This window comes from Phocoena sinus, chromosome 3 (genome assembly GCF_008692025.1).
Source record: "Phocoena sinus isolate mPhoSin1 chromosome 3, mPhoSin1.pri, whole genome shotgun sequence".
Lineage (NCBI taxonomy): Eukaryota > Metazoa > Chordata > Mammalia > Artiodactyla > Phocoenidae > Phocoena > Phocoena sinus.
Window position 1 is genome coordinate 168,945,351 of NC_045765.1, and position 72,089 is coordinate 169,017,439.

General features: G+C 47.3%; 1 protein-coding gene across 1 annotated transcript; it reads right to left on the reverse strand.

Annotated features, from left to right (window-relative positions):
* Window positions 1-4,599: 4,599 nt before the first annotated feature.
* Window positions 4,600-49,542, reverse strand: UBE2QL1 (ubiquitin conjugating enzyme E2 Q family like 1). Its single transcript, XM_032627284.1, has 2 exons — window positions 48,691-49,542; window positions 4,600-5,956 (listed from the first exon to the last, which is right to left on the reverse strand). The coding sequence occupies exons 1-2, from the start codon at window positions 49,459-49,461 to the stop codon at window positions 5,825-5,827; spliced, it is 903 nt and encodes a 300-aa protein (XP_032483175.1). The 5' UTR covers window positions 49,462-49,542; the 3' UTR covers window positions 4,600-5,824.
* Window positions 49,543-72,089: the final 22,547 nt, after the last annotated feature.

Below are 72,089 nucleotides of genomic sequence, written 5' to 3' on the forward strand. Positions count from 1 at the left end.
TAAATTGAACTTAGGTTATGTGAAAATTGTTGCTTTCTAGAGTTACTACTCTATGAGAGTTTTCCAGAGAAGTATCTCTGTAATTCAGTATTAGTTTAAGCTACAGTATTGTGCTAAGCACACAATTTCAATTACGTTGAGAAACTTTAATGGGAATCATCAGCAAACACGTTTACAAATCTTTTTAATGCATATGGCAGCTGAAGGAGAAATCTTCTAAATCACACGAATGCTTAATTAGATTTGGTTCAATTACATTTCATTGACTTTCTTTTTTGGGGGGGGTTCAAGTGTACTGACTTTGTTAACTTTAACTTTATTCTCCTTGAATGTTTGTCTCTTTTCCTTTATTTTTTATTTTATTTTTATTTTTTTTCTGCTTTATAACAAAGTGAATCAGTTATACATATACATATGTTCCCATATTCATTGACTTTTATACAGAATACCTGTGACATGCTTCAGAGTTTTCATTTGGCAAACCACAAATAAATCAAAGCAAATCAGAGGGGACCATGTGACAGAGAGCTGCTCACAATGGACCACAGAGGATAACACATATGGAAACCCAGAGAAATTCTGACAAATCCTGAACACAGACCATGCAAGAACATAACCAACATTCCGTGGAAAGACATTTATTGGTTTGAAAGTCTTTTCAGTATCATTGCTTTCCCCACGAGGACAACGCCTCTAGATTATGTGACCCGTGCATTCACCTCCTTTCAATCGTCAATATTTCTTTCCTATTTATTTTATGGCACATGCAATTCCACACACCCTTTTGAGCATCACAGAATAGGACAACTGTGGTGATAGTTTGAAAGTTTCCAGTAGCCTACGGCATGTAGATTAGCATCTTACCATGGTGAAAATGGCGACAACGTTCATGAAAAAAAATCACTTCGGTAAAAAGGACAAGCAGGAAGTGAAACCAAGCATATCAGTTTACAACCGTTCTATTTTAGCTCAGTTAGTGTCATCACAAGTGATTGCCCAAGATCTAGAGATATAAAGTGATTGCATGTCTACAAAGCAGGACAGCCAATTTACCTCCCATAGAAGAAATGGGGAAGCACCTCCTTGTTTTAACTCTGCAGGACAAACAGGGTGAATCTGCAGTGGGAAGGAGTACAGGTATTTATTTTCTCGCCACATACTGCCTTCATGACCCAAGAGGACAACCTTGGAACTAGACTCCTCAAGGTCCACTCTACTATTTGTTTAGCACTATTATGACCTTGTGATAAAATCTGGGTTACTTTTGGATCTACACTCTTTTCAAATACTCTGCCTTGATTATGTCTCTTTGGCCAGCACACTTTGCTCCTGTGTTTATTCTGGAACAGAGCTAACATTGCTTATTTCCTTCCCTATGACAACAGTGTCTGGCTCTCCCAGTTCGTTGGTCACATACTGCAGGTCAGATGGGCCCTGGGATTGAGTGATATTCAATACTACGTAAACTGGAGGCTGCAAAAATCAGACAGATAAGATAGAACAAAGCATCATAGCATAAAGTTAGGGAATGAAGCTGTATTTTATTTTAATGTCTTTGGAGGGAAAAAAAAAATTGTTGATTGTGACCACATGGACTGAGCTCTAAGCCCCTCACCATGGCTTCCCAAAACAGTAGGGAGTGGAAACTGCCCTTTGCACCAAGTTGCTTTCAATGCAGAGTGGATGACTTTGGGTGATTCCCAGCCAGCTTGGAAGACCTGTGGCTCTTCTGACCCAACAGTGGGCTAAAAGGTGTGCGCTTGGAATTGCCATGTGAATTGCCAAATGGTCCATAGGAAGCATCAAGGAGGACCAGAAAGCACCACCCAGACAGTGGGCTTATCTTCACCTCTCCAGTTGACTTTGGAAAAGCCACTCAACCTCTCTGGGTTTATGGCCTCCACTGTAGGGTGTATAAAGTTAGACTAAATGTCTCCTAGATTCAATGGGTCTGCCCTCACTGCAGTTGGGAAGCAGCCCTGCTTCTCTAGAAAGAAAATTCCATGAAAATTCTGCATGCTTTTAGGAGGGTTCAGATAAAACATGGAAAATCCAGTTCTTAGGGAAGGGGCCAGCCCCACAAGCCATGTTAGGCTGTGGGGTTGGACTCTGTCCTGCCTCCTGAAATCAGACCTGCAGACAGGGTCCCTGCAGGGGAGAAGTGACAAGTGGCTGCCCAGTTCTCCCCTCCAGGGCCAGTGTGGATGGAGACGGTGCCCGACCCCTGTCCTTCCCACTCCCCCAGCCATAGCTTAAACCTGACTCACTCTGAAATCTTCCCTGGTTATCAGTCAGGAAGCCTCTGGCCTTGTACCACGTGGACAACTGCTGCAGCACAGTTTAGCATTTAGCTGTCTGTGTGTTATTCTTGTCTCATGAGCTTCTCCAGGAAGGAGCCATGTCTTTACCTTCTACATTCCCTGTATCTGAGTGGGTAGAGAGATGCTAAGTTTGCTTGATTAGCTTAAAATAAGGGATTGGGGACAGAAAGCTAGTGTAGGGTTATAAGATAATTGTATTTGAACCATGGTAATTGCTCAGTCTGAGTCTTTATCCAAGTGTGTTCTAGTGAAATCCTGTTGTTATTATAATTTCCCCATACTGTAAAAATGACACATAAAGTTCATATGACAATTTTTGGTTCCCAAGCACTTTCCCTCATTGTTTAAGTCAATTCTCACGCCAACCTGGTAGGAGTTTACGGCCGAGGAAATTGGGGCTCAAGCAGGTGACGTGACTTGCCAGTATCACACAGACACTGTGGGCATTTGTCTTTCTATACCGGGTCTGTCTTTCTCACGAGGCCACAGATTTTCCTCTCATGAGATAAGGTTGAGTTGTGAAAAATGGAGTAAACTTGGGGGCTGAAAAATTGAGGCCTATTTTTTTTCTGAGTAATGAATTTTAGATATTGTAAGTCTTCCAGGGACTGTGTGTGTGTGTGTGTGTGTGTGCATGTGTGTGTGAGTGTGGAACCTTACTGCTCACAGAGAACTTCTTAAGCAGAAGTAATTCTTGACCTTTATGAAGCCGATGAGCCACGTGCAGTCCCACGCACAGCCCTTGGCCCGCTGTGGAGGGGACACCCAGGAGTAAGGGCAGTCAGTCCAGGAAAACTGCTGAACGGAAAGGAGGCACATGTGAGTTTGTACTTTTTCCTTCCCTTGGTTCTGTGGCCACTGGCTGGATTCAAGTTCCTTCCATAAGCGGGCTTGTGGAGCTGGTGGGCCGTGAACATCTGCAGGCCCGTCCAATTACTCCCCTGCTGCTGGCCTGGAGAGGGATGGATTTCTTGGCCTGTGTGGGAATGTGAGCCCAGCAGGACCCACATGCGGGGTCATCGGGAAACTTCCATGGCCAGAGGGCTCTGCTGTTTGGCCAACACTGCCATGTTTTTCTCCAGCCCCCAGAAAGGGAGTTCTTGCTTCAGACTAAGAGTCAAAGCAATAGTTGAATTTTAAATTCTTCTCTGCTGCTTTTAAAATAAGAAAGTCTTATGAATTTCAGTGAAAAATAACATTTCTTTTACCAAAGAGTATTTTTTCTGTAACTTCCAGTTTCTAAAAAACCTATTGGAAATGCCATGGAAAAAAAGTCAAGTTTAGGGTGCACAGAGAGGTTGAAATTGAGCCAACGGTCTCCCTCCCCCTTGCTGTTGGCAGTAATCTCTCCCACCCTTAGGTTATAAGTCACCTCCTGGCTGCACCTGAAGAAACTGTGGCCAAGCTCTTCAATCAGCTAATAAGCAGCGCTGAAGTGACCCAGCTGTGGATATATAGACATATGTCCAAATATATACATACATTCCTAAAAGAAAGTTGTTTTTATTTCAAAATTTGGAAGAGGGAACTATCTGGAAAGAAAGAAGCTCAGGTGCTCTGCCTCGTCGGTGTTTCTGCCCTAGATCTACAATATGCACTGTGTAATTCCATTACACTCAGGAGCCCAGGGGCCCAAAGACCATGGGTTAAACGTCAGGTTTCCAGGATGGAGAATTCCGCTGTGGAGGATCAGGTGAATGGACACTTTAAGTTCATTGTCATCAAATTTCATGACTATTATTACTCACAGGGAACTTGAGCTGGAGGTCAGGCATTTTGGCTGCACAGAACTGCATGTGTATCTGGGGCACATCAGAACATTTGTAAAAAAAAAAAAAAAGTAGCAATAAAGGGTAGATTTTAGAGGAATGACCAAACCTGCTGGGAGGAGCTGACCCCTGTCCTTTGAGGCGTGGTGTCTCAAATCTCTGATCACCTTGGTGAGTGAACCCAAAACTCTGAATACCCAAAACTGCCTGAATAATTCAATACAATCAGCAAAGAAAATTCCCCTTCCTTCACAGTGCAAAATATAATTGGCAACATCCGAGTCTGGCCAAACCATCCCTTAACGCTTCCAGTTAGTTTCTAACTGTCTCCCTGGTTGCTTCTGGAGGCGATTTTAACCCACTGGATTTTTGCAAAGACCATGGGTTCCTAAGACCCTTTTCCTGCACCTTGTTGCAGAATGCTGTCACGGTATTTGTAGTATTTGAAATATTCAATTCTGAAAATAGATGAAATATTTTAAATGGAAGGATAGCCCACAATGACTGGATTCAGGTATGCATGATTTTATTTAAAATGTGTCCAGTAAGATTTTTCCACTTGGAATGAACATTTTAACCTCTTTCCGCATATTATTATAAACAGTGTTTCCTCATTTCATGGTTTTTCTTAGAAAGTTCTAAGTAACTCAACAGAAGAGAAAAATGAAATTGTGGGGAGTTAAATAACAGAAATTTATATCCTAGCAAGGGTGCTCACGCATCCCAGCCTCGGGGACACACAAGTGACTACTGGGCCATGCAAATCGTCGTATGGTCACTGGGTCTCCTTTGGCAGTTCTGGTATTCCCTGTCACGAGCACACAGAAGAAAGTGAGTAAGGTGACTTCAGTGAATGGGACATTGTCTTTTGCTTTTGGTGGTGGGTTGACCAGCAGAGAGAAGACAGGAGCACAAATGTCGTAGGAGCATCTCAGGATATTGGAAGAGACTGTCCGCATCTCACCACCGTTGCTCTGAGCCCCAGGGATGGCACCCCTGGCATCTGCACCGTGTGTGCCCCATCATGGCCACAGCACGCCCGGCTTCACCCACGGGTACGGGCTGAGCTGTGGACAACACACACACACACTGCAGCATCGGCATTGGGAGCACGGTTTAACTAAGTGGGCAGTTGCTGTTTGATATCACTAGAACCTGGCAATATTAAATTTTTGTTTTCATGAGCCAAAGGTCATAGCACAAATGAGGTCTACATGTCATGACATGGGGCCACAGGAAGACACGTCTTCAAGTTATGTTGACCTGCCAGGGAGAGAAACAGAGATACAGAGCACAGCAAACATGTACTGGTGATGCAGGGCGCTCCTGTTACATATGAACGGCGCCTTTTACATGTAAACAGGTCCAGCATGGGGCACTGAGTTTCCTGCCTGCTCTTTGGAGTTGCTGTCATGGAAAGAAGCTAAGGGCCAAAGTGATGGGGCGGGCGGAGGGGCAGGCGGGCTGGGGAATGTCACCATCTTGACATTTGTTCTAAAGTGACTTAGAGATGATCATTCATTTATAATTGAAACCTAATCCCAAACAGCGTTGGCTCCCTCTTTCTCTCTGTAAACACATCTGGTCATAAATAACTTAAACGTCTCCTTGGCATTCAGGATTCAGTTCCGGCTGGAGTGAAAAAGGATGAAGGATGCTCAGCGTGGAGGAGGAGATGTCGGGTATCTGTGTGTGTGCAGAGGCGGCTGAAGCGTCTAATGCACGTTGCAAACATCAGCCGTCAGAGACGGGCGGGGTGACCCAGCCGTATTTTTCATGAGTCTTCACCAAACTCTTAAAGGTAGCTTCAGCTTCCTTGCGACTGAAGGACTTTTTTGATTTGCCCGCTTTTCTACAGATCCGCCCCTGAGTGAGAGGAAAAGATAAAGCAGGTTAGAACCCATCAGCAATCCCAATTCCCACTCTCGTTGTTAAGAACACACAAAGTGGCAGGGATTTCTGATATCTGAATCGGTGTGATGAAAGGGGAGATATGGAACATCACAGCTTTGTTACCAAATGGACGGAGGGGTCCAGTGGCGGGCAAGCTTTTTGGGGAGAGAGAGACACGCGGGCCGCTGGCGTCCTCAGAACGAGCTCATCCCAGGATGCTGGAAGGCGGCCACTGCCCCAGGTCCCGCACCCAAGGGGTGAGGACCAGCTTTACCAAAAGAGCATCGATGCAAAACGGAGCCCATTATCCCGGAGGCAAAATGCTGTTCTAACTTCCCTTCCCTCCCACCACAGAATGCCTTTAATGATAACTTAGAGATACATGTTTATGTATAGATGTGTATATTTATAGATTCACACACACACTTTACAACTCCAACTTTTTATGTTCAAGCTCAGCAGCAATGAATGACTTTCTTGTAATTCATGCCATGAGGGAACCAGTTCCTGAGAAGATGGTAGGGCCATTTCCACGGAGGCGGAAGCCTGTCCTCGAGTCCCCAGTGAGGGGTCCAGGGGAGGCCAATGCTTCCTCACACAACCGCCGGTGGTAGGGGGGTGGTGCCAGAAGAGGTCCACTCCCCTCACAGTGACCAGCGGTGCTCCGGTCTGAAGGACGGAGCCTTTGGGTCTGCAGTGACCAGAGGGTCTGGTTCAGCTCAGGATGGACGCGGGCTCTAGACCATGAGCGAGAAGGGACCAGCAGACACCGCTGAGGTGGCCGTGTCTCAGGCCATCGCCACCCCTTCAGGGAGCCCTGGGGAATGAGGTACACTTGGCATCAGAGGGAATGGGCAGACAGAGGACCATGAGGGGCTGGGCGGAGCCGGACCCTCCATCAGATGAGTCGGCATCACTCTTACTGCTCCTGGCTCAGCCGCTCCCCACGCCGCCTCCTCACGGGCCATCAACAGAAACGCTCTCTTAGTCTCTCAGCTACAATTCCTCGCACTTGACTTCCCTTCACCCGTCCTGGAAGACTTGCTTGTCTTCCCGAGCATCCCACGCACGTGTTTTGTAGGTGGGATGGAAACACCCTGAGTTTCACCCACTAGCAAACGCGTGCACACCGTTCTCAGCAATCTCCTGTTGTTTATGAACTTTCACTAACAATGCTCTCTGGACAGGCCCTCGGCATGTAATATTTTTGTTACAGCACACTGCGGGCATGTGCCATCCATGTAAGGGGACCTGAACGGGACCTGGACCTCACCCCCAGGGCCTGGCTGGGCTACACCACATACCTGTTCCCTTGTACAGGAATTGAGGGCAGCAGCCACCCAGGTCTGTGTGGCTTGGGGACCAAGATCCTCCCATCTTAGGTCTCTGTGATAACCCACCCATAACTCCCCTGGGAAGACGTCTTCATTCACGGGGAAAATGGCACCGGATCCTTACAAACTGGGAATGGGAGGCTGTTTCACACATTTAAATTCAGAGCTTATGGTTCCTTTTTAACATTTGTCTTTTCAACAGTGGAGACAGAGCAAAGCCCAGTTGGTGGTGGGGTGGGGGGTGGGGCGCGGTGGCGAGTCAGAAACCCAGAGCTACTGCTTTGCTCTGGCTGCTCTGGACATCCCTCTGGCTGAGCTTTTCCATCCGCCAATCAAGGGCAAGACCACCGCTTCTAATTAGCTGCTTGGTGCACAAGAAATGAGCTGCTAAAGGGTGAAGGAAAACTGGAAAAGAAGACAGGAAACCACCATTTATTGGCTTACAGAAACGTCCCCCTGTCTCTCCTGCTTTGCTTATGTGGTGTAGTTACACTTATAAAAAGGGACTATGAAAAGCTAATACGTTTATAATCATCCTTATGTGGGTCAAGATCGAAGTCCAACGTTATTTCATTAAACACAGGCAAACGCATCTTTGCAGGGATGTCGGCATCAATTTTTACATAAGTGGGAGCAAGTATCAAGGGCTATTGTTTTGTATAAAATGCAAATTCTAACCATCACTACCATTCTTTTCTATAATACTGAAAATTTATGGTATGACTTGAGAATTCTGAACTAAAAGCAGCCAGAAAAATACAAGCTCACAATAATCTTGGAATATTCCAATGCTCTTGGCATGAACACATCCTTTGCTAATTCTTTGTGAAAGTCTCAATTGTTACGAAAAACAACAGATAACCCCCCAGATGAACAGACCAGTCTTTGTTGCCTCTTCTTCCTGAGAAGAATGATGAACATAGAGCACCAGCACTCAGTCAATTCAGCAGCCGGGAGACAGAGACCGTGTGTGGCACTCGGAGGGCATACCATCTTCACTGCACTCAGCTGGCCACAAAGCACTCCCATCTCGCCCCCTGTCTTACACCCTCGTTTGCAGCGAACAAATATCTTTTCATGGATCACCTGTCCTCCTCTGATGGGCTGTTTAAGCATCACCCAGCGATACCCTGGGCTCGAAAACGAGGGCAGCTGAGCTGTTCTTGCTGAAATGCCCTTGAGGTACCCATTGCACCAAGAAGGGGAGGGTCGCTCTGTCCAACCCGGGCCTCTGATGGTCCAGGGCCATTCTCATGTTGAACCAACTCCCGTTCTTTTTTTTCTTTTTTGTTTTTTTGACCACGCCATGCAGCTTGCGGGATCTCAGTTCCCTGACCAGGGATTGAACCTGGGCCTCAGCAGTGAAAGTGCCGAATCCTAACCACTAGGGCACCAGGGAACTTCTTTATTTTTTTAATTGAAGTATAGCTGATTTACAATGTTGTGTTAGTTTCAGGTGTACAGCAAAGTGATTCAGATATATATATATATATATATATATATATATATATTCCCAGAATATGTGTATTATATATATATATATATATATATATATTCTTTTCCATTATAGGTTACTACAAGATACTGAATATAGTTCCCTGTGCTGTACAGTAGGTCTTTGTTGATTATCTGTTTTATATATAGTAGTGTATATTTGTTAATCCCACACTCTTTTGTTTATCCCTCCTCCGCCTTTCCCCTTTGGTATCCATAAGTTTCTTTTCTAGGTCTGTGTGTCTGTTTCTGTTTTGGAAGTAAGTACATTTGTATCATTATTTTAGATTCCACATATATAAGTGATATCAGATGATATTTGTCTCTGTCTGACTTACTTCACTTAGAATGATAATCTCTAGGTCCATCCATGTTGCTGCAAATGGCAATATTTCATTCCTTTTATGGCTGAGTAATATTCCATTGCATATATATATATATATATATATATATATATATATATATCTCACATCTTCTTTATACATTTGTCTGTCGATGGACACTTAGGTTGCTTCCATGTCTTGGTTTTCGTAAACAGTGCTGCTATGAACATTGGGTTGCATGTACATTTTTGAATTGGTGTTTTCTCTGCATATATGCCCAGGAGTGGGATTGCTGGATTATACAGTATCTCTATTTTTAGTTTCTTAAGGAACCTCCATACTGTTCTCCATAGTGGCTGTACCAATTTACATTCCCACAAACAGTGCAGAAGGGTTCCCTTTTCTCCACACCCTCTCCAGAATTTATGATTTGTAGACTTTTTTTTTTTTTTTTGCGGTACACGGGCCTCTCACTGTTGTGGCCTCTCCCGTTGCGGAGCACAGGCTCTAGATGCACAGGCTCAGTGGCCATGGCTCACGGGCCCAGCCGCTCCGCGGCACGTGGGATCTTCCCGGACCAGGGCACGAACCCGCGTCCCCTGCGTCGGCAGGCGGACTCCCAAGCACCGTGCCGCCAGGGCAGCCCTAGCCTTTTTGATGATGGCCATTCTGTGCCTCACTGTAGTGTTGATTTGCTTTCCTCTAATGATTAGCGAGGTTGCAGCTCCATTCTTCCTTCCTTCCCGGGTACAGTCTCCTAGAGTCTGGATTTGGGGGAAACCTTCAGCCTAACTCCTCTGACCCTCTGTATTTTCCTCTATAAATCAGGGACAAAACCCACTTTACAGCATCATGATGAATGTCAGATAAGATATTGAATTTGAAAACATTTTGAGAATTTTAAGGTGCGTACAACCAAGAACAGTTTTTCTTATTTTCCTAACATTGATATTTCTCTCTTATCTATTTCCATGTAACTAATACTCAGAGTTTTTTCTGGAGATTTTCCTTCAAATAATTCTTGTTTTCCCTAAAATACCTCTACTTGTATTTAATGCCAAAGGACCTGACGTGACAGTTTGCTTAGCCCACTGTGACAGCTCTGTGCAAGCATTAAGAGGTCAGAAAATAAACTCTCTCTCCTGATTACAATCAATCTGTCTTGTTCCAGATTGTAAATGTAGGGTTATGTGCAACCATAGGATTCTGACCCAACAAACCTTAAAAATCTCAAAATCTCTCAGTAATATTGATGCCAAGCAATTCTAATGATGACACAGTTCTCTGGGGCTGCATCTGTCAAACAAAACCATTAGTTGGTGCTTTGGTTTGACCTTTTTTTTTTTTTTTTTTTTGCTTATAGCTTTTTGGGGGGACGAATCACAATGATCAACATGAAAACATTTCCACACAGCTAACAAGCGACCCCAGACTCAGGTCCTCGGACAGGCCACCTGGTCTTACGTGGCTTTCATTACCCTGATGTGCACATTGAATTTCAGTCTGGCTCTGTCACTTCTTCACTTCTTGTTCATTCACATTCATTCACTCACTCAGTATGTTGGGTGCTGGGCTTAGAAAGACAAAGTGATCCTGGCTCCTGCCTGTAGGGCCTTAGAATCATTATGGGGAGAGAATCCGGGGTGCTGTCGCTGCTGAGACAGAAGGGGTACATTGGGGTTTCTCAGCCCCAGTACTGTTGACAACATGGGCTGGATAATTCTTTTGTCGTGGGGTGTTCTGTGCACCATAGGACGTTTAGCAGCATCCGTGGCCTCCACTCACTAGATGCTAGCAGCACCTCCTGAGCTATGACATCCAAACTGTCTCCAGACATCGCCAAATGTCCCCTCAGAGATAAAATCACTCCTGAATTTTAAGCCACTGGTGTATGGAATAAAGACGGCCCAGAGCAAGGAGGAGATAGTCCATCTCTATTCACCGCTACAAGCCCTCCCCGGGTTAGGAACTGTGCTGTTTACTGGGACTGCAGGGCTTTCTAAACTGGAAACGATTTCGGTCCTTATAGAACTTACAGCTCGGAGGGGAGGATGGATTCTACCTTGGGGGAGAGGAAAAGAGAAGGGGTAGTGTTTGTTGTCTGTGTGGTCAGAAAGATTTCTACATTTGAAGACACTTGAACTGAGCCTTGAAATACGGGTAGTAAATGTTTATCAGGTCATGGTGGGTAAAGATAAGTGGTCCAAAAGTGGTGGTTGAAATATGCAGCTGTATTCAGAGGAGGATGGGCAGACACTTGGTGAAGCTAGGGCACAGTGTGTGTGTGTGTGTGTGTGTGTGTGTGTGTGTGTGTGTGTGTGTGTGTGTGTGTTCGGTGGGTGTACAGAATTCAATAGACCTGACTTCAAATCCCTGCTCCAACACTTCCTGGCTGTGTGACCCTGGGTGAGTTACTTAACCTCTCTGAATCTCAACTTCCTCATCTGCAAAATAAGCATAGTCACAGGATTATATGACACTGAATTTTTATAGGGATTTAATACGTTAAAACATATAAGATGCTTGGCACAGTGCCAGGCACATGATGAACACAATAAATGTGGATTTTTATTTTTGAAACTATCACAGAGGATCTCATCCTTATTCTTTGGTAAAGTTAGTTTCATTCTGCCCTCTTGGAAAAAAAAAACACACAAAATTCTCTGTCTTTCGTGAGGATATTATGACTTGGCTTATTTGGTCACAAAAACATCTTCAGGCAAATCCAATATTTTGCATTGGATTTCATTTCCTGGGCTGAATTATAGAGCTGCTGCTACTTGTTTTTAAAGTCTTTGGAAGTGTAATTTTTAGTCTAAAAGCGCTCACGCACCCTTACCCCTCTGACGCCGGTTTCAAGCATGTGTTGTGCTCAGTGTGGACTCCCTTCAGGACGCTGGCTGTGGAGGAGAAGCTCAGATGGGTCACACGCTCGGCTTGAGGAAAGCACAGGAACAAGCATCTTTGAAAGGAGGTCCGCTCGGAGAGACAGCAGTGATTTTTGCCTCTCTTTTAAGGTCTGCTGTTCGAAGTAGATCAACTTACAAGTTCTGAAGGACAGATAAAACTCTACAACGGTTGAGACTGCTTCCAAGAAACTCTTTTCCAAATCAAAACAATGACTCTGAAGCCACTGACCAGTGAGGGAGAGACTTCTGCTGGATCTCTCCAATGGAGCACCAAAGAGAAGCACTTGCGGGTGGAAATGCACTGATATGATTCTGCAGCCCTTACCATAGGTCTGAGAACGTGTGTATGTGTGTACATGCTTCTGTGCATGCATGTTCACATGTGCGCATACCAGTGTGCATATGCATGCGTGTTTGTATGTACACGAGCATTCACATGTGCGTTTGTATGTGCACACGTGTGTGTGTGTGACTGTAGTGTTGGGAGAGATGTGAGAGTCCTTGCAGTGACTGGAACCCAAGAGTAACCTTCCCGAGGGAAGCCCTGGGCCTCATACGTCGATTAGGAGGACGGTGAGTTTACAGGGGTGAGACCTGCTGCCTGTCAGGGGTCCCACCCAGCACCAGCCAAAGTGGGGAGGAGAAGAGGCTGCTGAAAGGGCAGGGAGTGGGGGGCAGAATGGCGTGGTGGGGATACGCCGTCAACGAGCTGGTGTTGGGTTTCGACGTGAAACGCCCTGAATCCCCACGTGGCCTCTGCCCACAAGTGCGATGGCATCCGGTCCATGTCTAGTCACGTCTGCTGATGTGCTGCAGTGGTGTGGCCGCTTTCACACGTAGTATCTCATTAAACTCCCACAGACAACACTCCACTTGAGCTTGATCATCAGGGCTGGTCAGGAAAGTGGGCTTCCACTGATCAACTTCATCCCCCCAAGCACAGCTGCCTCCTCCAGACCACCAGGTGATGACCGGAGGCCCCTTGAGGTCGAAGTACCAGGGAGAGATGCATCATGGCCAGGCTCGCAGGAGGCACGGAACCCGCCAGGGAAAGGGCTTTGCTAGTGGGGGTGGGAGGGGCTTGGCGGGCTCCCTCCAGGCAATCAGTGTGTCCAAAGACACAGAGGCTCAGCCCTTCCCTGCGTCCCATCCCTCTGCTGGGCATTCAGGTCCCTGTGCCCTCCTTGGGTTTTAAGCAGAAGCTCATGCTTCTATTTGCTTCCATTATTTCGACATCCTATAGCAAAGTTATTTAACGCCATCCCCTCACCCCACCCTAGCTATTTGTAATTTAGTTCCAGATCTTGTTTTTTTTTTTTTTTTTAAAGATTTTCTTTTTTGATGTGCACAATTTTTAAAGTCTTTATTGCATTTGTTACAATATTGCTTCTGTTTTCTGTTTTGGTTTTTTGGCCACAAGGCTTGTGGGATCTAGGCTTCCCGACCAGGGATCGAACCTGCACCCCCTGCATTGGAAGGTGAAGTCTTAACCACTGGACTGCCAGGGAAGTCTCCCAGATTTTGTTGATAAGACCTTTTGTGAGATACAAAAAACTAAAAATAGAACTACCATACGACCCAGCAAATCCACTCCTGGGTGTATATCTGAAAAAAACTCCAAAACTTTAATTCAAAAACATATATGCACCCCAAATGTTCATAGCAGCATTATTTACAATTGCTAAGATATGGAAGCAACCTAAGTGTCTATCAACAGATGAATGGATAAAGAAGATGTGGTACATATCTACAATGGAATACTACTCAGCCATAAAAAAGAATGAAATATTGCCATTTGCAGCAATGTGGATGTACTCGGAGAGCATTGTGCTAAATGAAATGTCAGACTGAGAAAGTTAAACACTGTATGGTCTAAAAAATAAAACAAACTAGTGAATATAACAGAAAAGGAACAGACACAGATATAGAGAACAAACTAGTGGTTACCACTGTGGGGGGGGAGGGCAAGAGAGGGGGAGGGGTTTAAGAGACACAAACTATTATGCATAAAATAAGCTACAAAGTACAATGCAGGGAATATAGCCAGTATTTTATAATAACTATAAATGGAGTATAACCTTTAAAATTGTGAATCACTATAATGACCACCTATAACATATAATATTGTACCTCAACTATACTTCAATTAAAAAAATCAAACTTCTATATCCTCGTCACAAAATGTTGTAAGGATTCTACTATATATTAAAGGTCTTATTTTTATAATATAAATCACAAAAAAAAGACTGTAAGGCAGATTCTAGAAATTGTCAACTCAAAATATTCATCTCAGAAACAAAAAGCTAAGTTTATCTTTCTGGAAGTTACACCTTGAGGACACAAGGTCTGTTTCATAATTCTGACATTGGGCACTAATTCACAGTCACGCACATAAAGGCTATTAGAAAAGTAAGTTTCAAGACAGACCACTAGAACATTCCATAGGAACAAAAGGTGCTGGGGACAGGGCACTTGTGCTGAGCAGCTCTAGGGGCTGCACTGCCAGGTGGACAGAGTGGAGCCACTCTTGGGTGGTTTTAGGTGGGAAAGGCCAGGATCCTCCATTCAGGGACCAGGATGAAAGCTTTGTGCACATGTGCACGTGGATATACCGTCTGCTGGAGACAGGCACTGCAGTTTCTCCCTAGCAGAAATGTTCCCACAGTGCATCGTGGGCTGCGTGTGTCCACCCAAGGCAGGCAGGGCACGAGCAAGTGATGCTGTGTTTTGGAAAGATGTCTGAGTGAACCCCTGGGGACACCCAGAAGGAAGCTGTGACTCTCTGCCCATCAGGACACAACCTTTCACTGCACACACGTCCAGGGGCGTCACCCTTGTGGTTGACCCATCCTTAAAGACACGCCTGGGTCTATCAAAGTCGTCGACACGGAAGGGACTGTACCCGAGGTTAAATGCTTATTTTCTCCTATGGATGCCAACAAGACTGTCTGACGTTACGACCTGTAGCCCAATTATGAGAAGAGAGGTGATGTGGCGGGCAGACCTGGGCCACAGCCGTGGGTGATATGGTGGTCCCCACCAGGACTGGGGTAGACAAGCAGGGAAACATACAATATATCTCTGCAGAAGCGAGTGTTCTCTAGATCAGAGAGTCTCAGCCTGGGCACTACTGGCACCTGGGGGTGGATCATTCTTGGTAGTGGGGCTGACCTATGCATCGTAGAAGGTCTAGCAGCATCTCTGGCCTCTAACCATTGCATGCAATAGCGGCCCTGTGCCAGATGTAATAACCACAAATGCCTCCACATACTGCCAAGTGTCCCCAAGGGTCGGAGCAGAATCGCTTCCCGTTGAGATAGCCTGCTCTAGTCTATGCAAGGAGCATGCTGTGCGGGGTGCAGATGGAGCGCCAAACCTGGCCTGGAGGGCCAGGCGGGGGAGACTTCCTGGAGGAGGCAGTTCAGGAGCTGGACTCAAGGACAAGTGGAATGATCCATCCAGGACACAGGGAGGGAGACCGGGGGAGCACGGAGAATACGTGTCCAAGTATTCCCGGGAGGACAGAGATGGAGCAGGCAGGGATGGGAGGTGGGTTAGTTCCTGGGGCTGCCGTAACCGAAGGCCATACTGGCTGCCTTAAAAGGACAGAAATTAATTTTCTCTCAGTTCTAGAGGGCAGAAGTCCAAAACCAAGGTGTGGGCAGGGCTGATCCGGGAGGCTCCAGGGGACAATCTGTCCCGTGCCTCCCCCCGGCTTCTGGTGGTTTGTTGTCAATCACAGGCGTCCGTGGGTTTGTGGATGCATCACCCTGATCTCTGCCTTCAGGTCATGTGACATTCTCCCTATGCGTCTCTCTGTCTCTGTGTCACCCTTCCTCTTCTTACCAGGACACTCACTGGTCATGGCATTAGGGCCCATCCTGACCCAGGATGATCTCTTCTTTACTTCTGCAAAGACCTTGTGTCCAAATAAGGACATGTTCATAGGTGGGGGGGGGGGGGGCGGGGGAGAGAGGGGACGGACTTCAATATACCTTTGGGGCACAACTGTCCCCACTGTAGGAGGTAAGGCTGACAGAAAGGTCAGCACCTGCGTCTCTCCTGGAGGGGACAGAGTGCAGGGTCCGGGTTTCCTCTGGGACGGGTCACTTGGGAGGTGGGTGGCCGTCAAGTACAGGGTGGGGGCCAGCTGCCTTATTGCCGCCGCCCAGAGAAGATGGGCAAGGGCCTGGCCGGGACAGAGGGAACTCGCAGGGAGGGAAAGGGGCTGAGAGCAGCCGGGCGACGCCTGCAGGACTGGGAGGGATCTGTCATTGAGGGAAGGAAGCAAGTTTCTGACCCTGGAGGAAACAGGGTTCCAGGGTAAGATAAGAGCCCTTGGGAGCGGGTGGGAGGTGAGGCAAGAGGAGAAGCAGGAAGCGGAGGGCTTAGCAGCTGGACCCAGCAAGGGGACCTCGGGGAGGCGGGCACAGATGGCGGTCTACGAAGGGTGCCTGCGAGCGTCCGAAGAGCATCTGTGGTCCAGCCCTCAGGAAGAAACAGTCATCTCAGAAGTGTGATGCTCCCTTGATTCATAATAAAATCAGAACTTTAAAAACTCTTCTCGACCTTATTTTTTAGCAATCACTGAATGTTAAAAAAAAATCTGGTTCTTTGGAAAAGTGCAGCTTAGCTATCAGAAAGTCCCAAAAGAGCAACCTGTATTTCCCACAGATTAATAAGTGTCTGCCACGGAACAGACCTCGTGCGGGTTGCTGGAGACACCAGATGAGGCCAGGTGAGGGAGATGTCCAGGGCTTGGCCTGGGCCTCGTGGGCAGCAGCCGTGGGAATGCATGAAGGAGTAAACACATGAGTGCCACGGGCCAGACTCGCGTTCCCTCCCCGGCAGGACCACAGGCCATCTTTCCACGGCACTGACGCTCATCTGGGTGAAGGATGAGAATAATGCCCAGGATGCAAAGCCACTGCAGTCAGGAAGGAATATTTCCCTGGTGGAACATTCTAGAATTGTCCATTGAGAAACCTTATGGAAGGACAGACTCTCTGTGACAGTCTCTAAAATAGCTTCCCAATTATTAGGCGATAAATGTCCTCAGATATTTCCTTTTGATTTTTGTGAACCTCTCAGGATGACAAAGTCAGCATCAGTTTTATAAAACCTGGATAATATTAATATTTAATAGAAATTAAAGTGAAACCACATTATTTAACCCAGTAGTCCCCCTTAGACACCGTTTCACCTTGTGTGATTTCAGTTACCCTTGGTTGACCATGGTCCAAAAATACTAAATGGAAAATTCCAGAAATAAACAATTCATGAGATTTAAATCGCACGCTGTTCTGAATAGCGAGATGAAATCTCACGCTCAGGCAGATCTTGGAGATATTTCAGGTTTGGTTCCAGACCATCGCAATAAAGCAAATATCGCAGTAAAGAGAGTCACACAGATGTTCTGGTTTCCCAGTGCGTATAAAAGCTGTGTTTACACCACACTATAGTGTATTGAGTGCGTAACAGCACAGTGTCTAAAAAACAATTTAAACATTTAAAAACAGCATTAATTAAAAAATAATGTTGTTGAAAAAGAATGGCACTGATAGACTTGCTTGAGGCCGGGTTGCCACAAACCTTCAATTTGTAAAAGACACATCTATGAATTGCAATAAAATGAAGTGTGCCTGTCCCACTCCATCTCACCTGGGACGTAAGTCATCCCTTTGTCCAGCATCTCCACGTAGTACATGGGAAAAAAACATAGTATATGGATTCGGTACTACCCGTGGTTTCAGGCATCCAATGGGTGCCTTGGAATGTAATCCCCTGCAGATACGAAGGGACAACTCCATTATCACTAAAAAATCCTCAAGCCACTGGCAGAATCAAAGGCATACCTCGTGGATACTTTTGATTCTTGCAAAACATAAGCATCTCTTTCTTCTACACTTTAAAGAAACTTCTAGCAATTATGGAATCTGTTTTAAGACAGATTATATTTTCTTGGAAGAAGCAAACAGGGGAAAAGGAACTTTTTGCTAAAACTTTAAACTGTATCAGATAATCATTTCGAAATTATGTTTTCTGGAGATTCCACTAATCTCCCACTAATACTTCTGCTTAAGTGGCTGGGTCCCAGTGGGTTTCACTAGCTGTGTAGGGACACAGGCAGTGGCAGCTGGACGTACTCTTTAAAGGCAATCTCGGTGGTGGTGGCTCGTCCTTGCCGTGTGCTGGGCAGTGTTCTCAGGATTGGGCTCGAACAGACTCCTTAAACCCTCTCTGGAGCCCCGCCAGGTGGGGTGACGCCACTACCGTCAACCCTGATTTATAGATGAGGAGACAGGCACAGACAAGCCAATCACGTGCTCGAAGCCACACAGGATCCCCACGCAGGACCGGAGGCCACGCCCTAAACCCCAAAGCCAGGTCGCCTCTCAGAACACGGAGAAGTTTCGCAGGTGTCAGCGAGAGAACAAGATACCAACCCTCCGCTGAAGAGAACGCTGCCCGGCCTGGCCTTCCCTCACTGGATGCGGGCCCCGGGGTCACCGAACCCCTCTATCCCTCTGCACCACAGCCTCCTTTCAACGTGGAGCTCCAGGCCTCCATCCCACGTGGTAACCCCGAGCCGTTCAGCACCGAATCTGCCTTCACCACCGAATCTGCCTTCACCACCAAAAGCCTGGTCCTCCGGCCACAGTCGTGTGGACCTCGGGCCCCTGCCCAACTCTGGGGGCCTCGCTCTGCGAGGCCTCTTTCACCCACACGCCCCGTTCCCTGGGACGCTGGCCACCTGTGGTTTCCATTTGCTGCGCACAGGACGTAGGCAGAGCTGCTGGCCACAGGCCGAGCCGAGGGCGGCGTGTTCCATTCTCAAGGCTGAAGTGCCTGTTTAACACAACACAACCACAGCTTCCAGATTTTCTACTTGCGAGCTGAGTCCAGCCGCCAGCATGTGGCCTTCTAGAAAAGCTCCTGAGTGCGCCCTCTGCCTTGCCGGACGACCCCCACGGTGGCAGCTCTTCATCATGGGCACGCTTCCCCAGCTGGCTCCACTGACAAGCACACAGTCGCTTAGCAGCCTTCTTACTGGGACAGCTCCAGGTGTGCCCTGCACCCGGCGAGTGAACAGGGACCGGTGGTGTTCTCCTACCCAACTGGACTTCTCAGGTCAGAATCCAACCCTCTGTCCTACACAGGCAACCTTCCAAGGGCACCATGTTTTCCCTTCTGGGAACACATTTTGAGAAGGACGAGAATTGTGGTTCATCCCCCCAGCACCCCACTGGTTTTGGAGTCCACCTGTCCATTCCCTGCAGCCCCCTGTTCTGGGGGTGGGACCCCACTGACTCCGGCCTACGGCCACCCACCCACTGGGGCCCCATGACACGTGAGGCTGCCCCTGTCCCGCCACGTAGCCTTGATTTAAGGACCAGACACTGGGGATGCAGATCCTTCCTGCTGCTGCCTGGGGGAGATGCAAGAAGGGGTGCATGGGCTGGGGCAGGGGGGGCTTTGTGGGAGAGGCCGGGTCTTCCTTTATCCCGGGGTGGCCAGAGCTCAAGGCTGCCAGTGGGAGGAGACGCCCACTCCCCACACCTCGTGCCCCTGTGCCCTCCCGAGAGAAAGCGGCCGTGCTGACAAGGGCCGCTCACTCCTGCAGCTTCACCCCACATGCACAGGGCTGGCGGGAGAGAATCTGCTTCCAGCCGATGCCCTTCTGGGGGGTCTGCTGTTTATTTTATGACCCTCAGTAAACCAGGTGACCTGGACACTCTCGTTACCCACTCCCGTCGACGGAAGCAATTCTGTGTGAGCACAGACAGTAGTTACGGCCATGCCATCGGTGGGAAGCCCAGAGAAATAAAGGGGACTGAGACTGTCACTAGGAAAGGTGACAAGAATCAGCTCAGGGAATTAACCTGTCAAAACCCAGGGCAGCCGTCTTCTGCCCTCGGCCCTGCCAGCAGAAGCTTCAAGAGTTTGATGAAATAATCCCAAACTGTGTTGTTCCAGAAAAATTACATCAAGAAGTAACCCAAGACTTTCACAGGCAACCAAGGTAACATACGCTTTCAGTCTCGGGATGGCTTGATGGTTTCTAGTTTCAGGAGGCACGTCCGTCTTTGCGATTTACGGTGACATCTCCCAGCATCAATGTTTTCCACGAGCAATGCGACCTAGTGACAGAGAAAGTTCCCACCGCACGACACAGTTGGTGCAGGAACGTCAAAGTGCTAAAGGAAATTCTGCCACATTAAAAAAATAAATGAGATTCTGGAGGTCGCAAGAGGTATTTTCCAGAAAAACTCAAAGGTGAAAATGTTATGATCTGAGCACAAATTCTCTAATATATATTACTTTTGAGAAGAGTCTGTTTTTGCTGAAAAAGTACAGCAAGACAAAGACTCTGTGTGGATTACTTTATTCTTTGCTAGTTTACTGATTTTCAGTAAAGGAGTGGTGTTCAGAAAGATGTGAAATTTCAGCTCTGCCCACTGGAGAGGCCTCATTCCTGCCCTTCACCTGGTTCTAGTAGGATGGGTACAAGAGGGCAGGGTCTGTGGTCAGCTTGGTTTTCTTTCTTGAAGCACTGGATAAAGATGGAAACGATTGTGATGGGACATGGATGAAGCCTTGGACAATAGCCCTGAATGCGCAGTTTGTCTCTAAAGGGCCACACAGACTGGTCTCCAGTTCACAGGTCATGGTTCACACATGCCCTGTGCGGGGTCTCTGGAATCCACACCTCAGCCTCCCCTTCCCTCCCAGATGCCGGTCACTTCCTACTGGACACGTGCTGCAGGCCAGCCACTGCTGCCTCTGCGTGGACACTGCTAGGATCCAACTCACTACCTTCCTGATTAAAGAATTTCTCTCTAACTTCCCTATTTTTACTTTGACCTTCTATTTCTACATAAATTTTAAAAAAGTTTATTGTTCATACCATTTTAAAGGTTATTTTCCATTTACAGTTATTACAAAATTTTGGCTATATGCCCCGTGTTCTACAATACACCCCCTGAGTGTATCTTACACTGCATAGCTCGTACCTCCCACTTCCCCAATTTGCACAAAACCCGCCAACTTTCTAGTCAACCATTTCTCAAAGTCTGGAACGTCACCCAGAGCCCCTTCCTCAGCCTAGGAGGCCTGCTGGGCCAGCCCTTCCAGTTTGAAGGTGCTGGGGGCTCTGGTCACCCCTGTCCTGGGAGGGAGCAGGTGTGCAGCTCCCCATAAGCCCCACCTCAGGCCAGCGCACCTGCCCTGAATCTCAGCAGGTGGCCTGTGTGAGGGTTGGGTGCCGGGGACAGTGCACCAAGAATCCCTAATGGGGCTGAAACCAGGAGCCCATGAACTTGGCCTGAGACAGCGTCCGACATCACCTCCTACATCAGTTTGGCTGGGAGGGGTCATGGCCTGAGCCGAGCTCTGTTTGGGAGGCGGGGGAGGCTTGGAGGGCGCTCGGAGGTTGGGGGAGAAGCCCAGGAGGTGGCAGACGGGCAGACAGGCACTCAGTCTGCGGCAGGAGGCCAATCGGGATGCAGGGCATGTGGGAGGGTCTGCCCTGCTGGCCCTGCCCCACCCCGCCATGTGACCATGGACCTTCAGCACCGATGTGACCCAGTGGTCCCAGGGCTCACAGGTGAGACCACCCGCCGAGGATGGGCAGAGCAGGGATTTCTGAGCCCCTGGAGCTGGGGAAGAGATGTTTACACCTGTCTCTACACCAAGGTCGGGGGGGTGCTCCTGCCCAGTGAACAGCTACCATTACGGGGGGCAACTAGCGTCCAGCGAAGACAATCGTGGTTTGCTTGCACAAATGCAAAATAAGGAGACTCGTGGGCAGGTGGGCATCGCCAACAGGATGTGACCTGAAACATTATTCCAAGCAACGAAAAGAGCCAGAAAAGTGTCACCAGGAACGTGTCACTCACGGGGCTCCTTTCCTTTCTCAGCATGTCCGCACACACTGGTGTAGGTTTGGGGTGGGTTTTGCACACTTCTGAGATGCACCTGTGCCTCTTCAGGGGGACCCCAAGTTTCCATTCCATCCCATAATGAGTCAAAGTGGGGTCCTGCACCCCATCCTTCCTCAGGTCCCACCTACACAGCAGCTCCCTGACCCCCGAGCAACCCCCCATAGTCTTAAAATGGGGTTTTTCAAAATAGACCCACAGACATAGAAAACAAACTTACAGTTACCACAGGGGAAGCAGGGGAGGGATACATTAGGAGGATGGAATGAACACACACACAAATACTATATACAAAAGAAAAAACCAACAAGGACCTACTGTATAGCACAGGGAAGCCTACTCATATTTTGTAATAACCCATAAAGGAAAAGGATCTGAACGATAATATGTGTAACGGAATCACTTTGCTGCGCACCTGAAACTAACGCGACATTGTAAATCAACTCTACTCCAATTTATAAAATGGGGTGCTTTCCCCCGTGGGAAAAGTGGCCAGCTACATGCTGGAAAACATTTAATAAGCAAGCACTTTGTAGTAAACTTGAGCCACGCCTGGTGTATTTGCCCCAGAACTGACCCTGACCGTCTTGTGCGCTGGCTGTCAATGCAGTGCTAATGAGGGGCAGGGCCGGGGTCAGAGGCAGTGCTCAGGGAGGCTGGCAGGAGGGAAGTGTGAGCGCGACCAACACTCCCCCACCCCCTCCCTCCGAGGTTGCAGATACTCCCCAGATAGCCAAGCAGGCAGTTCCCCAGGAGCCACGCCAATGGGTGTAAAGACCTTATCCTGACACAGGAATCCTAGTGCACTTGACCTTAACAGCTTACATGCGTTTCATCAGGCGTACTTTCTGGAGGGTCTTGGGGTGAAATGCAGCACCCATAACTGGGGCGGGTGCTGGAAGCCTGTGCGTTTCTGCCCCGCGAGCATCCATCACAAGCCAGCATTTCACGTCCAAGGCTGGAGTCTACTGCTCCCTGCATCGTGCCCCTGCCTCCCCTGGCTTCCCCCATCCCACCTCCCTGCACTGCCTTCCTTGCATCATTTTCTTGTTAAATTAAGAAAGCACTAGGGGCGCTAAGAGCCCATTTAGCCATGTGCTATGAAGACCTGGATAAAAGTAAGGCATGCAAACCATTTCAGGGCTACATACTGTCATCCGTATTTGCTGGTGTCATACACGTGTTGGTTCCAGTGCAGAGGAAACCCAACACATGCTTTTTCTGTTTGCGAGAACATGCAGGGTAGTGATATGGCATGAAGTAGCTTGCTCTGTGTTGAGAAGCAAGGGGGTGGGGATCCTTCTGGAAAACGTGGTATTCTGTTCCCAGAAAATAGTCTCAAGATTGTAATCGAGAAAGGAAGTTGGTTCTAAATTCAAATTTCTGGTCTCTGTCGGAAAAGCTTAGAAAACTGAGGGGCTGATTCTGGTTGACCTAATAAAAATTAAAAAGTGATTTTCTACAAGCACCTGGGATGGCTATTATTACTTTTAGGTCATCACTTTAGGGATGTTCTGATTTCAGCTCTTGTATCTGTATATGCGTGCTGCTACAGAATCCTTTCCTTTTGATGAACTCAGAATCATAATGAACAGAGAAAAGAATTCAGTCAGTGATTTTTATAAACATCACAGGGAATTTTCAAACTGCACATACTTTGTACGACATAGGTAAAACTTGTTCCAGTCACAGCTCTGAGGGATTCACATGTATAAACTCGCTCAGTCCACCACAGAGAGATCACTATACCCGCCATCATGATGAGGAAACAGGCTCGGAGTTAAACTGCCCAAGGTCACACAGCAGGTAGGTGGTGGAGCTGGAATTTGAACTCGCACAGTTGGATTCCAGAGTCCCTGCCCCTCAGTGCTCTGCTGTACTAGAGAAAGCAGCCATCAGTGATGGAAACATAAATACTGGGTGGTTTGCTGCAGTGGCTCAGCCCCATATATGCCTAGATTATCAGCAGGTTTGCACGACATTGGTCCAACTTTTAATTGAGCGTTTCACAATCGTATTTAAATGCTAAATAGAATTTTCAGGTAATATGCCCAATTGTGCCAGTCCCTTTAAAAAAAAAGATCATTTTATTTATTTATATCAGACTATTTATTTATAGCAGACTCTTAGGTCCTTTCCTAGCCCCACCACCTCCTCTCATCTCAATCAGGATTATATTTGTGTCATTTCATTGTTTCCCCAAATTAATTTTCCTCTTTTGTACGAAGGCACTGAGCTTTGGAGCCAGAGGAAGAAGACTTTCCCTCCCTCCAGTCCTTTTCCGTGAGCATATGAACCTGCTATTGCCCGTGACGGGTCGGGGAGCTTGTCTTTTATCAAAACCCGTGTGAGTGCTGAGAACTGCAGCCACAGACCCGCAGGGATGCGTGTGCAACACATCCCTGCTGAAGGAGCACGCCAAAGCACAAAGGGCGGGCGTTGTAAAGGAGACAGAATTGCCAGGTTGACTTATGATCGACCTGCGGGTTACTTCTGCTTTACAATGCTGTGTAAATGAGACCCGTTTTACAAATTGAGGACGATCCCTGCAGAGCTTGCTATGGTTTCTACATCATTTTCAACTGACCTTTCTCATTTGCATCTTCGCTCCTTGGTGTGGCAGAGAGGGCAACTATTACCTTCCGTGATAAAAAGGGTGGAAGTGGGGGCTGGCAGGTGGGGAATGGGGTCACCCCATCAAGAAATGCTGGAGTCAGGACTGGAGCTGGGACCCCCATCGGATTTCTAAACATTCCTCCCACATTATCTAGGCAGTAAGCAGCAGCTTCCTAGGTGCTACCAAACCCCACAGATTTGGGGAATTTTAGAAGTGAGACCAAAAGGAACCTCTGATTCATACATCATTAGCAACATAATCTCAAGGTCAAGACTACACCATGGCAAATCCAGTTACTTTAGTTTTCTTTATTAAGATCAAGTTGGGTAACTATTTGGTCAATATAATTGTACACAATAACAATTAATGTAGCCAAGAAAACTGATTTAGCCACAGAGAGCCCAATGGTGCCTCTATAAAGACACAGCATTCGAGAAAAAAATCCTAGAGGTCTGTTTGCACACACGACACATACAAACTGTGTTTTGCAGATACATGAACTCTTCTTAAATGACAGACTTTATATTAAGCCTCATAAAAACTATATAAATTGAGTACAAATATATTCTCAAGACATCTAAAATGTAATAAAATTAAATAAGGCACTTTTTATAAATTAGATTTCTAATTAAACAAGAGCATACATCAAATATTTTGAAGATTCTTACTTTTAAGTTTTTGAAACGTAGCTGGACACTGCAGGGCCTTCTGGGGGACAGACTTCTCTCCCCTAGCCCCGCCTCTTGTTTACAGAAAAGCTTTAGCATTCTAGGCCCTCCCCAAGTCCCAAAGAACAAATCTAATCAGAGAAGTGAAAAATGCAGAAACAAAGGAAAACAGTCAAGCAAGACAAAATACTAATAGTTTAGCCATAAAACAAAGTCAAGGACTTTTAGTTCCTTCTCAAGAGCTACAGATAACATCCTGAGCCATATCCTTGAGCTGTTTTGCAGATACCCCACCAGGTAGAAGAAATTAACTGCACGCTGCCCACAAGCACCTAGACCCCAGACCGGTTGGAACCAGAAGGTTGGTGATGTTGACTCCCGAAATACCACCTGGTTACCTCACCTCCAGCCAATAAAAAAACGTCCATGAGCTGATCTGGCACCCTTCGACCCTCACCCTTAACACTGTCTTAAAAACCCTTCCCTGAAAGCTGTCGGGGACTTCGGGTCTTTTGAGCATGAGCTACCCATTCTCCTTGCTCGGCCCATGTTGGATGCCTTGGAAAAAACACGGTGCTTTCCTTCACCACAACCCAGTGTCAGTGGATTGGCTTTACTGCGTGTGGGCGAGCAGACCCAAGTTTCGTTCGGTAACATTTGTGGGAAGAAATGAGAAAGCCATGCTGGCTGTCAGTTGCTAGCCTATTGTCAATTAAGGGAATTATATTTCAATTTTGGATACTTAATTTTAACCATGGATATAATGTATGGATTTAGTCTCTCAGGCAAATTCAGGTCAGCTATGATTATGTATTTTATTCCCACAGTCACCTGTTTTCGTATGCCTGTGAACATAGGGCACAGGCTGGAGGTGAACAAAACCACTTCTCATTATGTGTCAGGATGAACATGTGAGGCTATGGCATCTCTACTCACTGTCTTGGGTACCCAAGGCCTCAATGAAAGCACCACACAACTACATAACCGGCACCCAGCGTGTGCACCAGCACACTCCCTGAGGAGGGAATGAGGAATCTTATAGGATTATCAGCACTGATCTGAAGGCTCCTTTACGTCCCAGCCAGAATTCCAAAGAAAAGATAGTACATGGGCTGCCATTTCCCAAAACCTGTCCCATACGGTATTTCACACACTGGCTCATCTGATCCTCACCCGGGAGGTGGACACGCTCGTCCTTTGGCAAATGATCCAGTGGAGAATGAAGGGGCAAATCACTTCTTTGTGGCAGCAGAGGTAGTAAACGGAAGTGTGCCTCAGCAACTATTTTCGGAATTAGACTTGAAACCCACGATGCCAAATTTTGCATCGTAGAACCGCGTCTGAACTTTAACAAGAAATATCATCATGTTATTGGCTCTAAGAAGTTTTAATGGCTCTGAGTAAGCCAGGATATCCCAACCTTATCTGACCACAGTATACCCCATTCCCACCATACTGCCTTCTGCTTGCGCCAGTCATTAGTAACAGCCTAAGAACTAATGCTCCATGCTGGATGGGTGATCTCCACGGAGTCACAGATTGCGGTGGTGGATGGTACCAGCCAGACACTGTGAGCACAGACCAACATCAATATTAGCCCTGCGGGATCAAAACCAACCAGCACGCCAGTTCTGATCAGAGCTTTCCAATAGGAATCTTTAACAAAGTCGACATTTTCCGAAAACAAACTTCAAAGTAAAATCTTTCACTTTTACTGAAAGTACCTCATAAAATGGGTTGACATGTTTACAGTCAATAATTTGGGGGAGGGTTTATTTTGGAGGCACTAATCACACGTCAAAGGGAGTGAAGGAGTAAATCAACAAAACTGCCCTTTTTCCAGTAATGGGAAAGTTAATCTCAGGTATATCTTGCAGTGATATTTTAAATGGTAAAAGGGTAATTTTTCAAAACTTCCTGGCTCTGTTATGTAATATTTATGCTGGCTTGTGTTGAGATTCAAATATACAAAAATCAAGCTTATTCAATCCTTCTTTTATTTTTTTTGATTGCATTGGTTCTTGGTTGCTGTGCGTGTGCTTCTCTTCTTTGCAGTGCACGGGCTTCTCATTGCAGGGGCTTATCTTGTTGTGGAGCACAGGCTCTAGGCACGCAGGCTTCAGTAGTTGTGGCTCGCAGGCTCAGTAGTTGTGGCTCACGGGCTTCATTGCTCTGCGGCATGTGGGGTCTTCCCAGGCCAGGGCTCGAACCCCTGTCCCCTGCATTGGCAGGTAGATTCTCAACCACTGCACCGCCAGGGAAGCCCAAGCTTATTCAATCTTGATATTTGAAGCGGCAAAAATAATCGTTTCTCTCTGGCTTTGCTTGCCTGCCTTTCATGGTATTAAGAGGTTTTCTGTGCCATGGGATGCAATATTCTGTTGACCTCATTATTTGTAGATGATACAATTGCCTATGCAGAAAATCCTAACGGCTTAGCAATTTTTTTCAACCACTCTGAGGTATGACTGACATGCAAAGAGCTGTACGTATTTAAATGTGTACAATCTGGTGAGTCTGAGACATGGCTATTTTTGAGGAACTTGATGTGGTAGAGAGCATTGGTTCTCCAGAAACATCCACAGGCTTCTACATTCCCACCTCCCTGGTATCAGATTGTGGCCGTGTGGCTAGTTCTGGCCAGTGGACGGTGAGAAGTGGGCATATCCGTTCTGAGTGTGGGCAGTAAGAGCTACTGTGCTCACCCATCCTCAGCCTCCATTGCTGGGAATCTGTGAATCTGCTTCACATGCTCCAGATGGAGATGCTACAAGATGGAGAGGGGCACCAGCCCACATCAGAGTGTGTGCAGGAAACACACGTTCATTGTGTGATACTGATGCGTGATGTGTGATGCTCTCTTGCAGAAACGAGAGCTCACTACTATGATAAAATTCTTGACGAACAATTGAAAACAATTCACATGGAGCATGAATGATCCACAAAGAGCTGAGAAGAGCATAGAGGAGGTCTTGACCTACCCGCTGTTAGACAGACTAGGAGGCCGTATTCCTAAGACAGAATAATATTCGTGCAGGAGCAGGGAGATAGATGAGTGGAACGGAAGAGAATCCCATCTGTATGGGACTTGTACACGATAAAAATGGCAAAAAAGTAAGACAGTGGAAGACGGCCAGGTGGTTCTTCAGTACATGAAGAAGCTGGGCTCCTACCTGATGGCACACAAAGCAAATGGATTACACTTAAAATGCAAAAGGTAAAGTTATAAGGCCAATGGAAGATCATATAGGGGTGTATCTTGTGACACAGGGTGAGGAAATGGGTCTTAACAAACATTTCTTGCCGTGAAAAGATGGATGAATGAAACTACTTCAAAATTAGCGATCATTTCTTCAGTAAAAGAAGAGAGAGAATGACTGGTGGGCCATGATTAACCTAATTCTCTCTGCACCTGAGGCAAAAAGAAAAAGTCACAGTAAAAATGAGGTGTAAGTTGATACATATCTATGTAAATACATCATATGTATATGAAAATTTGATAGCTTTCCTATATATCAATAATAAATGTTTAGAAAATGTAATCAAAAAAGGCCATATTGGGGCTTCCCTGGCAGCGCAGTGGTTGAGAGTCCGCCTGCCGATGCAGGGGGCGCGGGTTCGTGCCCCGGTCCGGGAAGATCCCACACGCTGGGGAGCGGCTGGGCCCGTGAGCCATGGCTGCTGAGCCTGCGCATCCGGAGACTGTGCTCTGCAACGGGAGAGGCCACAACAGTGAGAGGCCCGCGTACCGCAAGGAAAAAAAAAAAAAAAAGGCCATATTGACAAAACCAGCAAGTACTCCCCATCCTGTGATGGGCAGCTTCTAAGTTGGGCCCAATGATCCCCTTCCTGGTGTTCATGCCCCTGTGATTTGAGTGTGGGTAGGACCTGTCACTTGTTTCTAATGAACAGACTATGGCAGAACAGATGGGATGCCCCTTCTGAGATGACGCCTCTGTGTTTTTGGGCTCTCTCTTGTTCTCTCATCAGTTCCCTCTGAGGGAAGCCAGCTGGCCCAGAGAGAAGCCCAGGTGCAGGGAACAGGGGAGGCCCCAGCCAGCAGACACCAGGCCCCTGGACGCTGCCAACACCATGTGATTGATCTTGGAAGCAGGTCCTCGCCCCATCAGGCCTTCCTCAGCTGATCTAAGCCCTAATCTCTAAGTGACTCTACTTGGAGATAGGGCCTTTGCAGTGGTAATCGAGGTTAATGAGGTCACTAGAGCGAGCCCTAATCCTATAGGTCTGGTGTGCTTATAAGAAGAGGAGATTAGGACACAGACACACACAGAGGGATGACCACATGATGACACGGAGGAAGCACATCTACAAACCCAGGAGAGAGGCCTCAGAGGACACCCACCCTGCCCACACCTTGAACTTGGACTTCCAGCCTCCAGAACTGTGGGAAAATAAATGTCTGTGGTCTAAGTCACCCAGTCGGTGGTATTTTGTTATGGTGGCCCTAGCAAATGAATACAGATGCTATACCTCAATAAGATAAGAAATACATAAGTTTAAAAATAAGATCTGTTTTTGCAGAAACATGGATGGATGTAGAGATTATCATACTAAGTGAAGTAAGCCAGACAGAGAAATATCATATGACATCACTTACATGTGGAATCTAAAAAAAAAAATACAAATGAACTTATTTACAAAACAGAAATAGACCCACAGACATAGAAAACAAACTTATGGTTACCAAAGGGGAAAGGCGGGGAGGGCTAAATTAGGAGTTTGGGATTAACAGATACACATTTCTGTATACCTACTGTATAGCACAGGGAACCATACTCAATATTTTGTGAGAACCTATAAGGGAAAAGAATCTGAAAAAGAATATATATATATATGCATACACATATACACGTGTATATACATATATATATATAACTGAACCACTGTGTTGTACACCTGAAACTAACACATTGTAAATCAACTATACTTCAATTAAAAAAAACACAAATATACAGACTAAATAAATAAATAAATAGGGAGACAGTTAAGTGTAGAGTTTAAGAAAATAAAAGATCTGTTTCGTCAATGAGATTAGGAAGTACGATTGGAGTAATAGTTACTGAGTTGGGGGGAGGCTTCTAGTTCATGCTGTTGATGGGATGCAACCTGGCATAACCTTGATGACAGGCAATTTGACAACATTCTCCCATCAATGTGTGAGTGTCCACACCCTCTGATCCAGTGACCCACTTCTGGGAGTGTCTTTCATGGTAACAGAAGTGCAAGTGAGTGACTGTGATGTACAGGAAAGATAAGAGGGAAGGCGCCCAGAGGACAGATCAGGAATGCACGATTCCACACCCAGGGTGCTCGGTGGGCTTTTAATTATTTATTTATTATAAAGTTATTTATTTTTGCCTGCATTGGGTCTTTGTTGCTGCACATGGGCTTTCTCTAGTTGCAGAGAGCGGGGGCTGCTCTTTGTTGCGGTGCATGGGCTTCTCATTGCAGTGGCTTCTCTTGTTGTGGAACATGGGGTCTAGGTACTAGGGCTTCAGTAGTTGTGGCACGTTGGCTCAGTAGTTGTGGCTCATGGGCTCTAGAGTTCAGGCTCAGTAGTTGTGGCGCATGGGCTTAGTTGCTCCGTGGCATGTAGGATCTTCCCAGACCAGGTATCGAACCCGTGTCCCCTGCATTGGCAGGTGGATTTTTAACCATGCACCACCAGGGAAGTCCTCCGTGGCCTTTTAGAGTGACCTCGATCTAGATCAGCTGACCTAATATTCAGACATCCACAGTGCACTGGCGAGAAAAGATGTGCAAACTTCAGACCATCACGCAGAGCGTAATTCCATTACTGTTTAAGTTGTTACACTGGTGTAATTGTGTGTGTGAGTGTGTGTGTGTGTGTATGTGTATGTGTGGTGTGCATGTGTGTAAAAAATTATTATTTCTGGCAGGTGGAATTCCGGATCTCTTCATTCTCTATTTTGTACTTTCTGGTACTGCGTGAATTTTGTACAATAAGCATGTACTACTTTCTATAATCAGAAAAAACTTAAAAATTTTACACATTAAACAGAATAACATACAACATTAACATTTTGTACATTGCCACAAAATCTATGCATTTCGTGGCCCCTTCAGGAAGTCCTGCGCCCCTGATAGTCATGGTAAGAATCGAAAAAATTAATGATGATGATGATGATAAAGCTGTAATAGCATCTTATAACCAGCTCATCACAATCCCTGCCTCGAGGGGACACAGGCCATTCCAAGACTGCCCTCTGGGAAGGACAGTCTTCTGAGGGACCATCTTGCATTTAAGGGACAAAGGCATTACACCATGTGCTTCCTTCTAAGGACCTTCGAATCTCTGGACTCAGTGCTGGTGCATAGAAACACTCCTGCACCTCGGCTCCCCTTGGCGTTTTTGGCCTGTGATGCCCATGGACCAATGTGGGCTCTTACCTGAGTGTCTATCGTAGAATGTCTCCTGGAAAAAGGAACCCTCCTACACTGTTGGTGGGAATGCAAATTGGTGCAGCCACTATGAAGAACAGTATGGAGCTTCCTCAAAAAACTAGAAATAGAACTACCATACGACCCGGCAACCCCCCTCCTGGGCATATATCTGGAAAAGATGAAAATTCTAATTTGAAAAGATACATGCACCCCTATGTTTATGGAAGCACTATTTATAATAGCCAAGATATGGAAGTGACCTAAGTGTTCATTGACAAATGAATGGATAAAGAAGATGTGGTATATACACAAAGGAATATTACTCAGCCATTGAAAAGAATGCAATAATGCCATTTGCAGCAACATGGATGGACCTAGAGGTCATCATACTAAGTGAAGTAAGTCAGACCGAGAAAGACAAATATCATATGACATCATTCATATGTGGGATCTAAAATACGACACAAATAAACTTATGTACAAAACAGAAACAGACTCTCAGACATAGAGAACAGACTTGTGGTTGCCAAAGGGGAGGGGGCTGGGGGAGGGATGGAGTGGGAGTTTGGGATTAGCAGATGCAAACTATTATACACAGGATGGATAAACAACAGGGTCTTACTGTAGAGCACAGGGAACTGTATTCAATATCCTATGACAAACCACAGTGGAAAGGAATATAAAAAAGAAAAAAAATATATATATATACACACACACACACATATATATGTATATATATATACATATATAGAACTGAATCACTTTGCTGTACAGCAGAAACTAACACAGCACTGTAAATCAACTATACTTCAATAAAGTCAATTAAAAATAAAATAAAGATAAAATAAATAAAACATCTCCTGGTCTCACTTTCATCGCAGAAGGGCATTTGATTCCAACTCAATGACTGTTGTTAAATTGAACCGAATTAAAGCCATCTACTTCTCTAATAAATCATTATCATCATGGGGGAAGATCAAAGTCAGTAGCAACAGAGATAACCTATCTGTTATTTCTCATTTAATTAGCTTTTTGTGGTTAAATGCATTTAGTGGAAGAAAAAAACCCCACCGATCATTTTAATTATGATCCTGTGAAAGTCAGCGATATCATCCTGAAATTAAGATGAAACCTCTAAGTGTATGCTGTTTGAATAAGAAAATTACCTTAAAACTTTAAACATGCATTTTTATTTTATAAGAAACCTTGGATTATATGTATTAAGGGCTCAGTCTCATGACATTTTGTTAGACTCTGATATTTGTGAAGTTTGTGGAAAAATCCCTCCACTCAAGTAACATCTGGGGTCAGTTGGCCTTGGCAATCAATCGTGACAAAGATGCTGAGTGTCATCTGCAATGCATTTCGTCTGGATCCACAGAAATAACATAATTGTGATTGAAGAGATGCAGGAAGGGCTCAGACAGTGCTACTGTCCTCTGTCAAGGCTGGTGATAAAACCAAGCCTGTCTTGCTCTACAGAATTCCAGGTTCCAAGAGGACCAGAGATAGGAGGGATCGTTTAGGTGGACCGGAGCTGAACAAGAGGAGTTCAAGGACGCTGGAAGGAGACGGGGATGGCTGTGTGTATAAATCACGTTTGCCTCTGCCGGGAATCATCACGAAGGGCTGTCCTAGCCTGTTCTCAGGCTGGTGGAGATATTGTGGGATATTTTAATGAATTCCTCTACTTTTCAATAAGACAAGAATGCATGCACAGTGCAAATGGATGAATAAAATTGTTCTCCCTGATAAGCCTTGCAATCTGATGTATCCCTCAAACTCTTAAGTGCTTGTTTCAGACATGATCAATAAATTTACCAGTGAAGAACTGTTTTCTCACGTAACTAAATTGAATGAATAAAATACCATAAGAATGGAAATGAGGGCTTTCAGAAAGCCTCCTACATCTAAAGACATCTAAAATGATAAAAATCACTTTTGATTAAAAACATGTATCAACTTGGGTGTATCAGCATAAAAATCAATTGGATTAAAGCATATTCACTATAATTTTGACCTCAACTGGTCCATTAGTGCGGCCTTCCAGGATCACTGAATCCCAAGCCATCATCTGAAATAATCATCAACCAATCAGCATCTCTCCCTTTAGGTCCACCCGGCATGTCTACACTGCCTGCCTGACACCATCCCCTCTGCAACGTGGCTTTGCCCAGAGTCCTCTTTTTGTCTACAGGCCCCCAGGAAAATGCATGGAGCAGAGCATTCCTTTCCTCAGCTGCCTGCCCCCAGGGCTGAGATGACCGGGAGGAGAAGAAGGCACAGAACCCCGGTGAAGCGGAGGAGAGGGAACCCTGAACCAGAGAGAGGCAAAAGGATGGACGGCTGCTCCAGTGTGGACGCGGGTGCGGGAGACAGTGACGGCTGGAAAGAACGGAAAGAAAAGAACACTCCGGTCAACCGCGGAAAAACGGGAGGAGCAACGTGGGAGCAGGAGTGGGGAGATTTACAGGAGCTGTGACGTGGAAAAGTGGAGCAAAACTCACAAGGCACGCAGGGATAAAGGGGGAGCTGGGGGAGGGCGCCAGAGAAGACTGGGAGCCCCTGATCACTGGCTCTAATAAAAGTAGGGGGAGAAGCCCACAGCAAACAAAGCCAGAAGAAACCCTTCAGGTGGAGAAGAAAAGGAAAGCGTGACAAAGCAAAGGCAATTGCCATCTTTGGGGAAAAGTAGAAAAGAAAGATTCTGAAAATGCCAGGAAAAACGAAGAGACGTGGGAAACCTAACAGTGATGAGGAGAACGTGTGGATGTGGCAGGAGCTGCTTAGATGAGAAACGTCTGGTCACTCAGTCAAGGGGCCTGGAGGTACAGGGACAACGACGGGAAGATGCGGAATCAGAGGTCAACGTCAGGAGAGGAAAACAAATGGCTAGAACTTACACGCTTTGAAAGGAAGAATCCGTTATGGATTTAATTGTGTCCCCCAATATTTGTATGCTGAAGTCCTAACCCCTCAGAATGTGACTGTTCGGAGACAGGGTCTATACAGAGGTAATTAAGGTAAAATGAGGTCAGTAGAGGGGGCCCAGGTCCAGCCTGACTGGTGTCCTTGTAAGAAGAGGAGATTAGGACACAGACACACACAGACGGGATGACCATGTGAGGACACAGGAAGAAACGGCCGTCCACACACCAAGGAGAGAGGCCTCAGAGGAAACCCACCCTGCCGACACCTTGATCTTACACTTCCAGCCTCCAGGACTGTGAGAAGTTAATGTCTGTTGTTTAGCCACCCTGACTAGGTGTGAGCCCTCCAATAATAATATAGGCCATTACAGGCTCCGATAAGCTGAATGGAAGGAGGGAGAGAGGAAGGGAGGGAGGAGAGAATGAATTTATATGGCAACACGGAAACCTCCAATCAGGATAAGACGACAGAGAAACAAAAGAGGTGGTTACAGGGAAGCTCTTTCATATTAAAATTGCTTGACAAAATAATCACGGAACCCTATGTGTGGATTGATCATCTGAAGACAGTGGGGAGGGACCCTCACCCACTGTCTCTTGGACCCTAAACACCAGCCTCCATCCAGTGTCCACCTGGTGTATTTTCTGGCAAATAGAATAATGACATTTCAAGGGCACATGATCAAAAACAAAACCTCATAAAATGAATTCTCACTTACTAAGACACCAGGATCAATCAATTCAGTGTTTAGAGAAAAACAAAAAATTTAAATCACATGGGATGGTCACAGTGCAGAGGGTAAAATTATTTTGGTACTTAGCATCAACCAGAAAACGCCATCTTGATTGAGTGCCTGTTGCTAAAAATGTCCATTTTCCCAACACTGCAATTACCGCGCACTCATCACCCTTAATCTTTCTTTGATGATTCATGGTCTTGCGGTACCTGAAGGTCATAAACTCAACTGCATTCTACAATAGCTGTGGACTGCCTACTAGGGTCAAGGGCTGGGCTAGTCCCCTTGGATCCCACACGCCCCCTGGGAGCCCCACCAAATTGCTCTCCCCCACCCCCGCCCCAGGAGAGGTGCTCCATCTACAGGGAACTGCTGCCCCCATGGGGAGTTGCTCCCCCTGTGGGGAGATGCTCCTCCTGGGGAGGTGCTAGCATCCCACTGGCTGTGATCGGAAGCTCGTGTGTACACTCGGGGCAGGGCTGTGCAGCCCAGCAGTGAGGCCTGCAAAGGTGGCCTTCCCAGACCCCAGACCCTCTGAGCCCCAGGGAGGGCTGGTAGGAGTTTGTTTTCTCTCCGACCTCCACATAACCAGTCCAGTCCAGCTGTAACTGAGAAAAGCAGCCAGAAGTGGACAAGAATCCTCACATATGAGAGAGTGAAATCAGCTACTTCTGATAAAGGACTTCAGAACCTTACAAACGAACACACAAACGGAGAATCTGTGTGCTAAACAGTTCTACTGGAACTGACTGGGGCTATTTCCCATTTCTTTTTCATTGATGAGACAATTCACCACCATGACTTTGGAATTTTGTGTGGTGCAGGATTTCAAATCTCTTGTAGCTTCGGTGTTCCTAGCACAGGATTTTAAACCATGTTATACTGGGGACAAAATTTGCTTTGCATGGCAAGGAAATGCCAATGTTATCACAGCTCAATAAGCATCACTGAAATCTGGGATTATGTGTTTCCCCAGCTCTGCTTAATCCCAAAATTCCACAAATTTGTTTTTAAAAAAAAAAAAAACCTTAGCATATTCTGGAACAAAAATTCAGCATAAAATCATAGCACAGGGCTTCCCTGGTGGCGCAGTGGTTGAGAGTCCGCCCGCCGATGCGGGGGACACGGGTTCGTGCCCCGGTCTGGGAAGATCTCACATGCCGCGGAGCGGCTGGACCCGTGAGCCATGGCCGCTGAGCCTGCGCGTCCGGAGCCTGCGCTCCGCAACGGGAGGGGCCACAACAGTGAGAGGCCCGCATACCACACACACACAAAAAATCATAGCACAAATGCTAAGCCTAACTAGGTTTGGGGAGATCTTTGGATCAAGGCCTGACACCTGGTCTCTATGGCCTGACCATGGCTTGAGGGCCGGGCAGTGTGGGAGCAGGTCATGGCCACACTGCAGGCCTACAATTTTGCAGTCTACGCCAGTGCAGAGAAATGGAGGGGCACCCCACCCAAGGCCCAGCTCGGAGGAAACACTACCCTCCTCTTCACTGATGGCTTTCTTTTCCCTTCCAGTCACTACTAAACCCGTATTCTTTCCCCAGACTCTCTGTTGTACATGGCTCTGGTGTGTAATAAGTAAACTAGTTAAGTAAATCTGTAATAAGTAAAAGTCTTATTGTTTAAGTAAAAAAAATACTGAAGTCACTGTATTATAAATTGAACACATGGTATGTGCTCAAGGTTTGCAAGAAATAATTTTAAAGGATTCACTCACCCAACCTCAGAGTAAAACCTTCTAGAACATTCTGAAAAATTTTCTGAAATGCTACCGACCTGTAAATACTGTGACTCACTAACTTAGAGTAGCAGAAAGTAGTGGGATAAATGAGACTGGCAAGAAATGAAGAAAATAAAGGTTGGGTACAATGCACCAATATTCACTGTAATTAGGTAAAGAAAATGACGTGAAAAGGAAAGGAAGATACTAAGTAGCAAATAAATGGATGATTTAGACATTCATATGTCTGAAAGGTAAGATTACTTATGAAAAACTCTCCCTTCTTTCTATCACTCACTCAAACTACGCTTGACTTACAAGACTAGTTAGTATCACTGCATTGTTCTAAAGACCAAACAAATTACAAAATTCACTGTAGGTTTCGAAGGCAGACATGTCAGAAGCATTTCCTTGCAGAAGAAATCTTAATATTTCCCTCAGCCTTTTGGGGCAACTTAATTTAATGGCACAGTACGTAAGTTTTCATGGACTCTATGGGGACTGTCCCCAGGAATTTTGGACGAGGCTTGTTATGTCCTGAATGCACACTAGCAAGGGCGTTCTTTTACCTCCCCGAGTTCTGTAACAAGCTCATTCTGTCCAGCCCTTCAGGGTGGACTGTCTTCTTTCTAGTCAGTGGTCCTTCAGACTTGAATATTTGACAATTTCTACTTAATGATGCTACAAAATGAGACAGTAGGGAGAGAAGATGCCCCTTGGAAACTCTCACTAAGCTCCTAGTTCCTACTTGAGGAATGATGGTCTGGTTCAATCACGTTGCCCTTGGGAGCTCAAGAAAACAGGCACTTGCTGTGCCCTCCGGGCTGCCAGCCTGCCCGGCTCCCCAGCTGGACTCCCCGCCGTCTCGGACCTCCAGGAAACCACACAGGTGAAGTGCTCTGTAAAGAGCAAACAGTGGATGCAAGTATTGCTCCAGGATGGGGGTCTGTTTTGCCCACCTCAAGCACAGACCCACATTCAGCACCTGCTGGCAGCACCCTCACTCCTTCCTCCATGCAGACCCATGCCTCTTACATCCTGCCATTGGCTGCATCCTTCATACATCTCCTCCCACACTTGGGTTTAGAGTTCAGGGCCATGGGTGTCTTTCTGGGTTGGGCACTGACCAAGACCCAGTTCTGAAGTCTCCGGGGCTCTTCTGGCCACAGAGAAGGCGTGAGACCATCTATCCTTTCTTCAAATGGCCTGAAAGGGTTAAACAAGGGTCACCTCTTCTCGTGCAGCATCCTGGCCCCAGAGGCAATCAAATCAGGTGTGGACCAACAGCTGCTGGGTGCATCCTTATCTGATTGGGGAGACCAGCCAGCCTCTGAGACTCTAAGTGGTACATGGTCAGGGCCAAGCTGCAGATTGCATGTTTTTCTTAGGGTAGGGCGACTGAAATGACCTCAGTCAAAAGATTTGATGACAGCCAAATGATTAGTTTACAGGTGGGAAAAAGAGACATAGGTAAATGTGAAAAAAACCACCTGAGCCGTGCTGGGTAGAACCGTTTCTATTTGCTGACTATGATGCTGAAAACTTTACCAACCTAACATGGTAGTTATGGCAACACCACCCAGGCCCACGCACTGATTTAGATAGTGTTACAGACTCCACTTCCACGAAGAAGATAACACCCCTTCTCAGAATGATACACACTGCAGGCTGAGAACCCCGGGGGAAAGGAGGATGCTTCATGTCTCTAGTGATCTCAGAGGTCGAATTTCAGACTTCAATATTGCTAAACTATGGGGAAATCAGTGAGTGTACAACAAAAACAGCATAAAAATCCTGGAGGACCAATGAACCGTATACTGTTCCCGCTCCCTGTGAGAATTGCTGGCTGCATTCATCTAAGTCTTAAGAGTTGGAAAGAACCCTGAAGACATCTAGTCACTTTCCTACCAAATGCAGGAAGACTTAGCCTAGATGCTCAGGGCCTTAACTGTTAAGCAATAAGAGAAGATTGGTGTTCTTTGTTGATTAGCCTCCAATTGTCAAAATATCACATATACGTATGTAGGTCAAACATTTCAACTAGATTTCTCTTGAATTTCATTACAGAAAAAAGCTTTCCTAAAGGTCTCAGTCAGGCAAAGGGTCACTGACTCGGTGAAATTCTCTTTCAGTTGTACTGAGGAAATCTGTGTTCATTCTGTGTGACCTGTGATAACTGATGGAATCCACAGCATTTGAAAAAAATTTTACGTTTGATTTCTGAACCGGCTTTTCATCTTGAACCAAGATGGTGGCTCAAAAGTTTTCAAGTGAACATCGTGTTCTGTAATAAAGAATCTCAACCATATGGAACAGTATCAACGTGTGCGTTGAGAGGTGATAAAGGTAAATGTTCAAAATAATTATATTCTTCTATGTAATTTTCTAACTTACCGGCAGCAAAAAATTAAGCTAATTTAAAGATACTGCTAACAAATAGGATTCTTAGAGAGCAAGGCTGTAGAGGTGAAAAAACAGCTCTCAGATCTGTGCTTGGTCAATAACATGATCGTGGTTCTTATCTGAAATCGACACCTGATGGTGCAAAATGACTTGATGATGGAGAGTCCACAGAGGTGATGACAAGAGTCCACAAGGAGAGGTGGCAGTTCTGAGAGGGCGAAGAGGAGGCTACCCTGTGATTTTTGTGACCACCCAACAAGATCACCGTAGGACTGAGCTATATGTCGGGCTCCTAAACCTCGTTCCCAGAGGTTCTGGCCATAAGCTGCATGATAAACTTTAAGTTCTTTCCCCAGACAGCTGTCAACACTTAGCGCCATCTACCACCTTGGGGTTCTTGGGGCCATGCATCCCCAGGGAAGACAAACTTGGATGGAAAAAAATGTCTTTATTTTCATTAACTCTAACTGTAGTCCAGCACTTCATTTAACTGTGATTGGAAGTAACAAAGCAGAGATTTAGCATTGCCTTGACAGAAACAGAAACCCCAGACATTTAAAAATCATATGACAGTTATTGTAGACAATTTGAAATGTCATCAGTTCCCCTTCCTATGTCCAGTTAGGACAGTAACTAGACCTTGATATTAAATGTGTTAATAAAGCCATGCTTTTTAGTTTCATATTTTATTTTTAAAAGTTCATCACTTTTTAAAAATAGCAATAACTATTTCTAAGCATGACTGTTTTCCTTTGAAAGCCTATGAATTTTATTTTGTGCGTTTAAAAGCATTATTCTGAGGAGGGGTCTTCAGATGTCCCCAGATGCTGGGGGTGGCCTTTGGGGTTCAGAGGTGGCAGGAAGGGGCCTCTGGTTCTTCTCGGATCTGCGAGAATAACCAAGAGGCATCCATCTCTCTTGTCAATGAAAAGGCAGATGCCGGGATCCCCTTTTAAATAAAATTACTAAAACAAAAATCACTGTAATTCAATCCAGCAGAATTCAAAGTCACGTTTTATTAGATTAGTTTTAGTTATGAATTAAACCAACCTCCTTTAAGCTTTATGTAATTTTACTGGTTGATCCTACAGTTAGAGAAACTTTGTCTTTCATGAGCTCTCTAAGATTATACTTCATAGGATACATTATAAAGGTGATCAAAGGAAAAACAAGCACTTCTGTGAGGGGAGGGATCACAGTGGCCACTGTGGGCAGCTCATCTGTGTTAGTTTCAGGCATTCACTGGAGGAAGGGGCTTCCCGAAGACCCCAACCTGCAGATTTGCAGGGCTCTGCCTTCCCCAGGCTAAGCGAGCCTTGGTTTCCTCCTCTGTAAAATGGGAATAACAACAGCGCTCACCCCATAGGCTGTTGAAAGCATTTAATCACATGACCCACTAAAGCGTTTTGCACAGCAGCTGGCCCACGGCAAGCACCTGGTAAGTTCACAATCTCACCGTACTCCAAATAGGGACGAGGGGAGGGGATGGGGTGTGTGTGCAGTTGTGCGAGTTGCACAGTGGACACATTTATTCGGCACATACAATGTATTGGGCATTGGGCGAGGGGAAGGGGGAACAGAGCTGGAAGTAGGTACACGCAGTCTAGCAGGATGAGAGTAGAAATGAACACCTTCCAGACAACGCAGAGGTGTTTAGAGGAGGGAGCCGATGCCCTTACTGGAGGAGCGATTGTGGGGTCTTCTGCAGGAGTTAAGACGTCTCGGCAGGGTTCTGAGGGATGGCAGGGCTCGACTGATGCATGAGGGGGTGCTTTCCCGATGGGGGCGGACCTGTGAGCTCAGCAAACATGGAGACCTGCTGGTGTGCTGTGGCTGGAGGGGCTGGTGGGAAAAGCGCTTCCTGGGGGCTGTGGAAGGTGGAAGAGTTGCACCCAGGCTGGGCAGTGATTGGGCGCTTGGATGTATTCCGTCCCCATCATAACCAAGGGTGTGAGAAAGCCAGGTGTGCGTCTTAGAGGACCCAGGAAGGTGGCAGCAGGGAGGATGGAAAGGGATGGAGAGGTTGGGCGGGGGCATCCCAGGAATCCAAGCAGGGGATGATAAGCCTCTAAGGAGGCAGGAGGGCAGGGAGGAGAGGAAAAGCCAGGCTTGGGAACGTGACCGAGGAGGCCTGGTTAGTCTTCTGCCTGACCACACCTAGGCCTGCCGGGTGGGGAAGGGCACCTTCTGGCGCTCCTCCCGGCTCCCTGCTCCCGCCCCGCCCTCCTCCCCCAAGCCTTTGCTACCTGGTTGGTCCCAATTCTGCTTCCTCCCCAGAGGTTCTCGATCTGGGGGCCTTGGTCCTCCTGCCCTTAGCGGAGAGGACCAGGGGTGACCCACAGAATGGGGGTAGGTCGCCACAGGAGTGCTGAAGACCATGCGTCTTCAGTGCCCAAGTCATGGTAGACCCTCATCAAACGGGTCCCGAATGAAGGAAGGAAAGAAGGAATGAAGTGTGTGACGATGGGGAATTAAACAATCAAACCTTATCTTAGTTTGCTGACTCCTTGGGTAGGAAAGCGTAGATGTTATTGGAAATATTTCTGCCATTACAATGACTCCTTTGTCTGTTTTGGGAAATGCCTGATCCTCCCATTTATTAGCAGGGAAACTATGTTCAGAGAAACAGGCTAACCCTCAGGGTTACAATCACGTAACAATGAGCATTCCTTCTGGGAACGTCACCCAGAAGTTTGGAAGACACTGCTGAGCCCAGGACCCCATCTCTCTCAAGTCCCTGGCGCACCCACAGGCCACTGCCAGGTGTCCAGTCCACTTGCACCAGTGAATGGACACTCACGCAAATACAAAGCAAGCGATAACTGCGGAGCTGCCTGGTACATCACAGACAAATGTGAGTGGGTTGCACTTTATCCCTACTAGACAGTCTGTTCTCCGTGGTTGGCACTTTCCGTGAATCTGATTCACCAACGTGTGCCCAGTGTGTGCCTGATACAGAGGGGACACTCAGTACCTGTGCTGTGTGAACTAGCTAATTATCCACAGTTCTGGGCGGTCCGCGCACCTAAGCCCTCACAACAGTGTCTGATCCGGGGGTGGGCAACTCCCCTGAGCACATTTCCTTTTTCGGGTTTACACTCCCTCTTGGTCCAGGGAGGAAGGACTGGGCTGTATGATGAGCTCTGCTACAAAAGGAGGGCTTCCAGAGGGCTAGTCGGGGTGGACACAGGACAGTGAGTCCAATCAAGGTGGGAGGGGGGAAGGTAAGGGGTTCATTACATCCACCATCACCTGAAGCTCCCTGTTTTGGTTGTTGGTGGGAGGATGTACCGAAGATGGTAGACGTGATGAGTAATTCTGGTCCAGGGTGGTTTTTCCAACCCTGGTTTGTCCGTTAGAATCAACGTAGGAGATTTTCCAACAGGCCTCTACCAGGGCCTCATCTTAACCTCAAGAAGTGTGAATCTTCGAGGAAAGGGCCTGGCATTGGAATAATTTAAAGGTTCCTGGAAGCATCTAATTAACCTGGGGCTGAGGCCCACCGGCCATTGTGTAGCCATAAGTAAAGGAAAGAGAGGAAAGAAGTTACCTCGTCCCCATCCTCTGCCCCATCTCCCCACAACCCTATCAACACAGCAAAAATCTAGAATTCAGGAGATTTGAAATGTGGCTCAAAGAACCTACTATTTGTGGCCGCTTTAAAAAAAAGCCATGAAAGCCATTTGGCTGGTTCCTTAGCTGTCCCCAGAGTGGTACCACTGAGGCTGCCTTCCTTCTAAACCTGGACTCACACACACCTGTTCGTGAGGATGAGAAAGGGCAGGATTCTGGGTTAAAACAAACTTCAACTTACTGTTCATGTTGGCACTTTCCATTAAACAAACAAACAACCTCCCCCCCCAAACTCTCCTGACCCTTAAAAAGGAAAACAATCCTCTCACACCCTTTACTATAAATCAGGAAAGTAAACAGAAATGTACTTGCATCCTCTTTTTGTAACTTTAGATTCTCAAAAGTTTACAACTCTGGGTAAAGTAAGCCACTACTATTATTAACTGCACCGTCAGCCCTGGGATGAGCAGACTCGCCAGGGAGCGGGCACGTGGGAGCTTGCCAAGTTGGCACGGCACTATTTTTAGGATGCAGAGTCCTGTCTGTGTCCTCCTGCCCCGTCCCACTTGATACCAGAACAAGCTATTTTTTTCTCCGAACCATCGAGTACATGGAGACCTCAAGCTGCAGAGTCATCCTGTGTGGTAATGACCTCCGTCACCTACACATGGGCACAGGACACAACGACACGGTTGACTCACAAGACTCCTCCACAAATCCACTCTCCTCGGTGAGTCACACGGCAGGACCCACCCCCTGGCTGTCACGGTTCACACGCTAGGTTCTCCCAGCTTCCCTTTAAAGTGGCCACCATCTCTCTATTCCACGTAGGCCCTGCTGGGGTCTCCTCGGTGTGGTCCTGTGTTCACACGGATGGGCATCATTTATGTTACTTTGCAAACCAGCAATAGCCTCTAGAGAAATAAGAGGTTGGATTGGTTAAGAAATTCCTGTTTGGGCTTGTTATAGGCTGCACTGTGATCCCTCAAAATTGGTATGTTGGAGTTCTATTCCCAGGCACCTCAGAAGGTGACTGTATTTGGAGACAGGGTCTTTACAGAGGTGATCATGTTAAACTGAGGTCATTAGGATGGAGCCCTGAGCCAGTATGACTGGTGTCCTCACCAGAAGGGGAGATTAGGACACAGACAGGCACAGAGGGAAGACCACGTGAGGACACAGGGAGAAGATGGCCGCCTGCAAGCCAAGGGCAGAGACCTGGAGCTCATCCTCTGCACACCCTCAGTAGGACCCAACCCTGCTCTCACCTGGAGCTCAGACTTCTGGCCTCTGGAACTGTGAAAAGTAAATGTCTGTTGTTGAAGCCCACCAGTCTGTGGGACTTTGTGACAGTAGCCCTAGCACACTCACACAGGGCTTTCAAAAATGTTGTGTGAATTATAATAGTTCAGAAGCCAATAAACTTTAGGAACCCACAAGGCTGTTTATCTTCATTACTTTTTTCTGATAAGACCTGGAGATTGTGTAGCCATAAGTAAAAAGCTATTTCCAGGCCTAGTACTTTGGAAGAGGTTCTGAAGACAGGCTGTGTGTGTGTGTGTGTGCGCGCGCGCCCGTGTGCAGGATTCTCAGTGACACCCATGGTGCAGAACACTTTAAGCCCTAAAGTCGACCTCAGCGATGCACTTTATCGTCAAACAGAGCTGATCTGCAGAGCCTGTTACTTCTTCATCACACACTGACACGTGGCAACATCTACCAGTTTTCTGTGTTCAAAAATTCCAGAAACTAGTGCTGTCAGGAAACATAACTCTTCCGGAATCGCTTAGCAATTTTTAATTCAAACACTAAGAACTGAAGGTGTTTTAGTCCTGTTGTTTTCATTCTTCTGCTGACAGCTGACTGTGTACCTGTCTTCTGTGGACACAAATGATGATCACACCGGTCACCACCAACCACTGGCTGGAGACGGCCAGGGGCTCAGGTGGCCTGGGTGTGACTCTGCCGTCGCTGACTTTTACTAATGTGGACTGGTATTCAGAGGCTCGCACTCATTGCTAGTGTTAGAACACGAGGCTGCATTAATTTCACCTGACCGTGTGGAGCTGAGGTTTCCTCACCTGTACAGTGACCATGGTAACAGTAGAATCAGGTAAGGTTAACACCCTAAGTGCTTCGCTGGCCCAGAGCTTGGCATGGAGCAAACAGTAAATGCCACTGCTATTATTGCCACATCGTCCTCATGCTGGGTTGAGGTGCATGGTTGGCACTGAGGGGACAGAGGAGGAGTAAGGAACTGTCTTCCAAGTGCCATCTGGTTCCCTGCCCCTGGCGATGTCTAACTAATTAAAAAGGGGACACTCAGGAGGCGAACTGATGTGAAAGTAGAACCCTGAGTTAGTGCGCCCTCAAGCTACTTTTGGATGCCTTCTGCTCACACAGCTGCAAGGAGAGGGTCTCTGTTGCATCATCAATCATCCCAGGTGCGAGACCTGGTACACATGCCAGTGAACGCTGAGGCCCAGCCTGGGCAGGACCCTCCCAGGTACGGGGAGTTTTCATTTAATTGCAGGATCCAAGAGTTACCTAAATTGTCTCTTTGTAGTCAAAAGAGGATTCGGTAATAAACAAATAGGCAAGGTATGTATGTCATTATCTCTACAAAGAATATATCATACAAGAAAGTTTTAAGTTAATTTAAAACAACCACAATCCATAAGGTAGCACAAGAGAGATTTTGATAACATGGGCCCCAAAAGTCAGGTAAAGGTCTCATGAAATGACTGAATCTGTCACACCATGAGATAAACGCAAACATTAATACTATACACAAAATGGTTAAGCAGATCTTTTCTTAATATTATCAATGAAACCCTTAAAAGTATCTTATGATTTCTCTAAAGGTAGAGAAACAAAATCAACTTAGGATATCCCCAATTCAGAAAGTTAAGCTTAGTAGTTATGAAAGAGGAAAACGAGCCTTTTCTAATCTCATTGCTTAAGAAAAACGAAAGTGCCAACAGAAGGAGGAATGTAACTAGAACGGAACGGTTCTGCCTTTTAAAGTAATCATTGGTTTGGTAGCACTCTTGATTCTCTTTGAATACCTAATCAGGTATTTTGATTGCTTTCCCAAAGTCCTTTAACCACCTTCAACTACGGAAATAATTTGGTAACTGCAGTAAGTGCAATGAACAACCTGTAGGTAGGAAATTTACAAAAGCAGGAAAGGCACCATAACGCTGAGGGCCCTGAGACCCTATTAGGATCCTTTCCTGCACAGAATCCTGAAACACTGATGAACATTCATTCCTCCTGTTCTTATACTGCATTTCGAGTTGTTTGTGTATATCCTACACGACCCTCTTTTGGATGTTGAAGTCAGCACGAAAAGTGCAAAGAAACTGAATTGGTATTTTTGTAAATGGCTGAGTACTCACCTCCCTTTCAGGTATTTCATAACTAGACTTTAGAATAAGTGATATAACACAATATGCTAGATGGAGGGCCCTGAGTTCAACTAAGTAAGATTTTGAAATTAATAAATAAAAATATTGATAATTACTTTCAACAATAAGGTCTCTGACTTGCTGACTGTATGAAGACTCTCAATTTGGATTACAAAGAAAAGACATATATACACAAGGACCTGCCTAATTTAATAGAAGTGCAGGGGCACCAAGAGAACTATCAATCATAGCATTCATGTGAACATGGAAAACACTTAACTTACTGACATATATCTCTCCTAAAAAAAAAGTCCTTATTTCTCATTTGAAATCTTTACTTTCCTACATCTTTCAAAATGCAGGCTGTGGTTGAGGATCTCTTCCAAATCTAAACGCTATGATTCTGTGATTATAAGGCAAAATGATATTCCTCTGCCCCTCATCCCCAAAGTCATCTCTGTGAAGAATGAAAGAAGGTAAGAGAGTGTTCCAGAGAGTTCTGATTAGCAGTGCTTTCAGAAAAAATAACAGAAGCATTTCTGCAAAATATTTTTCCCCATCATTTGTATAAATCCTGATAATAACATAAACCGGGACCCTCTCCCACCCCCGTGGCTGGTATCGAATCACAGGCTCTTCACATCAGAGCCAGCGCTGAACCACAGGCTTCAGACTGAATTTCTGATGTTAAAGCATTAAACCTCACCTTTCTAGAGCCGCCAGGTCCCTCCTATTTCGAACACGAGAAATAAGCGGAAGCTAAACCCCAGAAAAGATGGACTAGCAAGATAGTACTTGATAACAACAGACCTCAGTCAAGAATTAAGTGCCTTTCTCCACTGGAGTCACAATGCGATTTGCCTGGAATCCCTGGGGCTCCACCTCTAGTGAAATTGGCAGAACAAGCATTATTTGATTAGTGTGAAAGATCCTGCCGTGAAAGGGACAGAGGCAGGTGACAGGGGACTGATGGCTTCTGAAATGCTAGCTGTAGAAAGATCAAATCGAGGTCATTCCGGGACTCCTAAACAAAACAGGGATTCTTCATAAATCTAAAAGACGCCCATATTAAATTATAATTTTATTAAGTAATGTTCAATAGCGATTTGGGAAAACATCAACCAACTTGAACATGATCAGGAGCATATAATGTGGGAAGATAAAACCATCATGCCTCTGCCTGCAGCTGGTGGTGGGGGTGGGACAAATTTCAGAAGATTCATTCATTCTCTGCTCTCAAGTTCTCTGGGGTTTCTTTTGGTAAAGCTGCCGTCTGGTGCAATAGGTGAGATGATTCAGGCACCAAGCCTGCCCCTGATTTCAGTATTTAGTTAAAAATCTTTAGTTCTGATAATGGATTTAACCCTCCGGGGCAGGGGTAACCCGGAAGGAAGAAACAGGTCTCAGAGAGACCAAGACCTTGAACAACTACCCAGAAGGTGATGGTCCTGGAAGGAGCCAGGTACCATGCATTTCCTTGAGGTCATCTGGCTTTGTCACACTCAAACCACACCTCTGCCTCTCCAGTGAAATTTCTCAAGAGCAAAATTTTCACCTTTGCGCTACATGCTGGTCAAGAGGGGGCAGAGCAGGGGAGCAGATTCACCAGCAGGCAGCAGGCCCTCTGCAGAGCCCTCCACCTGCAGAGCCCCCCTGAGTTGTTGTTGGGGGGGGAAACTTTGCGTGTGTGGCAGGGAAGGGGGCAATAAACTGGGCCGGATACTTAGATTCCTAAGTCCACGTGAAGTTCCACCCTCAGGGAGACTGTGGGGTCAGGAGATGGGGATAAGCCAAGGAAAAGGAGAAGGGGGTAAACGGGAGAGGGAGGGGGAGGGGGAGAGAGCGGAAGCCTGGGGCGGGGGCGGAGGAGGAGGAAAGGGAGGGGCACACGCGGACAGCGGGTCAGGAGATCAGGGCAGAGGGTAGAGGGGCAGAGCCAGAGGGGAGAAGCAGCAGAGGAGAAAAGAGAGGAGGGTGTGCGGAGAGGGAGAGAGCGTATTCTAGAGCGATGGGGACCGACCGGGAACAAGCGGGAGACCCACAGAGACGGGATGGAAAAGTAGGGAAAGAAGAAAACGCTCAGGGAAGAGAAGCGGAGGCGCTCGGGAACTTGTCCCCTTGGCAGGCTGGGGTAGAGACACAGCCCCGCGCGCACCAGGAGCGAGAGCGCCGAGGGGCCAGCCCCGCGCGCCCCCGGCCTCCTCCCAGCTTACCTGGCCCTTGACCAGGCTGGCGGCGAACTGGCGCATGACGGCCTCCACGGTGTAGGCGCTGGACCAGCCGCGCGGCGTGAGCAGCTCCATGCAGATGGCGCCGCCGTCCAGCACGTAGCCGTTCTCCAGGCGCGGGCTGAGCACCCGCATGAAGGGCGGCGAGAAGGGGAAGTTGTCGGGGAAGGTGAGGTTGAGCAGGATGAACTCGGTGTTGGTCTCCTTCATGTCCTGCCACAGCACCGAGTCCTTGTCCACCTGGTGCAGCTTCACGTTCCAGTCGAAGAGGCTCTCGTCCACCAGCTCCACGGAGATGAAGCGGTCGCTGAGGCGCGCGATGTCCTGCAGCTCCTTCATGAGCCGCCGGCTGCGCACCTGCGTGCAGTGTTGCTGGCGCGCCGCGGGAACCAGGCTGCCGCCCGCCGCCGCCGCCGCCGCCGCCGGGCCCGGCCCCGCCCTGGCGCCCGCCGCGCGCTCCCGGGGGCCCCCGCCGCTCGCCGCCCCCGCCGCCGGCTGCGGCGGCTTGTCGCGCTGGGCCAGCTCCGCCGCGCGCTTGCCCTTGCCCTTGCCGGGTCCGGGGCTGGCGTCGCCCGCGCCCCCGGCGGGATGCTGCTGCTGCGGCTTGTGGCCGCCGTTCTTGGCGCCGCCCTTGCCGCGCAGCGACGCGCTCTGCTGGCCGCCGCCGCCGCCGCGGTGGTTGTGGTGATGCTTGGGGTCCTCGGTGTCCCGGTTGTGCAGGCGGATGAGCCCGATTTTGCGGAGCAGCGTGGCCATTTTAGGCTTGGCGCCGGCGCGGGGTTCCCCTCGGCTCCTGCCCCCGGAGCCCGAGAGCCGGGGCGCGGGGGGCGCGGGGCGGCAGCGACCGGCGACCACTCAGCGGGGCGCGGCGCGAGGCCCCCCCTGGCGCCGGCGGCCGTGGCGCAGCCGAGCGGGCAGCACGCGCGCTCGCCGGCCGCTGGGTCGCCGCTGTCATATGACGGGGCCCGCTCTGGCTCGGGCTCCAGCCGCCCGGGGAGGGGAAGCGTGGAGGGGACGCGCCGCGGCGGGCCGTCCCCCGGCCGGTCCCTGCGCGCAGCCCCCCGGAGCCTGGTGTCCGCGGTCCTTTGTGAGCGGCCGCAGCCGGGCTGGCTTCGAGTCCGAGCGCCGCCTCGGGGCGCGCCGAGCCGTCCGCAGCGCCCCGAAGGCAGCGAGGCGGCCGCGGGCTCGCGCCGTGCGCGCCCGCCGTGCCGTGCTGCGCTGGCCGCTACCGCGGGGCCTCGACCGCCGCCGCCGCCGCGGCTGCTGACATTGCAAAGGCGGCTGCTCAGTCTGAGCCAAGCGCGGCGCGGAGGGGGCGGTCCTGCCGGCCGGGGAGGGGGGCGCGGGGCGGAGCCGCGGGACTGCCTGCGCCGCGCCGCTTCCCCGCCGCCCGCCAGCCGCCCGGCTCCTGCGGCGACACGCGCACGGCCGCTGGGGGGAGACATCGGTGCGCGCCGGCCTGCGGGGTAGCGCCGCGCGGAGCCGGCCGGCCGGCCGGAGCGGAGCGAGGGTGGGGAGCAGGGCGAGAAGGGGCACGTGTGTGCGCGCGCTAATGAGGGTCTCAGAGACTCCGGGTCCTTCTGCCCGGGATCCAGGCTCTAACCCCGGCCTGAGCCTCCGACCTCACTTAACCTAGTTGGAGCAATCCGGAGGGGAAGGGGCGTCGGAGAAGGATGGAAAGCAACCTGTTTATTGAATCCCGTGTGTACCAGATGGAGCCTGGTGTCCACACCGCAATATTGGACCGGGGTCTGCGGAACCGGTGCTCTCCTAAGGACTGATCAAAGAATCAGGGCCTGGGGAGGAGGATGCGGGAAGCGTGCTCTCCGCAACCCGCTAAAGAACCCCTCGAGTCCCGACTTTAAAGGATGACCGTTCCGCGAATTCACACCTGCGACCGGGCCTGGCTCCTCTCCTCCCCGCCACGCCAGGGGGTCCCTGTGTTCCAAAAGGGGAAGGAAGGGACCACGGAGCACTGGCTTTCGAGTCATTTCCAAGAGGTTGCGGGGAAACGCATCCGACTCTGGCGCCAGCGGGCGCTCAGGGCGCGGGGCGGGCCCTCTGCGGCCCTGGAGTCCCCGGTACCCGCGGGTAACCTCGGGACCGGCCGCGGAAGGGATGGGGATCCTCCTTCAACTTGGACGCTTTCATCCCTCCCCTCCCTTTCTGCCTTTAACTCATTGAAACATTTTTATCTGGTGAAATTTCAAGCAAAAAGCACTTTCAGAGCCCCAGAAGCTGGAACAAGCAGGGAAGCCGTGAAGAGTCCAACGTTTGCAGGAATCGCGCCGCCGCGCATAGTCTAGTGTCTGTGGCCCAGCTGCGCAATGGGGAGGGGCGGTGATGATCCCCGCAATATAGGAGGCATCACCCCGAAAACCCAAATGGCCAAGGACTGACTCCAAACTTCACCGCTGTTCCTGGTTTGGCTTTCCTCTTGAGGAGCCTCTAAGTTCACCAGCAGAGCGCGTTCATTCTGATGTCACCGTGACGATTGTTTTCAAACGTCTTTACCATTTTCACTTTTTATAAATTATTAAAAATTTTCCCTGTGAAAAATAGCTCTTCAGATCACCGCGGAAGTTAAGTTCAGACCTAACGGGCCTGTGGTTCGGTTTTCTAGAGTTGCTTCCCGGTAGAGTGAGGTGCCCGCCAGTCCTCGCCGGTTTGTGGCAAGTGCATGCAACCCTGGGACGTGGTCCCCTGGATCGGTGACTATATGTAAAGGTGCCTTTCCGTGGAGGCTGTTTTCCAGTGGGTGGGAGTGGGCAGTGCAGCAGACCAGGCAAGACCAGTGGCTGGTGACCAGGAGATCTAGTTGTCCTGGTCTCATGGGCTTTTTTGTGACCCGTTCTGTCCAGCTCTGATTTTTAAAGAGAGGTTGATCAGGAAGATGACAGTGTCTGTCTGTAAAGTACCCTGAGTTCATTTAACCTATGGGAAGAGGGGATGTGAGCAGATCGGGAGGTGACACTGGTGGGGACAGGCAGGCATTACATGTTTTATCATTTCACGGCCACAGAAGCCATCTCAGGTTTTATCTGACCCATTTTATTGGTAAAGAAACTGTGTTTCAAAGAAGCTCAGTGGCTAGCCCAGCTCGACCATGTGCTGGGACCTACATCCTGGTCCCTGTGCCCCCAAGCCCTGTGCTGAGGTTGACCAGCTGCTCCAGACAGTACACTGCACTGCAGGGTTTCTGCCGGGGTTGGCTTTCAGTCCCAATCCCAGAGGTGGAGGTGAGAAAGTCTCCACAGGTGTGATTATAATCCCCACAGGCCAGCTGACCTAGGGGGAGGCCTGGGAGAAACGTTTCCTACCTGAAGCAGGGGTGTCATCCAGTGTGGTTTGGGAATGGTGTAACTGAAATCCCAGGCAGCCATCTGTAAGGCCTTTAATTCTGACTGGAAATATTATTAGGGTGATCATATAATTTATTCTTGGGATACAGGGCTTTTTTTTTTTTTTTCTGAAAGTGAAAGGATCACAGTTAATACTGATGCTGGGACAAGAGGCCAAAGCAGGACAGACTGACAGGTGAGATAAAGGTCATCTTAATTATTATCTACCTGTCACACTTTCAGCATCTCTGATCAACCCTTTAAAGGGCTAAAGGCAAATGTTAGTTAAAAATTGGAAACGACCTAAATTTACAACAATAGCGTAAGTGGAAGGTAAATTATACCTAATCCACTTGAGAGAATATTATGCAGCAATAACATTACAGTTATGAAGATTACATAGCGAAATGAAAATATTTATGATGTACATAATAGTTTTAAGTAAGAAAGCAGAGTGCAAAATTATATACACTATAGCTACAACTGCATAAAACCATGTGTAGCAAAAAAGACAAGAAGGAGGAAAATTGAAATGGTAACAATTATTACGTTAGTACAGGTAGGTATTCTCAACATACCCCCTCCTCAACCCTCCAGTCCGTGGACTCAAACATTTGCTTCAGTGATGGGATGCTAGCAGCAGCAGTGGGAAGAAGGGCCCCCTCCTTCTCCTATCCCAGGAGATTCTAGAAATTTCCACGTCACCAGTGGAATGAATGGGCACCTATCCAGCTTAGCAATGTGTAGAGGTTACATTTTGTTTTTTAAATTATTCTCTTTTATTTGATTTTCAAACACTCTGAAAAAGAATATATTGCAGTTACAATGAAAAAAAATTGTTAGCAAGTTTTTAAAAATTGGCTGATTGGCGATTAAGTTTACAACATTAAGACAGTTGAATTGAGAGCGTTTAGCAAAATAAAATAATCTCTAAGGACAGCTGTGGGTCTCTATCTCCTCCTCCCTTCGCAAGTCGTGATGGGGTGGGGAGGGGAACGGCTAGGGTATCTCTGCAGAGAGAGCTGAGGCCAATCTGCCATGAAGGGGAGAAAGGGAGGGAGGCAGGGAGGGAGGGAAGCTGGTTATCACAGTCGTCCGTCGTCTGGGAATTGTGTTGTACCTGCCAGTGATCCTCCCATGAGCATTTGAATCAATGGTGCCAGGGACCAGCTGTCTCCAGTGGCAGTTTTTATAAAGAGATGCAGAACTGGGTTTGCCCATTTATTCTTTGTCTCAGAGGACCGCATCCCCGTTTTTTCCAGTTGGTCCTATTTCTTTAGGAGCCCCAGTCTCATAAAGGCATCAACCAGACTAGCTCAAAATATCAGCCCCCAATTCATACACATTGTTTATTCCCTTGAACGAAGGTGTTAAGGTCACTGTCAAAATTCACAAACATTTTCTGCTAGAATTCACTGCAAGGCTGCATTGTGTTGATCTCTGGTGTCACCAGGTCACCTGACCTATTATGGCATTCGTTCGTCGATCATCAAAGCCGGTGCTTAGATGGCACTTCATATCTCAAGTGTCATCCCAAGCACTATATATATGTTATATAAATATAGATATTCACTTACTCTTCATAACATCTTCTAAGTAGGTACCATGTTTAGCCTTCCTTTATAGAGAAATTAAGTAACTAGTCCAAAATGATACAGTGAGTGGTCAGTGAAGCCAGGATTCAAACCCAGACAGTTTCATATGGTGCTGCACTATTGCTCTGTGGGCACCTACTGCATGCAGTCATCACTGCAGAGACGGCAGTGAAGAAACCCTGCCGCCCTGGAGCTGGGGTTCTGGGGAGGATGTCTTTATCACCCTCTGAGCACTCTATAGAAAATTGCTCTAGCAGGCTCTAAAGGAAAGAGCTTGAGGACGTCAAGGAATATTCCATACTCACCTCTGCATTTGCTCAAGACCCATGATGGAAGCAGATGTATTTTGTTATTTAATTGAAAACTCAGCCTTTCATTTTACAGCACAGATGTCTGAAGTCACAGCAGTGAGGATCTTGCCCAGAGTCACAGGAGGTGATGGAGAGGGAGCCAGGAGCCCCAGGCCTGATGCCTCATCCAGTGCTATCACAATGCAGTCTTCAAATTCCATAGGTTGTGCTATGAGAGGACAGGGCTCTGACGGCTTTCTGTCAGGATGCTTGCCTTGGGAACCCAGCCACCATGTTTTGAGGAAGCCCAACCTTCATTAAAGAGGCCACACATGTGGGTGTCCAACCATCGACCCAGCTAAGGTCTTTGCAGACAGCCAGCAGCAGGGACCAGACGTGAGTGAACTTGTCTTCAGACGGTTCTGGCCCCCAGCCTTTGAGCCCTCCAGCTGAGGCCCCAGTTACTGAGCAGCAGAAAGCAGCCATCCCCACTGTGCCTTGACGGATTTTCCCACCCAAAGAAACTGTGAGGGATAAGAAAGAACACTGCTGATGTAGACCATCGTGTTTTGGGCAACTTGTTACGCAATAATAGATAACCAATACAGTACAGGTCTTTCTGATTCTCACTTCCTCGAAGCCAGAAACGTGCTTTCCCAGATTCCTTGCATCCAGGCACAGACATGGGACCTGGTCTCAGCCAATCCGACACATCAAAGCAGAACTTCAGGTTAGAAGATGGAGGCTCCATAGGGGTTGGTCTTGGTGTGTGGACTTTGGTCAAACTAATTCACATGAAACTTTAAATAATAAATAGCAGTGTTTTTATTTTGAAATAATATGTTTTGTATTAGGTAGAGCACTGGTTAGATTGCTTTAACAAAAAGTAATCTAGGGGCTCGAATAAGAAGTTTATTTCTCTTGTATGTAATAAGACAAGGCAGTTACCACATGGCCTCCCTGGTGGCTTCACCTGCTGCCTTTTGCTCATTCTGGATGTAGCTGTAATTAAATGTCCAGGGAATTCCATAGGCCACTCATAGCCAATTCCACACCCATCTCCAAGGAGGCACAGGAGATGTTGTTTTTCACTGGATAGCATGTGCCAGGTTAAACTCACTAGAAAGAAACAGGGAGGTATGGATTCTGGAGGTCCAGTAGAAGTCTTTACCACCTGTACTTAATAGCTAATTTAGGAAAGTAAACCAAAGTGAAGAAGTTCAGATCATGTGTGTGTGCACGTAATCTTTATCGGGCATTTTCTCTAGCCTGTACCTGAGCAGTTCTTCACTCTGCCCTTCGGATTTGCCCTTCGGATCACACTGTGTTGCAATTCCTTTGGAGTACAAGCTCTCTCCTCTTGGGTCAGACATGGCCTTTGTCCCCTTGGGGTGAGCTGGGCTCTGGTTTGGTGGCAGTGAGGGGCGGTGGCTGAGTGTTGGGGAGAACAGGCCTTCCCTTGCAAGGCAACTCCCTTGGGCAAGATTAGTATGGGGTCTGCAGGCAAAGGAGCTAGTACTTTCACCCAGGTGTGGAGAAACTACTTTCACAGGCAAGGAGTGTCAGGGTTGCGGGTTCTCAAAGCTTTCTGAGTCACCCACAGGGGCCCGTTTCAGTTCTCAGGCTGCTATTTCTTCCCAATCGATGCTCAGAGTTTTACACCAGAGTGTTAGCAAGGCTGTGAGTTCAATGTACTTGCTAATCCTGTATCCTCAAGAATCATATTTGGGGACTGGTCTTGCGCTGTACCAGTCCTTTCGCTCTAAGGGTTATGACAGTCTTATGGGGCCATTGTGGACTGTCCTGCCTGCTCTGATTCTTCTTGGACTGAGTGTTCTGATATCTGAGCTTGCTGTTTTCCTTCTGCAAGCTCTCTCTCCGCTGCTCAGAGGAGCTCATCCTCCGCCTTTCCACTGTCATCCGCGCTTCTACCGTCACGGTCAAATGCAGCAGCTACTCGCTCTCCCCAAACCTTCCTTTCAAGTATGTCCCACATCTCAGGCAACCACAGGGGGTGATCACTACGGAACTGTGATGCTGCTTTACACTAACTACCAATTTTCCATTTTCCGCCAGCATCGATTCCATCATTGTGCTCGAGGTCAAAGCCATTAGCTGGTCATCTCAATCTTTGGACCCACTCCTGGTCTTAAGCCCTGTATTAGTTAGGGTCTAATCAGGAGCACAGAGCTAGGCTAAGTGTTTCAACAGGAGATATTTAATCCAGATAACTGGTTACAAAGCCACTGAAGTGTTTGAGAAACAAAAGAAGAAACAGGGGTGCTGAGGAAGCCAAAAGAAAGAAGGGTATTGCCTTTAGGTTTTAGCCGCTCACCTCCCAGAAATGCCATCAGTGACAGAAATGGCTGTAGAGGTGCTGTGTGCTGTCCCCATGTGCTGCCTCGGCCCGCTGCTGCTTCCCCTCTGCAGCGACTTTCAGAAGCTACCGGAGCATCCTGACCCCTTTGTTCATTCAGGACTTCCAAAAGTCAGGTGGTCCAGTCCAAACGCGGGTCAGCGTGCGGGCTGCCCGGAGGACCCGTGTGAACTGTCGCCATGACGATCTCTGAAGGCTTCCTCCTGGGCTCTGCTTAGCTTTTTGAGTGGAGAAGATGGCTTTTGTAATAACGGAATTTAGATTTTCTCTGGCAGTTGAAGGCATGCTTGACCGATGAAATGAGTCATGCATTCTTTTCTGAAGAAGAAACTGCTTGGTCCTGGGGAGATTTCCAGAGATAATCATCTCGTTTTTCCTGTCCTTTTCATCTTTGCTTGAGGCAAAGACAGTTACCTTCTGGTTGTGTGGAAGTGTGAAATGACAGCTGATATTGTGTGTCAAGGTGGTGTCTCTACTCACTGTTACCTTAAATACTAGGTCTAAAGATAGGTCCAAATATAGTGTTCTGAGAAACAAAAGTCAGTTCTGCTTCCTGGCAAGCTGAGGGGTGGTGAGTGAAATATTGTAATTAGCTGAAACTGAGAACATGTATTATATTTATCTTATGCATTTTCAAAGCGTTAGAGTATAACGGAATCTTCTGAACCTTTTTTGCTATTTATCGTAACAGCAGTGTATGACAATACATGTCTTATTGCTCTCATGTCAGCTTTGAAAAATATAATGAAAAATGAACTCTGCAAATTTGGTACTCAAATAGTATCTTATTTTCAAAAATTTTTAAATAGAGGATTCATTTACATACAGTGTAGTGCACAGATCTTAACTGCACAACTCAGTGGGTTTTGAAAAATGTATGCACTTGTGTAGCTTACACCTCAATCAAGATGTGGAGTATTTCCATCACTCCAGCAAGTTCCCCTATGTTCCTTTGAGGTCAAGCCTACCCTAACCCTCCACCAAAGGCACCCTTTGTTCTGATTTCTATCACCATAAAGTAGTTTTGCTTTTTTTTTTAACTTTATATTAATAGATTTATACAGTATGTACTCTTTTATATCTGGCTTCTGTCAGTGATATATAATCAGTATATGATTTCACGGTGAGATTCGTCCATGTCGTGTATGTGTCAGTAGTTGTTTTTATTGATCAGTAGTATTCATTGCATGAATATACCACAATATGTTTATCCATTTTCCTGTCGAAGGACATTTGGGTTGTTTCCAATTTTGAATATTGTGTATATAACTTCTATGCTCACCGAGGTGCATGTCTTTTTGGATATATGTTTTCACTTCTCTCAGGTTATAACAAGGAGTGGAATGGCTGTGTCAAAGGCTAGGCATATGTTTAACTCTGCAAGAAACTTTTAAATTCTTTTCCATGTTGATTGAACTGTTTTACACTCCCACCAGCATTACTGCTAGAAAACAAGAAAGAGAATCATTAGTGGACATGAAACTTGGAGGCATCCTTGAAAGACAATAGCAGATTGAAGCAGATTGTGAGAGAAAAGTAGTTCAGTGAACACACACGTGAAACTTCTGCCACAGAGGCTGGAACTATTTCAGACTGAATGAAGATAAAGGACAGGATGGGGACCCCAGACAGTCACCGAGGTGATCCAGGCTGTGCCACAACAGGCAACATTGGAAGATGCACCCAAAGCTAGGAGAAAGCATGGGTGCAGCTGGAGATCCCAGGATGAATTGGAAGCTGCTTCCCTGGATGACCAGTACCAGTTCACTCCTTCTGGAAGCGTGCCCCTCACCCTCAATCATGGAAAACAAATTCAGAATCAGCCTTCCCCAGGGGGTGAGCAGGGATTCCTGAGCAATCCCACATGCACAGAGAATAAAACATCACCAAATGTTTGAGGAAAAGCAACCCTAACCAAAGAACTAACATCCAAGGAAACAAAGCTCAAAGAACAACAGAAGAGATTTTAAGATATATAACAAATATCTTCAAAAGCAATGTGAGATAAAATTTATTCTGTCTTTCAGTGGATGGCATATTTGAATGTATTTTTACTGAATGATCGAATACATGCATAAATGAATTAATCCAGTCATGAATATTCAAATAGAAAAGCCTGTGTTTTGATCAAAGCAATCCCACCGGTGATACTGCCTGGCTGGAAATGTGTTTGTGCAGTGGTCCTTGGGTAGAAATCCAGGCACTGCAGCATTTCTACTGTCACGGTCCTCTATGACCCTGGGGGTAATCAACACTGGATTACTCCTAAAATGCCTGGAATTCCCCCACCCCTTTCCTGGGATCTGGATGAGCCTGGAGGCCACCCCCATCCCAAGCTGCCCAATGTGTCTGAGCCCGAGCGGCTGAAGAGCCTAAAACTTCATTGCTGCTCTTTGCATTCACAAGTAGCTGCGGAGCAAACACTTATAAGTCCCCCCTCTGAATCTATCACTTTGCAACCTGTTGCAAGGCTGATTCTGAATTTGTTTTCCGTGACTGAGGGTGAGGGGCACGCTTCCAGAAGGAGTGAACTGGTACTGGTCATCCAGGGAAGCAGCTTCCAATTCATCCTGGGATCTCCAGCTGCACCCATGCTTTCTCCTAGCTTTGGGTGCATCTTCCAATGTTGCCTGTTGTGGCACAGCCTGGATCACCTCGGTGACTGTCTGGGGTCCCCATCCTGTCCTTTATCTTCATTCAGTCTGAAATAGTTCCAGCCTCTGTGGCAGAAGTTTCACGTGTGTGTTCACTGAACTACTTTTCTCTGACAATCCGCTATTGTCTTTTCTGAGAAAATATTCTGTATTTTCAGTGCTGCTTTTTCATCTAGGCAGCAGTATTTTTCTTGAAAAGAGATTTTATTCTGAGTGAGACTCTGCAGAATAAAAAATTAGACAATTTAAGAAGATTAGATATTACCTCCCCCAAACAGATAGCTTAAAGCAGGTAAGCCACGAGTTGTGCACATATATATATTTTTAAAAGCAATTACCATCTACCCGATAGAGGAGAATAACTCTGTTGGAATTGGGGTTTATTGTGTAGCTTTCTAGTTAGGATGCCTCCAAAAAGAATCACATCCTTATCAGAATTCATGAAGAATGTCTTCTAACATTTTTCTTTGATTTTCAGACTCATTATATAAACAATGTTTGGGGTTTGGGATAGAGGAATTGGAATGTAGAATCTTGTCTCACAGGGCAGAACATTTTTGCGAATGTTTTTCAAGAGGTAGAGGAGCCACTCAAGTTGAGGTGTGGATCCTTTTTGGTTGCTATGTCATTCCACTCATGTCAGATGTGGATGTAGAACTACCAGGTCATCCAAGCAGCAGGGCCAGTTCTGAGCTAATGACAAGCAGGTCGGATCCAGACCTTATTTCCACTCTGCAGCCCCGTTGTCCCTTCCCTCCTGCAGAGCTCCTCCCTGCACTGGGCTCGGCCTATCCCTCACCCCACCCCACCCCGATTATGTTCTCTGTGCCTGAAAATGACCCCCCCCAGCCCCAGAAGCTCACAGCTCCCGGAGACCCCTCAGCTCACCTTCCCCAGTTCCCTGTGACCCCCTAGGGTGCCAGTTATTTGAGTTAGTCAACTTGAGCCTGGGTTGGGGGTGAGGAGAGGTCTATGAATGCCTCAAGACACCCATTCACAATTTTCCCTTGTTACGGACTGAATTGGGTCCCTCACCCCCGCTTCACACGTTAAAGTTCTAACCCCTAATACCTCAGAATGTGACTATATTTGGAGATAAGGCCTTTATAGAGGTAATAAAAGTAAAATGAAGTTATTAGGGTGGACCCCTATCCAATATGACTGGTGCCCTTGTAAGAAGAGGAGATTAAGATACAGATCCCTGCGCAGAGGGATGACCACGTGAGGACACTGGGAGAACATGGCTGTCTATATGCCAAGGAGAGAGCCTCAGAAGAAATCAACTCTGCCAACACCTTGATCTTGGATTTCTAGCCACCAGGACTGTGAAAACATGGTACTTTGTTATGACTGCCCTAGTAAACGAATACACCCACTCCCGCGCCCTTGAAGAAGCCTGTTGGCCCAATGAGTCCCCATTGTGCCCTGCACAGAGTGGGTGGGATTCTTCAGCACAGAGTCCTGGCCCGCTCTGCGTGGCCGTGGCTTCTAATTCCAAACTTCTCCAGCTAGTCTAGGAAGCGCTGTGTCACCAAGGCTCACTTTTAAGTCTGTTAGACCACACATTCTTTTCTTTTTTTTTTGCGGTACGTGGGCCTCTCACTGTTGCGGCCTCTCCCGTTGTGGAGCACAGGCTCCGGACGCGCAGGCTCAGCGGCCATGGCTCACGGGCCCGGCCACTCCGCGGCATGTGGGATCTTCCCAGGCCGGGGCACGAACCCGCGTCCCCTGCATCGGCAGGCGGACTCCCAACCACTGCGCCAGCAGGGAAGCCCCCAGAGCACACATTTTATTTGTCCCTAAAACACTATTGTGCGCAGAGTATGTGCCCAGACCGCCGTACAGTGGTCCTCGAAACCTGAAATGTGGGATTCTTCCCTGGCCATTCATTCTGCGCCTTTCCTCACAACCCTCAGGCAGACACAAACACTTAACCCCCAGCCCTGGAGGGCTCACCCTTTGTGTTTTGCTGGGACCACTGTAGCTTCCCCTGGGCTCAACCCAGGAGGTGGTGCTGGGGCTCTGGGTGCCACCCAGGTGGGACCTGGGACAGAGGGGCAGAGCGGGGGGAGCCGAGTACTGCAGGACTGCCTTCACCCTGCTGTTTAGAAGCACATCACTTTAACCGATGGTTCTGCTGTTCTCTTCTCCAAGCGGGTTATGAACTGACTGCCTGTGAGTCGCGACCTCACTTTCTCCTCCGCAGCCCTCAATGCCCCACAGAACACCCAGTGCCCATAGGTGCGCACCAGGCACCCAGGGATTGTGTTGATGGAGGCTGTGACCTCAGTGGGGGGTGTGGAAGCGGAGGGGACCTTCCGGCCTCTTCTCCCCTAATGTGGACAACTGCACCCAGAGAGAGAAAATTTCTTCTCTCCCCTGTCCCGCTGCACTGTTGTTGAAGAGAGGAAGGGTCAGGCCTTAAGGGCTCTGAAGGGAAGGAAGGCAGGGAGAGGGATCACCCTGCTAAGCTAAGGCTGGCACCTGTGGCGGAGGAGAGGCTGGCACCTGTGGAGGGAGGAGAGTCAGCTTCTTGGGCCATGAGCTGCTTGCTCCCCCATCTGCCAATGGATGAGCCCTGAAAACACATCTAGTCCAACCCCAGATTTCACAGATAAGCTCCTACTAGTTGGAAGTTCCTTGTGGAAAGGCTTCAGAGGTGGAAGTCAAAGCAGTGCCCTGGACCTCTGGCTGATGGCGGGGTCCCTGAGCCCTGGGCCGCAAAGGGCCAGGCTGGGCTGGGCTGTGCTCTGGAGTCTCCCACACAGCCCTGCCGCCCCTCCAGCCTGGGAACCTCTGCATAAGAATGCAGAAGCGAAGGACGAGCCAGCCCAGGGGAAGGACGAGCCAGCCCAGGAAACAGAGTGAGCTATTTTTAAAAGTACTACGCAAAAGCTGTGTCTGTGACATAGAACGGTCTGCATGCAAAGTGGAAAATGTGATCCATCTCATGACTATTTGCAAACGTCACCAAGTCTGAGGTCATGAAGACACCTGAGAACTCCCTTGTTAAAGGTCTAGGATTTGTTGGATCTTGTAAAATAGGAACATCTTATAATATTTAGATTTGGGACTAATATTAAAATATCCAGGTATGAAAATAGTGTTAAACTAGAAAACAATAGGTAAATAGAGAAAGTCTTGATATGCTTGTAGACATTACCCTGTCTTCAAGAGGAGTTCTCTGAGCTGGTAGTTGAGACATGTTTATGTGTTCCTCATCTTAGCTACCCCATGTCTGCTCACTATACAAGTGGAATTCATCTACTCTCAGTTTAATTTTCTTTCTTTCTTTCTCTTCCATCCTTCCTCCCTCCCTTTTTCTTTCCTTCTTCCTTCCTTCCTTTCATTTTTTCTTTCTCCTTTCCTTCCTTCCTCCCTCCCTCTCTCTTTCCCTTCCTTCCTTCCTTCCTTCCTCCCTTCCTTTCTCTTTCTTTCTCCCTTCCCCCTCCCTCCCTCCCTTCCTTCCTTCCCTCCTTCCTTCTCTCCCTACTCCCTGCCTCTCTCTCCCTTCCTTCCAGCTAAGAACATGTAAACATAGAAATTGTCAAGTAAAACTCTGTGACCCATTCCACTGAATCTTGTCTTTGACCAGAACATCAAGAATTTCAGACTAATTTGACACGCAGTTGTTAATTGACTATTGAGTATGAGATGCAGGATGTGGCCTGAATCTCAAGGTAGTTTCCTGAAAGAGGTGATTGTCCTTTCTGATGTCAGTTTCAGAAGTGTGCTCCAAACAGCCTATCTTCCCATGAGAATGCCATTAGTAATGTTATAAATGAATGTATATAGTGTCTGTGTGGCTGTGTTTATGCTTAGCTGGTACTGACTTTTGTGAGTATTGAGTTCCATAAACTTACTCACAACCATGTGAGGCCATCCTTCTTTCAGTCTTAGATTTTCATCTTTCATGCTTTGTTGAAGCTTTTTGATTTGATAAATAGAGACATTTTGGTGAAATGGTTGGGTTGATTTTGGAGCATCACGATAAGAGTTACATAATTTGGGGCAAGTAATCTAACTTCCGTGAAACTTAAATTTCCCTATCAATAAAGTAAGGATAATACCTACCTCCGAAGGATTGTGATAAAATTAGATACAATAAATTTTCCAAGTTTCCCAGCCCATATTAGCCACTCAGTAAGTATCTGTGAACCCTCCCTTAGTGATCTAAAAGACATCATTAATGCTCCTTTTTAGCTTTATTTTCATTCCAGATGTCTAAAACTTCACTGATTCAATCCAGGGTTTTTCTCCTTTGATATTATTAACATTTTTGGCCAATCAATTCTTTGTTATGGGAGCTGCCCTGTGTATCCTGGGATGTTTGGCAGTATCCTGGTCTCCACCCACCAGATCCCGGTAGCAACCCCTACTCCAGTTGTGATGACTAAAAATGTCTCCAGACCTCACAAAATGTCCCCTGGGGGCAAGATTGCTCCTGGTTGAGAACACTGCTTTAACCTAAAAGGGCAGAGTTTCTGGTTATGGAACTTCAGGAATAGAGCCAGTCTGGAGAATTCCCCAGATGCCACATCTGTAGCTCCTTCCCTTGTCTCCTTGGTATCTTGTCTTTGCCAAGAGAAGAATGCGTACTTAGCACAGAAAAGAGACTCCATGGAGAATTACTGTGTGACTGAATTGTATTGTTAGAAATTTGGGTCAAATCATGTGATTTTGAGGCTATGACGACCCCTAAAGAAAATACTTGGTACTGGGAATTTGCTGCGTCTTTAATTCCTATGGGCTCAAACATTTACACAGTAGGAAAACATCCTTCAGAAAATCAAGACATTGAGAAATAATTTTTAAAATGTGTAAGTAATGAAGGAAAGTAGGAATAAGTTATGTGATATCAACCAATGTAGGAGCCCCAAATTCTTCATGGAATGGTCAGAGGAATTAAAGATGCAGAGCTGAATTTAATGAGATGTTGTTTGTTTGAAGCTTGATAAGTAAGATGTCGTTTAACCAGGTTTTTCCCGGTCAAAGAATGAGAAAGTTTAATAAGTTCCAGCACGGCCCTGGCAGCTCACTGCCACGGTCACACTTACAAATGGTTTATTAGAAACTCCGTTTTACTCACAGATCTCCATTTGCCTCCATTTCCCTGGTTGTGGCTTATGTCTGCAACTCTCCATATTTAATCTTATTCCAAAGTCAAATTACTCTTGGTTTATTTGGGTCAAACGAGGTCTGCTGTTAGGTAATTTTGCAGGCATGAAAAATGTGTTATTCACTTTTCATAGAGCATTGCCCTTTTCCTGTCAAATAACAAACTCTAGCGAATCACAGTTTAGCAGGAAAGTAACCTTCGTCTTTACATCTCAGAATTGGCAGATCACATACAAACTCTTCCTCTTAACCTGAGGAAGGCACACAAGGCTTCATTCATTTGTTCGTTCGTTCGTTCATTCATTCATTCATTCATTCAAGGAATATTTTTGTTAAATGTGATAGACTAGGCTAGGTTTTTATATCAATAATTAAAAGAAATGTATAGACTGCAACACCATAACTTCAGGGGTTAATATTCTAGTTCAGCCATCTCAACCTGGCTACACACAGGCTCACCTGGGTGGGCATGTGGGGCTGTCTTGGGAAAATTTGATGCCCACTCCTCCAGGGCCAATAACATAGAACCTCCTGGGTGAGGCTTAGATCTGGGTAATTTGACAACTCCCCCAGTGTCACGTGTAGCCAGGTTGGGCTTGCTGGCCTGGTGAGACAGGCTGGAAACCATCACCTTCTGTGCCTTGGGAAGTGACTTAAATGTCCAGTGTTGTGGTTGAGTGGCTGGAACCAAGCGTGGCCCCGAGTGGACAGTGCTCTCCTCCAGGGCCGTACACTGGCTCTGGAACCCCAAAGGCAACTAGCTGGGCACAGGGCAGGTTCTGAGAGAGGGACGACTCGTGTCACTCGACACTACAATCGCATAAACGGCTCGTGCTGGTGGGTCACCCGAGGGTCACTCCTGGTCTATTCTCCAGGCATTGGTGGTGAGTCAGACACAATCGTCCTAGATGGTGTAGAGTGTCCCCCACAGGACTCACGCACCTGGCTGGGACAGGGCAGTGAGCTACCCGCCGCTGCCCCGGTGACCGTGGACCTGAGTCGGGAATTCCGCCGAGAAGAAGAAGGGCTGCAGAGATGGCAGCGTCGGGTTGCTGTTTAGAAGCTTCTTGGGAAGAGAATTAATCAGCACTCCCTCCCTCCTCTGTTTTGTCCTAGATGGAAACTGTTGGGCAATTAATGGCCATTATTAAGAAGATTGATAGACACACGAGTGCTCCGTAGAAGCAGCCCCTCCTAGCACACTGCAGGTGGGGAGGTCCGAGGTGGGATGGAGAAGCAGTGCTATAGGTGACTATATACAGTAAAGGCTTTCCTGTTTTCCACGTGACCTTCTCTTCGGCCCTCAAAGTCTGAGTCCATATTCATTTTCATGACCCACAAAACCTCGCCCCGGTGAGAGCTTTTTCTTAATGGAAGAAATTGAGCCAGGCAGGTTGGCAATAACTCAGGAAGATGGCTGAAGGAGAGAGAGGCCGCCGGCCCACTGGTGATAAAAGTGCCCATGGACGGTCTCCCACTGAGGACCCGGCAGTGTTCTGCCCGGGGTGCTGATCTGTACCACCGTCCCAGGTCCCCTTCAGAGACTCCACCACCGCGAGCACAAGCTCAAGTCCCGCCTCCTGACAAAACAGCTGGGCAGGGAGCAGTGGCAATATTGTGACCAGCCCATAATACTAGGAAATCACTCATTTTCAAAGAAGGTGTTATTTTGGTTTTTGCTTGTCTATAATGAATTCAGTTTCTTACCACTAGCAAAAGTTCTCCGATGAATTTTATTTAAATGGTCGGTGCCTGCCCACTGGACCCCAGCTGACTCATAACAGGCGAGGTGATTGGCTGAAAGAAGGAGGATTAGGTCCTGGGGAGGCAGTAACAAAGCGGCACAAACCGGGCAGCTCGAAACAATGGAAATTTGCTCCCTCACGGTTCCGGAGGGCAGACGTATGAGATCAAGGTGTTGGCAGGGCTGAGCTCCCTCTGAAACTCTAGGTAAGTCCTTCCTTGCCCCCTCCTGGCTTCTGGTGGCACTGGCGGTCCTTGACGTTCCTGGGTTTGTGGCTGTGTCACTCCAGCTGCCTCTGTGACCACAGGGTGACCTCCCTGTGTGTCTGTCTTCACATGGCATCTCCTCTTCTAAGGATACTACTCTTTGGGTTAGACTTGCCCTAAGGGCATCTTCTTAACCCGATTACATCTATAAAGAAGCCTATGCACAAATAAGGGCACATTCACAGGTAGCAGGGGTTAGGACTTTTTGGGGGGGTACAATTCAACCCACAACAGAAGGTGAGAAAAAATAAAATAGCAGTGGATGGAAGGTGGCAAACAATGAATGAAAGAGTAAGAAGGAGATGGCATTGATGGTGAACAGAATCTTGGGGGCCCGGGAGCGGGCCTTTGTTATATGAACTTGCTGACCATCAGAAGCCCTCTACCTGCTACCACTGTCCCGTGAAATACATTGAACTCCCAGGACAGTGATTTTCCATTTGTCCATATGGTATTATGTCATGGACATAACTTAAATCGGCAGAAGGCGAATGTCTTGATTTGCGGGGCTAAGTACAGTCTGTCTTCTGAGTCGAGTTGCGTTTTGGCTGGACTGGGAAGTGGGGACGGGGCAGGTGAGAGTGGAAACGAGGAAGGAAGAAGCGATGACGTCCCCCGGAATGCTGACATCATGCACGTTCTTCAAAGTCCAGGCCCTGAGGGCCCCATCCCTCTGAGGTCCGTATGACGACGCCCACTGCCCTGGGAGCTTTCCTCACTGTCATCACAGTATGAACTTACCCCCTGGAGTTGTGCAGAACTGCTTCCTGCTTCAAAGGCAAGAAGTTTCGTCTTTAGAAAAAACAGAACGCGAATAATCAGCTGCAGGCTCTCCAATACCCTAACGACAAGACTCAGAAAAATCACTGCAACGCTGAAAGGCTGGACTTGTCTCCTATGTTGAAAATATAAAATCATGAAAGTAGGTCTCCAGGTGACACGTTAGTGACATACAAGGGGCTTCTGGGTTTCTCTAGGGGTGCTGAGGGCTCTCAGATCCTTATAAAAGCTCAATTAAAGCTACCTTAGGGGCTTCCCTGGTGGCGCAGTGGTTGAGAGTCCGCCTGCCGATGCAGGGGACGCGGGTTCGTGCCCCAGTCTGGGAGGATCCCACATGCCGCAGAGCGGCTGGGCCCGTGAGCCATGGCCTCTGAGCCTGCGTGTCCGGAGCCTGTGCTCCGCAACGGGAGAGGCCACAATAGTGAGAGGCCTGCGTACCGCAAAAAAAAAAAAAAAAAGCTACCTTACTTTAATTACCAGAATAAAGAGAAGCAGTTGGAAGCAGCAGGTTGGACTGGGGAGAGGCACGGCCTTTAGAGTTGGTTAGACACAGTTCTGAATCTTGATTCTACAACACCCGGCTGTGTGAGTGGATCAGCTCATTTAGGTGTCCTCTCGGCCACTTTGTACCAGTGGGAATAAATTTAACCTACCCCTTTGGGTTTGTGGAGGGGTCAACTCTGAGAACGTGTACAAAGGAATTTGCACAATGCCTGGTGCTCTGTTGGCCCTCAGCAAACATGTCCCCCCACAGCACATTTATCAAGGAGCAAACCAATGCAAGCAGGACCTCAGAATGTGAGCTTATCTGGAGACGGGGTCTTTAGAGAGGTAATTAAGTTAACGTGAGGTGTCTTAGCTCAGGCTGCTATAACAGAATACTGTGGACCACAACCATTTATTTCTCACAGTTCTGGGGCCTGCAGGGAGAGGTCCAAGACCAGATCCGGTGTCTGCTGAGGACCTGCATGAAGATGGCTGCCTTCTTGCTCCATCCCCACATGGCAGAGGGCACAGAGAGAGGAAGCGGCTCTCTCCAGCCTCTTCTTATAAGGACACGAATCCCATTTGTGAGGGCTTCATCCACATGACCTAATCACCTTCCAAAGGCCCCATCTCCTAATACCATCACATCGGGGATTTAAGCTTCAACATATGAATTTGGGGGCAAACATTTTGTCCATAACATGAGGTCATTAGAGTGAGCTCTAATCCAATATGACTGGAGTCCTCATAAAAAGGGGAAATTTGGATGCTGGGACAGGAATGCACAGAGGGAAAAGTGGCCATCTACAAGTCCTGGAGAGAAGCCTGGGACAGGCTAGCACCTTCAGAGGGAGCATGGCCCTGTCCATACCTTGATCTAGGACTTCTCACCTCCAGCACAGTGAGCAATATATTTCTGCAGTTTAAGCCTCCCAGTTTTTGGTACTTTGCTACCACGGCCCCAGGAAACTCACAAACAGGTGTTGGGGCATCACAAAAGCAGGGATCAGTACACGGATTTGTCAGATGCTACCCAAGTTGGGGACTGTTTCCATTGTACCTTCCACATGATGGCCAGTACAAGACAAGCATCACTTCCATAAACACCATGGCACTCAAGCACCAGTGAGGGCACAGACAGTCAATGTAAAGAGACCTTTTTTAGCAGCTGCCTTGCTATTTCTTTATTTTTATTAGTTAGATCTATAAAAGGATTAGAACATCTTGAAGCTTGGGAAAGCATTTGGGTACAGCTTAGGAACTGAAAAATCCCCCCAAAAGAAGAGTTCTGAGTGAGTCTGTGACATCACGTGCTGTAACAATGTATAATTACATGAGGTTTTATTAAATTGTAACATGTGAAGCTGGAAAAGTAAGCTCAGTCTCCTATGGGTATAATTACATGCCTCTCTGTCGGCTGACATTGGATTTACAGGGCAAATGTCATATGGGCTCTTGCCACTGTTGTTAATGTGAGACTCATCAGAAAACATGTCAAGGTGACAAAGTCAGTGAAAAAGGAACACTCGTCTTATTTGGTACCTAATATTTTATTTGCACTATGATGTGATAAGACATTGTTTAAGTTTAATAAATGCCAACTGGAAAGTTGATGGTTACTTATTTCCTTGCTTTCTATTTTCTTACATGACTTTCTTTTGGTCTCTATAATGTAATTATTTACATTCTTCAGCTAATAATGATTGGTTTGGTCGGATGAATCTGGGGTCTGAAAACATAGTGACAACTTAGAACCTGAATCTGTGGGTGGTTGGGACAGGTTTCTTAGCACGATCATCCTTGGGGTGGGGTCATTCTTCGGGGGGCTGTCCTGTATTGTAGGACGTTTAGCAGCATCCAGGTCCCCTATCCACTAGATGCCAGTGGCAACCTCCCTCAGCTGTGACAATCAGAAGTGACTCCAGACATTTCCAAGTAACCTTGAGGGGGGACAGCATTGCCCCCAGTTGCAAAACTCTGGGTTATAGGAAGAGGGTAAAGGATTTTGCAAGGACAGAAGACTTAAGGCCAACTCTGAGCTGCTGATACAAAATGCCTCATGCTGGAGTACTGAGGAAACCAAGCACACATTTCACCTCTGAACAGTTCCACCTTCCAAAGTCAATCATCTTGTTTATTTTCCCATGTTTATATGATGAAATCAAATACAGAGTTCTTGATAAAGCAGAAATGAAAAATCCCATATTAGTTTGCTAGGGCTGCCATAACAAAAAAAACACAGGGCAGCTGAAACAACAGAAATTTATTTTCTCACAGTTCTGGAGGCTGGAAGTCTGAGGTCAAGGTTGGGTTCTGAAGAGACCTCTTTCCTCAGCTTGCAGATGATGCCTTTTTGCTGTGTCCTCACGTGGCCTTTTCTGTGTGTGCTCAGAGACAGAGAGAGAGAGAGAGAGAACTCTGGTGTCTCTTTTCTTCTACTAAGGACGCCACTGGATTAGGACCGCACCCTTATGACCTCATTTAAGCTTCATCACCTCCTTAAAGGCCCCACCTCCAAATACAGTCACATCGGGGGTTAGGGCTTCAACCTATGTATTGTGGAGGACACAATTCAGTCAAGGACAAATGCTAAGAGTATAATTCTGTCCAGAAATTTCCAAGATACAATCAATCACAGGGAATCAGGAGAAGGAGCCCCAGCTTTGAATAATGTCTGTTCTTCCTAGCGTCCCCCTCCCCCTGTTAGCATTTATTAATGTCTTGTTTGGGGCTCTCTACCTGTCAAATTATGGCATGTTCCCTGCTTCGTGTTTGATCATTTTGAACAATAAGACCCAAGATGGAATGAATGAAACCGAGTGGCCCTGCCCGGCTGTGCAGCTGGCCCTCCTGAAGTGGCAGCATCCCTCCCACACCTGGTTTTCAGCTTCCCTGTCGGTGATGAACTTCCCGCGTCACACTTGATTTCATGTGCAATGCGTCTCGCCTACTTGGAGGAGGCTGCAAGATGGGAGAAAGGACACACGCTCTTTGGAGTAGAAGGAAGAGCTCTCTTTTTCCTTGACGACTGTGCCAGCCACTGGGCCAAACCCCACAGACGCAAGAGAGGGCCACCCAGATGGCCATGTCCTTAGCAGGCAGAGGGGGATCAATGGCTACAGATGCTGAGTGACAGGGAGAAAGGTCTATGGAGTCGGGGAGCCCTTGACCAGGGGCTTTGTCTACTTTGCGGGTGGTCAGAGAGGGCTTCCTGGAGGAAGTAACAGCTGAATTAAGATGCTTTTAAGTAAGAATTTGCACACTTGTTTTAGAAATTTAAATGGAGACCTTGATTTCCTCCAGGTGATTCACGTCTACCAGGGCACTTTAATTACATCGAAACTGGTTATGTTAAAATGAAATTTGGGATTATTTATTTAAAGGATTTTAGTAAAACTGCCCTAATTAAGGATGCCCCTGAATACAAACAGGGATCATTCAGGGGGAAGATATTAATCTTTCTCGTCTCTCTACAGAAGCGAGGATGTGGTGAATTAAAGGGCTTTGCCAGAGAGGCAGCCCAGGAGGGAGACCCCGGAAGGCGTTTCTCAGGTGTCTTTGATGTTCTGTGATCCCAGGTTTCAGGGCAGGTGCAGGAACCCAAGGCTCATCTAAAATATCACTCAGGAGGGGTGGTTTGTGAATGACTAAGACCCAAATCATCTCAAACTCAATCGACCCAAACAAAGCAAATGGCACTTTTAATCCATTGTGCTCTGGCAGGATTTCCCACCTGGCTATTCTGACTCTAGTTGGAATGTGTGGGGTTCCCCGCCCCATGAAGCTATTCTGTGTCATCAGCTGGGGGTCCTGCAAGTCAACTCCATTCTGACATCATCTACCTGGAGATAGTGCCAGATACCACAGGTTAAGGGCTCAGTCCTAAGACCGACGCCCACCCTTGCCACCCCACCAGTTCAAACGCCAGATCACCTGTGCTTCTGACCTACTGGTTATAGATCAGAGGTTCCAATGGTGCCCCCTTCCTTGGGTTTGATTAATTTGCTAGAATGGCTCACAGAACTCAGAGAAACATTTTACTTACTAGATTACTGGTTTATTATAAAAGGTTATAACTCAGGAAGAGCCAGAAAGCAGAGATGCATAGGACAAGGTGTGGGGAAGGGGAAGGGAGTGCTTAGGCCCCTGAGCACCACTCTCCCTGAATTTTCACCTGTTCACCAGCGCAGAAGCTCTCCCAACCCAGTCCTTTTGGGTTTTTTAATGGAGGCTTTGCTACATAGGCATGGTTGATTAAATCATTCAATCTCCAGCCCCTCTCTACTCTCCAGGGGTCGGGGGTGGGAATGAAAGGTTCATCATCTAAAACACAAGGTTGGGTCCCCTGGTAACCATCCCTCCTCCTCAGGTGGTGACTTTCCAAAGTCACCTCATTAACATAACAAGAGACACAAGAACTTCCAAGGGTTTTAGGAGCTCTGTGCCAGAACTAGGGAGAGACCAAGAATCTATTTCTTATTAAAAAACACAGTATCACACCACCCAAGCCCATTTCTGAGATAATTCAAAGTCTGGTTGGGAAAGGAGAATTCCTACCCAGATGAGAATGGGGCATGTGTCCTTAACCCTTGATTCTTAACCCTGGTTGCACAAGAGAATGACCTGAGAAATAATAATTTAAAAACAAATGAAAATCTCTGCGCCCTCCTCTGATGATTCTAATGTGCAGGAGAATAGTAAGCCCTGTTCTAGAACAATCTTTGGAGAAAAAT

Coding starts and splice junctions, on each gene's coding strand:
- UBE2QL1 (XM_032627284.1), bottom strand. CDS start 49,461: ATGGCCACGCTGCTCCGCAAAATCGGGCTCATCCGCCTGCACAACCGG. Junction 5,957..48,690: donor CCAGCCTGGTCAAGGGCCAG/GTAAGCTGGGAG, acceptor CCTCTCACTCAG/GGGCGGATCTGTAGAAAAGC.